The sequence below is a fragment of the Balaenoptera physalus genome, assembly GCF_965194825.1.
Source record: "Balaenoptera physalus genome assembly, chromosome: 11".
In the NCBI taxonomy this organism is placed as follows: Eukaryota; Metazoa; Chordata; class Mammalia; order Artiodactyla; family Balaenopteridae; genus Balaenoptera; species Balaenoptera physalus.
The window spans coordinates 1,988,523-2,051,704 of record NC_138896.1 but is presented as its reverse complement, the minus strand read 5'-3'; the positions used below and the strand labels follow the sequence as shown (position 1 = coordinate 2,051,704).

General features: G+C 47.9%; 2 protein-coding genes across 6 annotated transcripts in view; one reads left to right on the top strand and one right to left on the bottom strand.

The window, feature by feature from the left end:
* The first annotated feature begins 23,859 nt into the window (after positions 1-23,859).
* SERPINB1 (serpin family B member 1) lies at positions 23,860-33,547 on the top strand. 2 transcript variants are annotated; one of them, XM_082413224.1, is made up of 7 exons: positions 23,860-23,968; positions 25,490-25,664; positions 27,378-27,515; positions 28,190-28,307; positions 29,679-29,821; positions 29,907-30,074; positions 32,188-33,547. In XM_082413224.1, the coding sequence occupies exons 2-7, from the start codon at positions 25,497-25,499 to the stop codon at positions 32,587-32,589; spliced, it is 1,137 nt and encodes a 378-aa protein (XP_082269350.1). In that variant the 5' UTR covers positions 23,860-23,968; positions 25,490-25,496; the 3' UTR covers positions 32,590-33,547. The 2 variants fall into 2 exon arrangements, with proteins under 2 accessions (XP_082269350.1, XP_082269351.1); XM_082413225.1 differs by lacking the exon at positions 23,860-23,968 and adding an exon at positions 23,999-24,648.
* A 20,421-nt stretch (positions 33,548-53,968) lies between these two features.
* WRNIP1 (WRN helicase interacting protein 1) overlaps positions 53,969-63,182 on the bottom strand; it is a 14,625-nt gene continuing 5,411 nt past the window's right edge. The window contains exons 4-7 of one of the 4 annotated variants that reach the window (XM_082413191.1): positions 59,084-59,313; positions 56,412-56,567; positions 55,235-55,314; positions 53,969-54,678 (exon numbers count right to left, since the gene is read on the bottom strand). In XM_082413191.1, coding sequence (XP_082269317.1) covers positions 54,403-54,678; positions 55,235-55,314; positions 56,412-56,567; positions 59,084-59,313 — 742 coding nt within the window. In that variant the 3' untranslated portion in view covers positions 53,969-54,402. The other 3 variants (XM_082413192.1, XM_082413193.1, XM_082413194.1) reach the window with 3 other exon arrangements.

Here is a 63,182-nt window from a genome sequence, read left to right as displayed (position 1 = left end):
ATGAATTTCCGTTCGGTTCTCTCTGCACTTATCAGCAGAGCAGTGACATGCCCCATTGTTCAGTAACATGCTCCTAGAAGCCAAAAACTGCCTTGTATTTGAGGCAGTTTCCTCTTTCTTTTTTTTTTTTTTTAATTGAGTTATAGCTGATTTACAATGTTGTGTTAGTTTCTGGTGTACAGCAAGGTGATTCAGTTATACATATATATATTCTTTTTCATAATAGGTTACTACAGGACATTGAATATGGTTCCCTGTGTACAGTAGTATATTGTTATTTATCTATTTTTTATACAGTAGTGTATATTTGCTAATCCCTCCTTTTTTTAAAGCTTAATTTAATGAACACTTTGGATGTTGACTTTGGCCCAGATGCTGGGGATGTAAAAATGAAAAAAAATAATAAATAAAAGAAACTTGCCCCAGTATGATCTGACATTACGAGTGGGAATAACTCTTGCTTCTGACACTCCTTCCGTAGGGGCTGTGAGAAGCCTCCTTACTCTGTGTCCTGTGGGGATCACGGTAGGACCCTCCTCCCAGGGGTCGTGTAGGGAGGATTAACTACCTCTATGCATCTCTAGCCCTGAAGGCAATGCCTGGGACGGGATAGGTCCCGGTGAGGTCTCCGGAGTCTAAGCCCAGACACCCCGCCTTCCACGAGGGTCCTCGCTGCCACCCCAGTTCCACACGCGTGACTTTTCCTCCCAATCCCGCTGTATTCCTCTACACCTGACGCGGCACGATTCTCATCATTCTGTCCCGAAAAGCTTTCTTCCTAAAGCCAGATGCAGGGACTATCTCACCGTACCCAACCTGCCCGTTTATTTTATAGGCATTTCTCTATTTTATGAATTATTTAATATTGTTCTTCTGTTCATCCCTAACTTCTTTTTAAAAGGAGTACAATTGGCCTTCTTGCAGAGACAACGGCCCGAACTCTCCGAACTCCAACTTGTTAATACTTTCAAACACCCTGTGAAAATGCAGGGATCAGGGTTTGATGGCAACAGCAAACTTGTGTTACTTTGGCTTCCAGGCATATTGGCCGTAACACAGTTGGAGAAGGTGGCCCTCAGCTCATGGCGTGTTCTTCTGTGTGTTATCCCAGCATGTGTGGTTTAATGTTACTTAGACCTATTCTCTTTCTTTCTTTTTTTTTTTCTCTCTTTCTTTTTTTAAAAAAAAAGACAAAATGGTAGAGGTATTGCCTGCCAAGTCAGTGGATTTATTGACAAAACAGGTCCTCATTAATGCTATACACTTCAAAGGAAAGCAGTTCAAGCAGTTTGAAGAAAAATATATTGGGGAAAAGCTTTTTAAGTTAGCAAGACAAGGCTATGCGTACCTGTGCAGGAACTGTCTTGAGACATTGGGATCCTGTTACGGGCTGAATCGTGTCCCTTCCAATCCGTATGTTGGAGACCTAACCCCCAGAACCTCAGAATGTGACCATATTTGGAGATGGGATTTGGAGACACCTTTAAAGAGGTAATGAAGGCAAAATGAGGTCGCATGGGTGGACCCTAAGCCAATATGACTGATGTCCTTGGAAGAGGAAATTTGGGCACAGACACACCTAGAGGGAAGACAGTGTGAACAGACATGTGGAAGAGACAGCTGTCTGCAAGCCAAGGAGAACGGCTCTCAGAAGGAACCAACCCTGCTGGCACCTTGATCTTGGACTCCCAGCCTCCAGAACTGAGACGATAAATTTCTGTTGTTCGAGCCCCGGAGCAGTCACAATAAAACTAATTCAGATTTCAAGAATCACAATGATTTCTTTGGGTTTCTCAGTGCAAATGAGCGCCTAAGCACAGAAATGATTTTCTGTTTATCTGCGTCATGTGAGTATTCTGAGTCAAGTTCATATTTTTAAGTTAAGATTTTTTTTGCCTTCCTCTTTCAGTCAGCTGGTTGCAATCATCTGGTTTCAGTTTCACCTGTTTTCTTTTAGAATGTGAGCAAACCGAGGCAGCATATGTATCGTGTCCTGTGTGGAGGAGATGCAGGCCGGGGTCCTGGGGCTGCCCCACGCGGCCAGGAGCTGAGAGCGGTCATTCTTCTCCCTGGCGACCGTGTGGACCCGAACGCGAGTCATCGCTTGCTGGTGTGCTCTGTACACCCACATCTAAAACACACCCTCAGAAGAGCTTGATCTTGGGGTTAGAGATGGTCTAAGATTTAAAGGCAACGTAAGATGTGGCAGAATAAAACCCACCCGTTTTCTGAGATGTTCGGATCCCGTCCTGGGGGAGGGTCGGGTCTGTACAACTCCGGGGGTGCCCTTCCCATTGAGTTTGCCGGGCATGTCCTCCTGGAGGTGGGGAACCTGGGCCCTGCTGGTCCTCCAGCTGAGACCCGAAGCCTGGTCGATCTGCTGCGACCGTGAGAGACTCCTGTTCTTCAGGGAGTTCACAACTTACAAAAGGACAAGCCACCTTTACCTCGAGATAGAACGTGATGAGAAAATATACGTGTGGACCACTCTGCAGTTTAGGAAGCCCTTTTAATCCACGGGTGTATTTGATTTTCATAACAACTCCAGGCCACAGGCAAAGTAGGAGCCATTATCTTCATTTTACAAATGAGGAATTCAGGACAAAGAGGCTAGTAACTTGTCTAAGACGGCACAGGTAGTACGTGGCAGAACTGGGACAAAAATTTAGGTGTTTGATTACAGAGAGAGACAAACAAGACAGGAGGATGGAGGTTAAAGAGGATGACTGAAGAAGGAGGCTGACGAGCTGAGGGCCGGGTGGGAAACAGGTATGGAGAGAGAAAACCCATAAAGGGGTCACGGACGCGCCGGACCGAGATGGGAAGTGCGTTTGTACCTGCTTCTGGGCCAGTATCCTTGCTCAGTGGAGTAACATGACCGTGAAGGCTGGAACTCTGTCTTCCCAGAACCTGACCTGGTTCCTGGCACTTTAATCAAAAATGCTCTACAACTATTTGTTATAAAAACAACTGATGCTCTGTCTGGAGGGTGAGCCGGCAGCTGGAAGACGCTGGTCTGGGCGGGGTGGGGTAGGTAGCGAGGGCCTGAGCCAGGGGCGGCCGTGGGAAAGCGTGAGTCCAGTCACCCCTGACGCGAACTTGACCGTGCTCTGTTTGCTCAAGGAGACATAGTGTATCTTGACCAGGAGGCTGCCTGCCGTCAACTGAAGACAAGGAAATGAGGCCCACCTATTTTTTGCAGACCTGGGGTCAGAACTGTCTCTTTTTCTAATTGTCTGATAAAGAGAAGCACGGGAGGGCGGAGGGAAGGGGGCAGAAATTCTCACGGCCCCTATCCTCCTGCCCTTGCCCTGCTGACCAGAAACACAGCTGAGCCCACGGCCCCTTTCTCCCTCCTCCCACATCGGAAACTGAATTCCCGGCTGTTTTCACTCCACCCCTTATGAAAACAGGAAACCGGGTGATAGCAGCTGGTTTATATTTGTTGTTACAGGTTCAGCTTAAACATCCTTTCCTCAGGAAGGCGTGGCTGGAAGGGGCCCTGACCTCTTGACCTGCGCCGTCCTCCAGCGCTCCTTCCGACAACGGTTCCTTTAAATTCCTGCCCCATCGCGGCTCTGCCCTCTGAGGGCAGGAACAGTGCACCTGGCCCCTGGCACAGGGGCTTTTATCGACAGCTGGGAATTCACGCTTCCCCCTTAAGCTGGCATCTACACTTTCCATCTTCTACCTCTTTTTAATCTGAGAAAAGGTGCTTTCCCATCCATAGGCGTACTTCTGGTAACCAGGCCACGAATTTCCTGCCACACAATGTGGTGGAGGGCCCACCCTTAGCGGTCCGAGTGGCCACAGTCGCTCTGGCTGTGACACATCCGGGCCGGCCCTTTGCAGATGACCCGGGTGGGGAGGGTCAAAAGCAAGGACGCAGCGTTGCTGCGCGGCCCCCCGCCTTGCACACGAAACAGCACTTTTCAGGGAAAGTAGGAAGGAGATGCTTTAGCTGATACTGCTGAGGCCACATCTTGGGGACCCTTTTGTTTGCTCCTTTACTGATCTTTTTATTTTTACTTTTTCTAATTTTTTATTGTGATAAAATACACATAACATAAAATTTACCATTTTAACAATTTTTAAGTGTACGGTTCAATGTCATTAAGTACGTTCACATTGTTCACCACCATCCATCCACAGAAATGTTTCATCTTCACCAACTGAAACTCTGCCCTGTTCAACAGTGATAACTCCCCTCCCCCTCCCCCAGCCCCTGGCACCCACCGTTCTACTTCCTGTCTCTATGAATCTGATTCCTCTAGGGACCTCATACAAGTGGAATCAGACGGTACTTGTCCTTCTGTGTCTGGCTTATTTCACTGAGTATAAGTACTCAAGGTTCATCCACGTCGCAGCCTGTGTCAGGATTTCCTTCCTAATAAGGCTGAACAGTATTCCATTGTCTGTTATGTACCGCATTCTGTTTATCCATAATCTGTCGACGGGCACTCGGGCTGCTTCCACCTCTTGGCTATTGTGAATGATGTGGCTATGAATACGGGTGCAAAGATCTCTCTTCAAGACTGTATTTTCAATTGTTTTGGGAACATACCCAGACGTGGAATTGCTGGATCATATATTAATTCTATTTATTTTTTAATTTTTTTGACGAGCCTCCCTACCGTTTCCCACAGGGGCTGCACCATTTTACATTCCCACCAACAGTGCACAGGGTTCCAGTTTCTCCACTTCCTCGCTTGGGGACCGTTTCTGAAAAGGTGTTTGTGCTTCTTCTTTGCCCATTTTTCAATGATGGGGTCCTCCCAGCCTGGCCTGGGCCCGTCCGCTGACCCCTCTGCTTTCTCTCTGCTGCTGCCCAGACGCAGCCCGCGATTCCCCTCCCCCGACAGAAGCTGCACGGCAGGACCAGTGCTGTTTTCTCTGTAGGACACCCTGGGGCCTGCCTTGTGCTTCTCCGGCACCTGTCAGAGCTCAGACGGGGGCCTCTGTGCTCCGAGGGCACTTCTTGTTCCGAGTCACAGGCTGGTGGACGCTATTCAGACAGTGGACACCCCACTGTTTATTTTGTCCAAAACAACAGGCCTCCCTATGAAGACTATCCCTATAAATAGAGTGGAAATAGGGCTTCTCACCCCTGCCTTCCATAGAAATACCTTACGGGTTTCAGTCTCTATCAGGTTAGCTGCTCTCTTACTGACAATCCAGGAGTACACAGCTAGCTGCCTCCTTGTCTAAACTCTTTGGCTACTTTACCGTAACACAAACTTTTGGACCAAGTTTCATTTTCATTTCGAGATAGAAGAAAATACACCAAGATCAAACGCTCTTTGTCCTTCATAGCTACTCAAATGTCAGAGGCAAAACCGCTGACAGGCTCAAAGCTGTAGGCTAAACTCTTTGCCAACAAGATGAGACTCTCTTTACTGTCAGCTATATGGTCATTCATGGATAGAGGCAGGGGAGCTGATAATGTATAAAAAGGTGACCAATTACTAATTACTTATTTGAAATCAGTTGCTAATCGGTTATGTGAAATCAGCTTGACTGCCATCTTAAACCAGCTGTGGGGTGTGGGAAGCTCAAATATTCTTGAACTTCAACCCCCCCGACCTGCGGCTTACAACTAAATAAACACCTCCCTGCAGGACCCAGGTAGCCCATGGGAGCCAACGCTGGCGTCCTTGGGGACCTGGTATCGTTTCTAGGCCTTGAGATGCCAGGCCACAGAGCTTGTGGCTAGGGGCCACTTATCTTGGGCCTCAAAGTTAAACTGTTAAATTATTTCATAATGAGATTATACATAGAGTCACACTGAAAAGATGGACTTTAGTGATAAAACTTAAGCTCATGTCCCAGAAAAGAAAGTACATCACGATGTTTTATAAATCCTGTAGCTAACACAGGATTATGTGGGGATAACACAACTATACTGAATCGCGTTTTTATTTTTTGCTTTTTTATTTTTTTACTTTTTTGGCTGCACTGCACGGCTTGAGGGAACTTAGCTCCCTGACCAGGGATTGAACCCGACGCCACAGCAGTGAAAGCACTGAGTCCTAACCACTGGACTGCCAGGGAATTCCCTTCATTGCATTTTTAAAAGCATCCATTTGTCAATTACAAAAAAAAAAAAAAAAAAATTTTTAAACATACCGAAATACTCACGAAATGCATACTAAAATTTCTTTCTTCTTCTTTTTAAAAATTAAACCAGGAGACTCAAAAAGTGACATTGGCCTGGGCTTGTCTGAACCTGTGCGAGGCCCTGCCTGAGGGACAGAGGACTTGGGTGCCGTGTCCCAGGTCACTACATGGAGCGACAGTGCAGGCCCGAGTGGCTGGCACATCGCACCTGAGGGCCCTCTGCTCTTTTCTTCCAGGTAAGAAAGGAGCTTATGAATGAAAAACTCAGTGATGGACAAAGCCAGGAGCAAGGCAATTACAAAGCCAAGGAGGACTTTTCTGGAATGTTGTCCGGAAGAGAGCTGCCCTGTCCAGTTAGAGCTCAGGCCCCTCGTGGAGGTCAGTCAGGAAGGCCCCTGGGTGGACTGCAGGCCCTCCACGCTGCCTCTTTATTGTGCTGCACAGGGCAGCGAGCGTTCTGTTCTCCCCGCAAGCCAAGCCCCTCCAAGCCCCTCCAGCGGCGGTGCTGTATTCTTCTCTTCCCGTCACAGCCTGTGTGTACTTGACCTCAGTCCCCTCCCCGCGGGGACAGCCCCCTAATAAAGGAGCTCGTTTGGAATTCTGAGCTCAGAACTTAAAGGATTTGTGCACCTTCCCTTCGTGTGGCAATTTTCCAACACCTTTCGGCTGCTCTGGGTACACTGGAAATGAGAGCCCGAGCGGGCTGTTACTTTGGGCCTGGAAAGAAAATGCCTGTTGGAATTTGGAGGAGCAAACGTCTGGTCGAGGGCTGTCGTCAAACCTTCCCTCCACAGCTGCGTCTCCAGCCCCCTGGGTGTCCCGTCCGCACACACACCGCGACCCTCACGAAAACCTCCAGTGCTTCAGCTCTGAAGTGGTAACTGCCTCCTGTCCTCTGCTCTCGGCATAAAGATCCCAGGTAAAGATGCCTCTGTGTTCAACCCTTTCAAACAGCTTGAAAATGCATTTGAAACATTTTGGCTGCAGAAGGAACGCAGATACTTCTTGGTCGAGACTTCTGCTTGGCACTGGTTACCTGATCCGGTGCCCTTTAAGGCACAGAATCTTCAAACACAGCCTCACACAAAATAAGAGACCAGGAGGTTAGACTGTTTGCACACCCATGTAAACACAATAGGCTGCAGATTATAGGAAGAAGTTACCAAGGCCATTTCACCCAGGCAGGAGAGCAGTCTGATTTCTATAGAGTAAGGATCAGATTCACTTCTTATAACTAACTAGGAGATTGTATGCTTTTTTGGGAAACTCCCCCCAAAATTGAATGTTGGCATCTTTTTATACAGACTTTCCAAGTTCAACATTAACTGCAAGATTAAAGCTCACTCCCAATATCACCAAGCAGCCTCACTAATTAGGTAGATTGAAGATACCGAAGTGAAACTTGGGCATTTAAGGGGATGTCACTTGAGGAATTGTGACTAGAAAATGTGTCTTGCCTTGTATCCGTATCAAGGAGTCTGGGGGACTCTCGGCAGCCCTATCTTGATTAAAAGTGATGTTATTAATTGAACAATTAAGTAAGTGCATGGCGGATGGTGGGGACCACACGTCTCACAGTTGGAGAGTGCGAGTTACAGCAGAGAAACCTGACAAACACTGCCTTGGCCAGGTGATCAGGGTCGACATCAACCTCATGAAAATTAATTTTTTTTTCTCTGCAAAATACTCAGTGAAGAGAAGGAAAAGACAAGCTACAGACTGGGAGAAAATATTTGCAAACTACATAATCTGACAAACGACTTGTATCTAGAACGTATGAAGAACGTTCAAAAGCCAACAGCAAAACAAAAAATCCAACTAGAAAAATGGGCAAAAGACAGTATCGTTGGAGAGGCTTTATAGATGGCAGATAAACACAAGAAAAGACATTCAACATCATTAGCCATCAGGCAAATTAGAACCACGATGCGATGTCACTCCACATCCGTTGAAATTACTAAGATAAAAAAGAGTGATGACACCAAAGGCTGACAAGGATTTGGAGAAACTGCATCACTCAGACATTTCTGGTAAGGATGTAAACTGATACAGCCACTCTAGAAAGAGTTGGGTATTTTCTTAAAAACTAAACCTGCACTTACCATATGACCCGACAACTGCAGCTTGACATTTACCCCAGAGAAAAGAAAACTTTTGTTCACAAATAAACCTGTACATGAATGATTATAGCAGCTGTACTTGTGTTTGGAAACCACCTCAATGTCCTCAATGGATGAATGGTTTAAAAACTTGTGGTGCTTTCATACCACAGAAGATCACTGAGCAATAAAAAGGGAGACAGACAACAACTTGGATGCATCTCAAGGGAAGTATGCTGAGTGAGAGAAGCCCATCTGCAAATGTTACATACTGTACAATTCTGTTTACATAATATTCTTGAAATGAGAAAATTATAGAGATAGAGAACAGATTGGTGGTTGCCAGGGGTTGAGAGATGGGGAGAGGGAGTTTGGGGTGGGTATATATGGGGACGAGAGATCTTTGTGGTGAAGGAAACATTCTGTACCTTGATTGCACAAATCTACACGTGTGATCAAGTCACCTAGAACCATGCACTGTTGGGGAAATATAACTAAAAACAAAATCTCCTACCAACCCAGAAAACCTCTCCACAAAGGTAGAAGAGAAAGGAAAGAGTTTCATGATTGAACCAGAATGTGGTGTGCATTGCAGGCAATCTGCTAAGAGGCCACAAAGATAGAAAGAAACCTCACCTTTTAATATAATAACAAGGCAGGTACAACCCATTACACGTATGTTCTCAAGATAAACCGTAACTAGTCCTCAAGTAAGAGGACCTGACAGCACCATTTATGACACATAGTTCATCACCTGGTAGTTGGAGTGACCCTCTGGGTTAGCTAATTGGCTTCATCCAAAGGGGAAATGAACTTTATGCCAGGAAGTAGGTTTGCAACTGCTGACGTTGGGCTCCTGCAGAAACCGGTCAGGGGAGTGGGGAGAGAGCTGCAGGGAGGGTCAGAGGACACAGCCTCAGCCAACACCTACAATCCCATCTCGGCCCCCCAACTTTCCAGCAGAAGCGTTTCTGTTTCTTCTCCTCTCTTCTCTGGCCAGGGGCCAGCCTCTGGCTGCCCTTCCAACCCCCAGTCCCCTGCTGTCCGTCGGGCAGGACAATTCACCCCCTTCACACCCCACCCATTCCCCTCAGCACCAGCGGGGTCCATCCCCAGGCCACCTCCTCTGAAAGCACCCCTTTCTGGACACTGCCCTTTGGGGTTCCTCCCCACTCCCACCTCCCATCCCAAGCAACTCCACAGAGGGTCTCGGCGGGCACCTCCCAGGTTCTTGAAGACGTTCCTTGGGGGCATTACGAAGGCTCCCTGGACGCTGTGGACGCGGGGTGGACGGCCCGCTCTGCTGAGGCAGGCTCCTGGGCAGTGCCCTCAGGGAGGTTTTGCTTGGGGGGTCAACACTTCATGGTGATGGATGGAGACCTCCCTGTGTGGAGGTGATTTGTACCGTGATGACACGTGGCGGGGCTGGGAAAGTACCCTCTGCCCCGCAGAGAGAACTTGCGCCTTTTGCTTCGCTCTTAGAGAGGTGGGCAACTTTGGGCAACAGTCTCTGAATTCCTCTGCTCACTGGCTGTCTGTCAAAGACACGGGCTGATGTGGGTGACGGCCGAGGACCTCTGCAGGTCTAGGACTTTCCCGTGATGCTGTCGAGCGTTCTCAGCCCCTCCCGTCGCGAGCGCCCATCTGACCAGGATGGTTGGAGCCTGGAAGAGCTGAGTGATCGGAAGGTTTAGCTGTGATGTAATAAAAATGCACTCGGTCTTTGTTCCCTGTTCCCGACACAGAGCTTCAGGAGCCCTGTGGAATTTCCTGAGTGATACGAGTGTCTTCGGTTATTCACAAGGAGCCTCTCTCAACCAGACTTATTTACGCTAATAAAGTGACTCATGCTGGCCTCTAGACAGTTTCAGAGGAAGGGCTGGCCGCAGTGGGGAGACGGCGCCCTTAAGGGTTGGGACTTTTAGCATCCCCCCGCTGACCTCTGGGGAGGGGAGGGGCTGGAGATTGAGTTCAACCATGCGGCCAATGATTTAGTCAATCATACCTTGATTAAAAAAGGAAAAGAAAAAACCCCCTGAACAACAAGATCTGGAGCGTTTCTGGGCTGGGGGGCACATCGGGGCTCTGGGAGGGTGTGTGCCCGGGGCGGGCACGGCGGCTCCACGTTTCACCCCCACCCCAACCCTTGTCCCGTGCAGCTCTTCCATTTGGCTGGCCCTGGGTTGCATCCTTGACAACAAACCAGCAGTGGTAAGCAGAGCGCCTTCCTGGGGTCTGTGCGCCGTCCTGGAGAATCATGGACGCCGGGGGGTGGGGGGGCGAGCCTGTAGCCAGTCGGCCGGGAGCACAGGTGGTCCCTGGGGCTTGCGGCTGGTGTCGCAGCGAGGGCCCCTCGCAGGGCTGAGCCCCAGCCTGCGGGCCGCGCTCACCCCGGGAGCTGGTGTCAGACGAGCCGAGCGCAGGACCCCCGCTTGGTGCTGGAAGCTAACAGGTGACGAGGGGCCTTCCCGGCCGAGGACGCTCCCCTCGCACAGGTGAGCTGTGGGTTCGAGAAGCTTTGAAATGACATCTTCCCCGGGCGCGATGGGAAGTAAGGCAATGAAAGAAGGGGTTCCTGCGAAGGAGCTGTCGGAAGGGGGCGGGGAGCGCTGGGGTTGGGCTCCGGCCCAGGCCACCCCGTCGGGTCCCCACCCAGGAGCCAGGGGCTCGCTGCTCCGGGGGGTGAGTGCCCGTCCTCACTTGCGCGGAATGGACGGGATCCGCGGTTGTGATTCCTGGGACGCGCGCTCTCACTAGGGTTCCATTTTCCGTCGCCACACCCTAAACACGCCTGCTATTTGTCCTAAGTCTCAACGACAACATCCAGTTCTTGCGCTTGTATCGCACTATCTGTTGGGCACTGCTCCAGCCCTTCCGGGCCTTATCTATATTGATTCCAGCATTCAGGGACGTTTCACTGAATCCACCCCAGACCTTAGGAGGCTGCCGTTATCATCCTCAGTTTATAGCTGATGCAGCTGGGGTCCTGAGGGTGTGCAACCTTTGCCTCAAGGACAAACAGGCAGCGCTGGGCTCAGACTCAGGTACCACGGGGGCTCCCTTACGAGCTGTCATACTGAGTCGCCTTCGTCGTCCTGATGGTTTCCTCCCTGCCCGTTTCGGAGTCTTACTCTCTTTGAATTAAGCCAGTCCAGTTCCTTCCAGCATCCCTTGCAGAGCACCACCCTCGTCCCCTCTGAGTATCTGTGGCACGCACGTCTAGATAGATCAGGCCAGAGCACGGGGCGGTGACGCTCCCCCTCGCCGAATGTGGACCGCCTGCTTCTATTAATACTAAGACCTTTGTAACCGTCTTGGTGAATATTGAGTTCGTGGTCAGTTAAAATTTCACGACTTTTTTTCATGTGAACTGCTACTCAAACAGGCCCCTCGCCTCTGGTGTCTGCAAAACTGATTCTCTTCATGACATTCTTCATGTTGGTTTGAGATGACATCTCAGCCAGTGGAGCTCTTTTGAATCTCAGTCTGTCACCCCCTGCAACACAGTTGTGCTTTTTGCATATTTACTGTCCGTGTCCTTCTATGCCTCCATTGAAGTGGTTTGTGGCAGGGTGAAACAGGACCACGCCAAGGGCACAGCCCTGTGGCACACCTCAAGTGAACCACACGTTGGGTCATTTCTACAACCAGCTAACAATTCTTTACTATCATCCTGCCCTCTGAGTAATAATGAGAGGCTTTGGTAAATGCCTTTCTCGGTTCTGAGTTCCCAGGGCAGACTTTGCACCACGTTCTGTCGTGTATCATTTTCTCTCTTATGTTATGTGTGTACTGGGACTTGAACTTGTCCTCTTTGGGCTCCACTTCTCTCTATTTTGTAATTACTTCTTCGTTTTTTTTTTTTTTTGTAATTACTTCTTTTAAAATTTATTTATTTTTTAGTGAAGTATAGTTGACTTACAATGTTGTGTTAGTTTCAGGTGTATAGCAAAGTGATTCAGTTATATATATATAAATTATATATAAATTATTATATAAATTATAATTTATATTTATATAATTATAATTATAATTATAATTATAAATTATAATTATAATTATAAATTATAATTATAATTATAATTTATATTTATATATTTTATAATTATAATTTATATATATATAAATTTTCAGATTCTTTTCCCTTATAGGTTATTACAAAATATTGAGTATAGTTCCCTGTGCTATGCAGTAGGTCCTTGTTGTTTATCCATTTTATATATAGTAGTGTGTATATTTCAATGCCAAATTCCTAATTTATCCCGCCCCGCCTTTCCCCTTTAGTAACCATAAGTTTGTTTTCTGTGTCTGTGACTCTATTTCTGTTTCATAAGAAACAGAAATAAGTTCATTTGTATCATTTTTTTAGATTCCACGTATAAGTGATATCCTATGATGTTTGTCTTTCTCTGTCTGACTTGGGTCACTTAGTATGATCATCTCTAGGTCCATCCATGTTGCTGCAAAGCCTCCGCTTCCACGTAAATTAGCATCGGTCTATCCTTTCCATTTGGAAAGCCTTCTCTCCCACTTACCATTCATCGAGAAATTTTACCAATCAACATCCCATCATCTGTCCACACAGCTTGATTCGCTCTGGGCTACAACCTTCATTCACTTATTTGTGCATCTACCCAACGATATTTATGGAACATCTACTCTCTGCCAGGTGCTATTCTGGACCCTGGGGTCCAGCAGCCAACAACCGGGTCGAAGCCCTGTTCCCGTGATGTGACATTCTGCTCCTCAGTAGGATAATTTCTGATGGCGACAGATGCTGGAAGCAAAAGAATGTAACTTGGGATGAGGGGAGAGGCCAGGAAGCACCTCCGGAAGAGGTGGCGAGAAGAGACCAGAATTAGGATGCATTGGTCACTCCAGGAAGGGGCCATAGCAGGACGAAGAAGTGGAGAAAGAGGCCTTCTAACCTGAGACCACGAAGGGAGGTCTACGAAATGAGGAGGTGAGGTCGCAGGAAAACCCCGACTGAGTTATTTCACAGGTATGGAAATTGCAGCTACCCTAGTAGCAGGAACTGAGCTTGCTTGAATGAGAAAAACTATTTGTGTGATCCTGGTGTTTAGACATCTCAGCAAAGTCAGCTGTGCGTGTCATGATGAAATTACGCCCTCTAGAGGATAAAGCTATGTTACACAGCTGAAAGTTTACTGCTAGGTTTGCTTTGTTCCATTATTTGATAGAAAATAAAAAGACTACAAGAAACTCTGAGAGGTTATTTTATCTCTTTCTGTGACCTCAGTCACTTAAGCTGATAAAGACATGAGAATATAACTGATTTAGAATTTCCTAGGAGGGTCCAGTCACCTGCAACTACAGCCCAGGGTCCAAAATTATTCATTGTCATGAAATTACTATGTCTCACCTAAAATTCTCAGACTATTTATAGGAAAACATTAGCATTTGTAAAGTGATTTTGACTCATTTTTCTTACTGTTTTAACAAATTAAAATTAAATTATTACAAACATGTCAAACAATTATTTAAGTACATGTCAAGTTATTTTCACATTTCTTTTTTTTTTAACATCTTTATTGGAGTATGATTGCTTTACAATGGTGTGTTAGTTTCTGCTGTATAACAAAGTGAATCAGCTATATATATACATATATCCCCATATCTCCTCCCTCTTGCATCTCCCTCCCACCCTCCCTATCCCACCCCTCTAGGTGGACACAAAGCACCGAGCTGATCTCCCTGTGCTATGCAGCTGCTTACCATTAGCTATCTATTTTACATTTGGTAGTGTACATATGTTCATGCCACTCTCTCACTTCGTCCCAGCTTACCCTTCCCCCTCCCTGTTTCCTCAAGTCCATTCTCTATGTCTGCGTCTTTATTCCTGTCCTGCCCCTAGGTTCTTCATGACCATTTTTTTTTTGAGATTCCATATATATGCGTTAGCATACGGCATTTGTTTTTCTCTTTCTGACTTACTTCACTCTGTATGACAGACTCTAGATCCATCCACCTCACTACAAATAACTCAATTTCGTTTCTTTTTATGGCTGAGTAATATTCCATTGTATTTATGTGCCACATCTTCTTTATCCATTCGTCTGTCAATGGACACTTAGGTTGCTTCCATGTCCTGACTATGGTAAATAGAGCTGCAATGAACATTGTGGTACATGACTCTTTTTTTTTTTTTAATTTTATTTATTTATTTATTTATTTATTTATGGCTGTGTTGGGTCTTCGTTTCTGTGTGAGGGCTTTCTCTAGTTGCGGCAAGTGGGGGCCACTCTTCATCGCGGTGCGCGGGCCTCTCACTATCGTGGCCTCTCCTGTTGCGGAGCACAGGCTCCAGACGCACAGGCTCAGCAATTGTGGCTCACGGGCTTAGTCGCTCTGTGGCATGTGGGATCTTCCCAGACCAGGGCTCGAACCCGTGTCCCCTGCGTTGGCAGGCAGATTCTCAACCACTGTGCCACCAGGGAAGCCCCATGACTCTTTTTGAATTATAGTTTTCTCTGGGTATATGCCCAATAGTGGGATTGCTGGGTCGTATTGTAGTTCTATTTTTAGTTTTTTAAGGAAACTCCATACTGTTCCTCATAGTGGCTGTATCAATTTACATTCCCGCCAACAGTGCAAGAGGGTTCCCTTTTCTCCACACCTTCTCCAGCATTTATTGTTTGTAGATTGTTTGATGATGGCCATTCTGAGTGGTGTGAGGTGATACCTCACTGTAGTTTTGATTTGCATTTCTCTAATGAGTAGTGATGTTGAGCATCCTTTCATGTGTTTGTTGGCCGTCTGTATACCTTCTTTGGAGAAATGTCTATTTAGGTCTTCTGCCCATTTTTAGATTGGGTTTTTGTTTTTTTGATATTGAGCTGCATGAGCTGCTTGTATATTTTGGAGATTAATCCTTTGTCAGTTGCTTTGTTTGCAAATATTTTCTCCCATTCTGAGGGTTGTCTTTTCGTGTTGTTTAGCCATCTGGTCCTGGACTTTTGTTTGTTGGAAGATTTTTAAATACAGTCTCAATTTCAGTGCTTGTGATTGGTCTGTTTATATTTTCTATTTCTTCCTGGTCCAGTCTCTGAAGGTTGTGCTTTTTTAAGAATTTGTCCATTTCTTCCAGGTTGTCCATTTTATTGGCATAGAGTTACTTGTGGTAATCTCTCATGATCCTTTGTATTTCTGCAGTGTCAGTTGTTACTTCTCCTTTTTCATTTCTAATTCTGTTGATTTGAGTCTTCTCCCTTTTTTTTCTTGATGAGTGTGGCTAATGGTTTATCTATTTTGTTTATCTTCTCAAAGAACCAGCTTGTAGTTTTATTGATCTTTGCTATTGTTTCCTTCATTTCTTTTTCATTTATTTCTGATCTGATCTTTATGATTTCTTTCCTTCTGCTAACGTTGGGTTTTTTTTGTTCTTCTTTCTCTAATTGCCTTAGGTGGAAGGTTAAGTTGTTTATTTGAGATGTTTCTTGTTTCTTGAGGTAGGATTGTATTTCTATAAACTTCCCTTTTAGAACTGCTTTTGCTGCATCCCATAGGTTTTGGGTTGTCGTGTTTTCATTGTCATTTGTTTCTAGGTATTTTTTGATTTCCTCTGATTTCTTCAGTGATCTCTTGGTTAGTTAGTATCATATTGTGTAGCCTCCATGTGTTTGTATTTTTTACAGATTTTTTCCTGTAATTGATATCTAGTCTCATAACGTTATGGTCAGAAAAGATACTTGATACGATTTTAATTTTCTTAAATTTACCAAGGCTTGATTTGTGACCCAAGATATGATCTATCCTGGAGAATGTTCCATGAGCACTTGAGAAGAATGTGTAATCTGCTGTTTTTGGATGGAATGTCCTATAAATATCAGTTAAGTCCATCTTGTTTAATGTATCATTTAAAGCTTGTGTTTCCTTATTTATTTTCATTTTGGATGATCTGTCCATTGGTGAAAGTGGGGTGTTGAAGTCCCCTACTATTATTGTGTTACTGTTGATTTCCCCTTTTATGGCTGTTACCATTTGCCTTATGTATTGAGGTGCTCCTATGTTGGGTGCATAAATATTTACAATTGTTATATCTTCTTGGATTGATCCCTTGATCATTATGTAGTGTCCTTCTCTGTCTCTTGAAATAGTCTTTATTTTAAAGTCTGTTTTGTCTGATATAAGAATTGCTACTCCAGCTTTCTTTTGATTTCCATTTGCATGGAATATCTTTTTCCATCCCCTCACTTTCAGTCTGTATGTGTCCCTAGGTCTGAAGTGGGTCTCTTGTAGACAGCATATATGCAGGTCTTGTTTTTGTATCCATTCAGCCAGTCTATGTCTTTTGGTTGAAGCATTTAATCCGTTTACATTTAAGGTAGTTACTGATATGTATGTTCCTATTACCATTTTCTTAATTGTTTTGGGCTTGTTATTGTAAGTATTTTCTTTTGCTTGTGTTTCCTGCCTAGACAAGTTCCTTTAGCATTTGTTGTAAAGCTGGTTTGGTGGTGCTGAAGTCTCTTAGCTTTTGCTTGTCTGTCAAGGTTTTAATTTCTCCGTCAAATCTGAATGAGATCCTTGCTGGGTAGAGTAATCTTGGTTGTAGGTTTTTCCCTTTCATCACTTTAAATATGTCCTGCCACTTCCTTCTGGCTTGCAGAGTTTCTGCTGAAAGATCAGCTGTTAACCTTATGGGGATTACCTTGTATGTTAATTGTTGCTTTTCCCTTGCTGCTTTTAATATTTTTTCTTTGTATTAAAATTTTTTTAATAAATTTATTTATTTATTTTATTTATTTATTTTTGGCTGCATTGGGTCATTGTTGCTGTGTGCAGGCTTTCTCTAGTTGAGGTGAGTGGGGGCTACTCTTCGTTGTGGTGCGCGGGCTTCTCATTGTGGTGGCTTCTCTTGTTATGGAGCACGTGCTCTAGGCGCGCGGGCTCAGTAGTTGTTGCCCATGGGCATAGTTGCTTCGCGGCATGTGGGATCTTCCCAGACCAGGGCTCGAACCCGTGTCCCCTGAATTGACAGGCGGATTCTTAACCACTGCACCACCAGGGAAGCGCCCACATTTCTCTTTTAACTATAGTAAATACAGCTCTTGGTATACAAAAATTACTTTTTAAGTTTAAACTGTTTCCATGCTCATGGACTATTATAAATTTTGTTTATGTTTAGAGATTGAATATCTAAAATAAAATAGCTTGTTATCTAGAGTGCACTCCAACATGGAGATAATGTGCTCATAATAATCCCATTTAACATATTTACAAAACACCACTGTGAGACCTCTAACCCCACCAAGCTTCAAGTTGATCAAAAGTATAATAATTCACTTATTTAATTTCTTAAACTGAATCGGAAAACAAGCGAATTCAAAATTACTTTTGAAGAGAGGAAAAAAAAAAAATCAAGATTTTTGTGGATGTTCTGGATGTCCAGTAATCAGCGATTTGAAGGTGGGGACAAGCCTGAGAGGAGCTCACTTCCACTTTCAGGCTGTGTGAGCAGCAGGGATAATTTGGGCAGGAGGAAACCCTGTAGAAGACTGACAGTCCCCTTATTCTTGTAGGACAAGCCAGCCAGGAGGACTTGGAGGGAACCAGTGTTGGTGGCATCCACACATTCCCCTGAGGGGCGGGGGTGAAGAGGTGGTGCCTCTAGGACCTCAGGTTGGAAGAAAGGGGCGCACACTGTGTGTTCACGGGGTGACGCTCTCCTTTTGGCCCAAGACTGGTCCGCTGATGAGGGACGGGATGGGAGTGCTCACTCTCTTGTGTGTCCTATTTAGAATCAGATTCACATTCAATGACTATGTCCTTGTAACACCTTCTATCATTCATTCACCTTGTTTTGAGCATCTGATATTTGCTTTCTCCAGTTCCTTTTCTAGAATTCTATTTTGCTCTGGGGAGCACAGCCGGGGGTGCTCAGCTTTTCACATGGTGACTTGGTATTTCAGACGACCCTGACTCAAGGCTGGCAGTATTTCAAGATGAGTCTAGGTCTTCATACTCTTATAAGAATGCTAAATTCATTAGTTTCTACCATCGTTGAATGCAACAAGTGCATGGCAAGCTTGTCTCCCCTCTAACCTGTTTTATCCGACTAGAAACTTCTGAACAAAATCAAGAGGACTGTAAAATTCCAGCTACCACTGCACAGCACTCCCAACCCTGGTGGACACTCAGAGGACAGGGTCTGTCCTCACGTCTTCAGGCCACCCTGCCAGGGCTGGCCAAGCCCCTTCAGGACCGGCCTTCTCCCCTCTTCCTGCATGCTGTTGTCATGGCTGCATCTGCCACACAGCATTCCAGCTGGGGACCAGCCTCAGGTATGTCACAGGAGGTCGTGGAGAGGACGTGACCACTGGTTGACCATCTAGCTGGACCCGGGCAATGGGAGGCTCTTCGCTCCCTCCCGTCCTTGGAACGTGCGTCTGCCCACAGTTCCTGCACTAGGAGCCTCTTCAAGGACTTCTCAACTTGACTTTGCAATTATAATTACAACAACTTATCAGGCATTTTGAGCTATGTTAATCTGGCAGATCACTTGACATTACTTCTTTTGCTTTATTGTGAAATATAACGTGCAGATCATAAGGATAACTGAATGGTTAATTATAAAGCATGCACCAAGTGACCCAGGTCGAGAAATCAAATCTGCCTGGCACAGGAAGCTGCCTCTGCTCCACGTGACTCCCCCTGGTCACAGCCCCTTCCTCTTGTCTCCCCACAGGTAACAACTCTTCTAACTTTGCGATAATTTCCTTGCTTTTCTCTATGGTTTTACCCTTCTGCTATATTCCTAAGCAGTACAGTTTGCTTTAGCCTGATTTTGAGATTTCTATAAATGGAATAATGTTGAAATGTTGTCTTTTGAATCTGGCTTCTCTTGCTCAACTTATGTTTTGGAGCTTCATCCGTGTTGTGAATGCAGCAACAATTTGTCCATTTTTGTGGCTATATAGTATTCCATTGGATGGATATATCACAATTTATGTCCCCATTCTGCTGTTGTTGATTTTTGGGGCTCACCAATAAAGGTACCTCCAACATTCCCATAAATGTCAGGATGTAAATGTGAATACATTTCTCTAGGAGAAGGATTGCTGGGTCAACATTCTTAAATAACTGAACTTGAATAATGATCACCAGACTATTTTCCAAAGTAGTTTTCCCAGTTTATAATCCCCCCAGGAGTGAGAGAAGTCCAGTGGATCTACATTCTTGGCAACACTTTGAATTGTCAGAATTTTAAAATTTTTTGGCAATGTGAGTGGAAGAGATCTCATTATGTTTTAAGCTTGTAAGTTTGTATTTAACACCTTTTTATGCATTTATAAGCCATTTGGATTTCCTCTTTTAAAGTGTTTATTCAAATTCTTTGCTTGGGTTTTTTTAATGTGTTTTTAATGTGCTTTGTAAAAGTTATACACAAACACGATAACAGTCTGTCCATTGTATGCCTTTCAATTCTCTTTCAGTTGTGTGGCTTGTCTTTTTAACTGTCTTAATGTTGTCTTGGTAATAAAGAGAAATTATTATTTTTAAAGTAGTAGATTTATTAATCACTCCCTTTATAGTAAATGCTTTCTTTTTCTTCTTTAAAAACTTCTTCCCTACCCCAAACTCATGGAAAATTCTCCTACATTTTCTTCTAAAAGTTTATTTCATTTTATTTTTCATATTGCTTTCATAGATCTTAAATACCCTTGGCATTGATTTTTTTGGTATAGTGTAAGGTAAGGAATATTTTCCTTCCTTTCTTTCTTTCCCTCTTTCTTTCTTTCTCTTTCTTTCTTTCTTTCTTTCTTTCTTTCTTTCTTTCTTTCTTTCTTTCTTTCTTTCTTTCTTTCTTTCTTTCTTTCTCTTTCTTTCTTTCTTTCTTTCTTTCTTTCTTTCTTTCTTTCTTTCTTTCTTTCTTTCCCTCTTCCTTCCTTCCTTCCTTCCTTCCTTCCTTCCTTCCTTCCTTTCTTTCTTTCTCTCTCTTTCTCTCTTTCTTTCTTCCCTCCTTCCCTCCCTCCCTCCTTCCTTCCTTCCTCCTCTCTTTCTCCTCATCTTTCTTTCTTTAATTTTTTGCATATATTCAATTGCTGCTACCTTTTTTAAAGTATTCTATCATCTCCTCACTGATGCCTTGCCACCTGTTATATATCAAATGTCAGTACCTGCAAAGATCTGTTTCAGCCTGCCTAGCTTCACACACACGCAAGTGCATACACACACACAAACGCACATCCTTTCTTTAGAATATTTATTGGGATTGGAATTGATTTAAAAAAATCAGTCAGAGAAAAACGACTATCATTACAATATTGAGTTCCACTCAATGAACGTGATATATTCATTCAGTTAGATTTTTTAAAATTTCTGTTAATAATGTTAAAAATTTTTTTTTGTATAGAGGTTTTGCATATATTTTATTAGCTATATTTCCAGGTACTTGATTTTTTTGATGCTATTTTAAGTGGTATTTTTCTTTTAGTTTCATTTTCTGTTTGTTGATAGAAATACTGGTATTTAGTCATTATCTTGCTGAACATGCGTAGTGAATCTAAGTACAGAGTTGGATAAAATGATTAGTGCACTCATTCTAATGGTCATATAGAGAACACTGCCCCTAATGGATTTAGGATGTATCTGAATACAAGGGGTATTTACAAAAATTGACCATATACTGGGTCATTAAGCAAGTGTCAAAACACTTCTCACGATTGAAGTAATATAGAGATCATGTTCCCTAACCACAGTACAATTAATCTTGAGGTCAGTAACATAAGGACGATTAGTTCTCAAACATCTATTGGTGCCTGTTTGGGATTTTCTCCTTCCCATGGATTTTACGAACCTAGCTGTGGATCTTGGAAAAATTTATACGGCACCTTTTTCATTTGGCACCTTGAACCAAGGACTGACATGTCCCCACATGAGAGTAGACAGGACACTTCTTACCTGGATTTGGGGATTTGCGTGTGGCTGGGTGTAGGAGAACAGGAAGGGCAGGGGGTCACTAGCTCCTCTGAGTCCCTCGGACACACCCAGCACAGTTCGGGGAGTGGAGATGCTGGGTGGCAAAGGGCCCCGACCAGCTTCAAGCTGACTAATCCTGGTCGGACGGTAAGGGTGGGAGGGGGAGAGACAGGAAATAATTACCTATGTTCAGTGTGTTTTGTTGCTACTTTGTACTGATTTCTGTTAAAGTATAACATACATGCAGCAAAGCACACAATTTATGTGTACAACTCAGTGCATTATCACAAAATCAATACACCTGTGTAACCACCCATGTCAAGACATGGCAGGTAAGCAGCACCCCAGAAGCCCTCCCCTGCCCAAGCCGCTCCCACTCACAACCCCTGTGTTAAAACTGAACTGGGGATTGGCTCTAATCCGGCCTCCCAAGGCAGCTGACATGGATGTGAGTGTCATGAAGGAGGTTTATAGGCACAGATCCCCGGGGATAGGAGGCACACGATGATACGCCACATCGCGTGGGACCTGGGAAGCACCCAGGTGGGCCAGGAAGCAGAGGAGGAGAGAGCAGAGGTGGTGGGGCCTTTATTGGGGCCTTTATTTGGGCTCTTGCAGGAAGGAACAGGCAAGACACGGTCGGTGCACTAGGTAAGCTTGGGACTGGACTGGATAGTTTGGATCATTTTGGTGGGCTCGGGCTATGCGGGTGGGCTCTAGCTGCCTGGTGCTGGGGTGGTTTAGGGCCGGTGGGGCTTTGATAAAGGAGAGAGTTGAGAGTGAGGTCACTGAGCTGGTTGGTTTGTATGTCAAAGTGCACTTGCAGCGGAGTCGTTCCCCATCTCTGGGAACCCGCCTGCCCTGGGCTCGCAGTCTCTCCAGGATCAAGAGCATGATGCCAGAGCATCAAGGAAACAGAACATAGGAAAATGTAGTCAGTGCAATCTGCCTTCCTCCCCAAGGGTCCCCTTCTCTCCTGACCTCTAACCCCACGGGTTGGTTCTGCGTTTCTGAACTCTGTGTAACCAGAAGCACACAGCTCACACCGCTGCGTGCGCGTTCTCCTTTCGCAGTGCGCTTGGACATGCAGCCAAGTCGCTGTGCGTTGCCGCGGTTTGTTCATTTCTGCTGTTGTACGCTGTTCTGCTGTATGATTTCTCCATTCTTCTGCTTGGACCTGACTCAAATCCCGCTGTTATGAACATGCTTGCGCATGTCTCTGGGCGCCCGTCCTCACACGCATTCTGTTGGGTCTGTCCCAGGGGTCGAAATCGCTGATCTAGCCAGGGTACCACACCTTCGAGCTGAGCAGATAAGCCCAACATTGCACAGCACGGGACGTGCCATCCTGCGTGTCCGAGAATCTCTGTGTGACCTTGGTCAGGGGCCGTTTACACTCTGAAGCCGCAAGAGCGCACAGAGTGGTCACTCTGCCTCGACCTTGCATAGCACGCGGATTGATGGATGATTGGTGTATAAAGTCCCTTCTGTCCAAACTTTATACAGTAAATGTATTGATTTAGGAAGTGGTTTCCTTTCATATTTGACTCAGATTACTAACTCCAGGTGAGTACAAATACAAAATGTTAGGAGAAAAAAAGAAAATTCAGAACCCGTTTTTCCTTGGTTTACGTGTCTGGGATTTAAATTTAACAGCTTTACAGCGCAGCCTCTTTCTCTCGGCTTCCTCACACCGACCTCTTGCTAGAAGCTGATGAGGGGTCTCTAGCTCTCTGAGAGATGGTGGAGACGTTACCGGTTTTATCAAACCACTCAACTTAACTATGACTGGCTTTCAATAAATGTTGGTTTCTTTATTCCAATCAGCTGTAAAACACTCTACAATCTTAGTTATTAAAGTCTTACTACTTTTTAAAAAAACTATAGAGAGTATTTTTATCTCTCATTACTGGGTCTTCTCTGCCCCTTATAAACAAATTCTCAGAGTCAAAAAGATCTACAAACCTATTTACACTGTACTATCCATACTAATTTAAAAATAGGATTTTTCCTTTGTCCTCTTTTCATGTTGAGATTTGCAAAAAAGCACGGGAGAAGTTTCAAGAATGCAGAATTATTACATACCCTCAAGTACTATCAATTTTGGTGAAATTACATACCCAGGCATTTAAAGGGGGGGGGGGAAGACCTCACAGAAAGAGTTACTGCTTTTATTCTTCAACGATAGTCATTCTACTTTAACGTTACGTATAGGGGAAAAACTGATCAGTTTACATTTTAGTATAATGGGTGAGAAATACTTTATTCACACGGATGGGCGTTCTCATGGTGTGCGTCGGGTATGTGAGTTGACCCAGCCTGGTGCGGTCATCACTTGCCAGGGGGGTCTTGGGGCTGAACTCATGGGTTCCTGAGGGACAGTGAATCAAGGATGCTGTTTGGAACTGATTCTGTTTTATCTCACCCTAGAGGCCCCTCCTCACACTCCCCCCAGCCCCCAGTAACCCGGAGCTTGGAGTGTTTGGATAAGATTCCAAAGAGGCTGCTTTGCCCTCTAAGAGGTGGCACCTTGTCATCTCAGTCATTCACACCTTAGTAGGAAATAGTCCATCAGCTCCTTTACGGAGAGCTGAGTTTGCCTGGAACTCAGAGAGGTGCTGGGCCCCCGCTCGCCCGCCGCGTGGAGCCCCGCTCGCCCGCCCTGTGCCCCGCCCAGCCGCAGCCCCGACTCCTAGGAAGTAAATCATCCCGGGGCAGGGCCGCCCCCGCCTGCCGGCGACACTCCCTTCCGCCGCTATAAGGGCCGCGCTCGGCGTTCTCCCCAGACCTCGCAGGCAGCCGAACAGCGGGTAAGGCCGGGCAGGCATCTGGGCCGGGCGGGAGAGGCTCCGATCCGCGAGCACCCCGCGGGGTCCCGCGTCCGGTGGTCACCCCGCCCCGCCGTGCGCCCCGCGGGGTCCCCGCGTCCGGTGGTCACCCCGCCCCGCCGTGCGCCCCGCGGGGTCCCCGAGTCCGGTGGTTACCGCCACCTGCCCTGCGCCCCACCCGGGGTCCCCGGCGCCGCGTCCCCGGAGCTAGGCCGGGCGGCCTGCGGCCGACAGAGGTCGCTCCCTGGGGCCTGAAGGCGGAAGCCGAAGCCGAAGCCGGAGCCAGAATGTTTCTGTCTCTGTGACGGTTTCCAGGCAGCCCCGGCGGAGCGGCTTCTCCTTTCTGCGGCTGGAGGCAGGGAAGGGAGGCCAGTGCGATCCTAGAGATTATTTATCAGCAACAACAGTAATAATTCAATTTAGGACTTACACGCCGGGCAGCCAGCACGACTGTTCCTCTTCCTCGGCTGTATGTGCGCTGAGAGTCGAGGTCAGGTGGGGAGAGTGCTTGGCTGAGCTGAGCGCAAGGCCAGGTGCTTCACCTGCAGACCCTCCCTGCCCGCAGGAGTGACAGAGGATACTTGTCACCTTCTCCTTGTCCGGCTGCCCGGCCTGAGCCCGGGGCCTCTGTTGGGTTCCCACTCTCATATCCTTCACCAGCTGTGAGACTGGGGACCTCTCTAAACACCAGCAAGTGAATCTCAAAAATGAGGAAACTTCTGGCTCTTTCGCTGGAATTTGCTTTTTTTTTTTAAAGAGCTCCTGACTTTTATTTATTTATTTATTTATTTTTGGCTGTGTTGGGTCTTCGTTTCTGTGCGAGGGCTTTCTCTAGTTGCGGCAAGCGGGGGCCACTCTTCATCGCGGTGCGCGGGCCTCTCACTGTCGCGGCCTCTCTTGTTGCGGAGCACAGGCTCCAGACGTGCAGGCTCAGTAGTTGTGGCTCACGGGCCTAGTTGCTCCACGGCATGTGGGACCTTCCCAGACCAGGGCTCGAACCCGTGTCCCCTGCATTGGCAGGCAGATTCTCAACCACTGCGCCACCAGGGACGGCCCTGGAATTTGCTTTAATGAGTAGCAGGTAGCTATGATTTTCTAATAGAAACATTCTTTTTCAGGTAAAAGTGGGCAGTGGATTCATGGCTCAAATGAATCAGAGACTTGAACGGAGGGTGGGAAGTGTGCGCTCCCACGTGTGGTGGGGAAGGGCCCAGATGCACCTGTCTGCACGGCCAGGGCCCTTTAGGACATAGAGTCCTGATCCCCTGTCACTGCTGAATCCTTGGCCAGTCGCCCCAAGCTCCCACATTTGCGCACGTGGAGTGTTCTTGCCCTCCGCGAGAGAGAGACAGAGAGAGAGAGACAGAGAGGGAGAGAGAAAGTACAGGTTCGTTTCAGGGTATTTCAGAGTGGCTGGCCTGAGTTGAGGAGGAGATAGGGAAGTGGCATTGCTCGTTGGCTGGTGTGGCAGGGGGCAGCTCGGGTCTCTGCTCTGTGTTGCAGCCTCACCATGGAGCAGCTGAGCACAGCAAACACCCGCTTCGCCTTGGACCTGTTCCGCACCCTGAACAAGAGCGATCCTGCCGGCAACATCTTCATCTCCCCCTTCAGCATTTCATCAGCGCTGGCCATGACCTTTCTGGGGGCCAGAGGCAATACCGCAGCGCAGGTGTCCAAGGTCAGCAGAAACTAGCTTTCCCAGCTGGTGCCTACCACAGACCGTACCAGAAAGTTGTGCCTTTGAGCTCTTGCAGCGCATTTGTAGAAAACTGTATTTCGGTGTTCAGCATTGTGTGTTATATTATATATTATACTTCATGAAGTCAGACTTTCAGAAAAAGCCCCAGGAAAAATCCACTGGGATGCAGGCTGTCATGCATGATCCAGTCTTTACTGAGCACCTGCGATGTGCCAGGCTCTGTTTTTTGTGGGACTGAGGCCGAGCAGGAAGAAAGCTGACAGCCCCCCCGCTGTGCGCTGCTTCTGTTCCAGCAACGAGTCTGCACGGCTTTCCTGTAAGCCACGTCCTCCCCCGCCCAGGACTGTCCAGTTTCTGCTTTGCCTGTGGTGCTCAGCTACTCACATAATGTCGGCTGTGTCTTGATACTTTTGAGCATAATGACACCTAGTCGAGAAGTCAAGGGGACACGAGAGCCTGTGACTCTGTGTTCCTACCCCTGGGCCTGGCACCAGGTGTGCCCTGGTGGGCTGTGACCCCCGTTCCTGTGTGAGCAGGAGGGCCCTGCAGGGAGAGGGGGCGGGGATGCTGAGGGCCCTGCCTCTCCTTGGTGGGTGTGGAGGGCACCTGTGTGCGGGGCGTGCTTTATGCTGAGCGGGGAACTCTGGCTTTCCTTGAAAAGAGGGGTGAAAGTGAAGGTCTTTCTAACACACGGGTCACAGACTACGCTGCACTTAGAGCCAGGGAAGGTCCAGCCCGGATTCACGTTTATGGGCCTGTTCCAGCTGCAAAGCTTCTATTTCTGTACTTTAGGAAAAACCAACCTTTTTCATCACTGCAGATACAAAAGCATTTGAAAGTTTTCAAAAATCCACTTTAAAAAAAAACCCCGGTACTAATCACTGTTAGTCGTCCCCTGCAAGGTAATCTGAGCTTCTGTTTTGAGGCTTTCCAGGAACTTTATAAGCTCAGTAAAGAACAGCCTTAAGTTTTTACCCCCATTTCCACTAAAGAGATCTGTCACAGCACCCCCACACACGTTCCATATCTCAGTGAGTAACTGGACTTTGTACAGGGTGGAGGTTCGTTTCTTGTCCTTAAAAGCAAGGAACCAGCCCAGGCCTCATAAAACCATAAAGGGACTCTAGATGTAACTGATGTATGGGAATTAAACTTTGCGCCTTGTTAAGTTTAAAGAAATTATTGTTAAGTAAGTGAGTTACTGATGCCAGTAGTGCAATTAAAAAAAATAAAAACCTCTCAATCTGTACTATCTTTGTGTACTTACATAGCTGATGATTCTTATTTTTACTGTTTATTTCTGAGAACTTTCAGTAAAATTATATTTGTATAGAATATACATATGAACATACCACTTATGATTTTTTGGGAAAAAAGCAGACTTGTATAAATATTTAGCTTGTTAACCACTCCTATTTGTGGAACTATAATTATAACAAAAAAGTGATGGGAAAACAGTTTCCAATATATTTATTATGTTTCACCAAGCTATACATTTTGGATTTTCTGTTATTACTTGTTCTCCAACGAAAAGTGACTAATGATGTTCTCCAATAAAAAATGAAAAATGATGATGGCTGGGGATCATCAATAATTAGTAATATTAATTTAATTTGATGGCAGCAAATGCCAAGGTACCAGCTTATAATTTCAAAATAAATGGTTATAGAAATAATGTTTTCTTTCTTTTAGGCTCTCTATTTCACAGGGGTTGAGGAGATTCATTCAAGATTTCAGAGTTTGAATGCTGATATCAACAAACATGGAGCTCCCTATATTCTGAAACTTGCTAATAGGTTATTTGGAGAGAAAAGCTATGATTTCCTCCCTGTAAGTACTTTGCTCTTCATGTTCCAAAACTGACTAGACAAGGCAGACTTTTTTCCAGCACAATCAAGTCACAGAAGTCAGCTTTAATTTTTATAAACATTCAGAAAATGATCTAGAATGAAAACACGACAGACAGTATTCCCATAAATGGATGTGATTTCATTTTCTAGTCTCCACAGTGAAAAGATTGACCCTGGCTCTTTTGCTAAAGCAAGAGTGAATTCCATAATTCACTTTCAAGTACAATCAGTATTTGCTTGTTTATGAAAATGTTAGTCAAGGGATAGAAAAGAATTGGTAAATTTTGTTTTATTTTATTTGGGCTGTGCCGCGTGGCATGTGGGATCTTAGTTCCCTGACCAGGGATTGAACCCCTGCCCCCTGCAGTGGAAGCACAGAGTCTTAACCACTGGAGCACCAGGGAAGTCCCCAGGAATTGGTAAATTTTATACAACACTGAAACTACTGAACTGTACACTTAAAAGTGCTTAAGATCGTCAATTGAATGCTATGTGTTTTTCACTATACTAAAAAAAGTAGAAGGGTTAGAATTTTTTTTGTTACAATGAAGTATGCCTTTTGGGACAATTTCCGTTGCTTTTAAGGATTTTAGAAAACCATTTCTGTATGGAGTAGGAGTTACTCACATTTCCTTTTTTTTTTTTCTTAAACAGGAGTTCTTAGCTTCAACTCAGAAAATGTACGGTGCTGAACTGGCCAGTGTGGATTTTCTGCAGGCCACTGAAGACGCAAGGAAGGCCATAAACGAGTGGGTCAAAGGGCAGACGGAAGGTGAGCGAGGGCAGCCCTGGTCGTACACACTGATGCTTCCTTCCTCCTCCCGCCTCCCCCCGCCTCCCCCCGCCTCCCCCTTGCAGGTGACCCCCTCTCCCCTTCCCTAGCCCCTCAGCCTGACCCTGGGGTCCACCTTGCACTGCCCAGGGCCAGACAGCTTGCCTTCTTTCTCTCTTTCTTTCTTTTTCTTTCTTTCTTTCCTTCCTTCCTTTTTAAATACATTTATTTATTTTATTTATTTATTTTTGGCTGTGTTGGGTCTTCGTTGCTGCGCGCAGGCTTTCTCTAGTTGAGGCAAGCGGGGGCTACTCTTTGTTGCGGTGCGCGGGCTTCTCATTGCGGTGGCTTCTCTTGTTGCAGAGCACAGGCTCTAGGCGCACGGGCTTCAGTAGTTGTAGCACGCAGGCTCAGTAGTTGTGGTGCACGGGCTTAGTTGCTCCGCGGCATGTGGGATCTTCCTGGACCAGGGCTCGAACCCTTAGTCTCCTGCATTGGCAGGCGGATTCTTAACCACTGCGCCACGGGGGGATGTCCGCAGACAGCTTTCAAATGTAGGAATTCCTCAAAGTGGAAATGTAAACATGATTCAACTGAAGACGCTAAATGTTTTCTACCCATAAGTTCCCCAAACTACATTTTAAAATGAAAACTAACATTGAATGTAGACTAAAAGAGATGAAAATCTTGTGAATCAATATTTACAAGCCGCTGTGGTCATAAATACTTTTTGCCAACATCTTGTCTAAGAAACCAGGGTCGGGAGGTGGGGCTGAGTCTCCTCAGGCCGTTTTTCTGGTTTGTGTTTCTGTCGTAGTCACGGAACGGTTGAAGCACCCACAGGACACCTGTGTTCCTTCCATAAGGGACTGTCACGGCCATGCCCCATCATGAGTGGGTCCTGTTTCAGGGGAGGAACTGTCCTGCCTTTTGGATATTTGTTAAAAGCTTTCCTGTGAGAGTTAGTCATCTAACTTGGAAGATTTGAAGAAGGGATTTATTTATTAGTGACTAAAAACATTTTGGCTAAGAAATTTTTCTTTTCCTGAAAGAGAACGGCCGGTCACAAAATGAGGCCCACTGTTTATCACACATTCCAGAAAAGAAGAATTTTCCTGCTTTTAGCCTTTAAACAATTGACTTGTTTTGAATCATCGGGCCTTTGGGGGCAGTTTGTGTCACCCTGATCTGCCCCTCGAGTTGCTTTATTTAAAGTAGAAGCACCCCAGGGGGCTTGGCTAACTTAGTACCATGTTAAAGGAAATTAAATAGAAGGAAGCATTTGAGTTGCATTTCATTGCTAATCAAAGGTCAGTTCAAATTTGGAATTCTGACAGGTGGATTTTTAAAAAGCTAACTTTGTCTTTTTAGGGAAAATTCCAGAGCTGTTGGCCTCAGGTACGGTTGATAGCATGACTAAGCTGGTGCTGGTGAATGCCATCTACTTCAAAGGAAACTGGCAGGAGAAATTCATGATGGAGGCCACAAAAGATGCACCTTTCAGACTGAATAAGGTGAGGGGAGGCGACCGTCTAGATGACTGCGTGCTCTAAAGCCACGCTGACAACAGTGTTAGTGATCTGTGTTTTAATTGTTCAGAAAGACACAAAAACAGTGAAAATGATGTATCAGAAGAAGAAATTTCCGTTTGGCTACATCAAGGACCTTAAGTGCCGGGTGCTGGAACTGCCCTACCAGGGTGAGGACCTCAGCATGGTCATCCTGCTGCCGGATGACATCCAGGACGAGTCCACGGGTCTGAAGAAGGTGCGGCCCCCCCCCCCTCCCCGAGTGATGCGCGGACCCTGTGTGTGTGTGTGTGTGTGTGTGTGTCGGGTGTAGGTGCTTGTTCTTTGTTTAGTGAGGTGACCCGGTGTTCCTTCCCAGTTTGCTGTCACTCCTTTGTGAAGTAGCCCATCCGCATGTACCACTGAGAAGCTCCACATGTATTTATTTATCTATTTATGTTTATAGAGACTGTTATTATTGAGGTATAATGACATGTAACATTATGTTAGTTTCAGGAGTACAACATAATGATTCTATAAATGCATATATTATGAAATGATTACCATAATAAGTCAACATCCATCACCACACATAGTTATAATTTTTTTTCTTGTGATGAGAACTTTTTTTTTCCTGCGCATATAATTTTATTTATTTTTTTATTGTACTTTTAAAAATATCTTTATTGGAGTATAATTGCTTCACATTGTTGTGTTAGTTTCTGCTGTATAACAAAGTGAATCAGCTATAGGTATACATATATCCGCATATCCCCTCCCTCTTCTGTCTCCCTCCCTCCCTCCCTATCCCACCCCTCTAGGTGGTCACAAAGCACGGGGCTGATCTCCCTGTGCTATGCGGCTGCTTCCCACTAGCTATCTATTTTACGTTTGGTAGTGTATATATGTCCATGCCACTCTCTCACTTCGTCCCAGTTTCCCCTTCCCCCTCCCTGTGTCCTCAAGTCCGTTCTCTATGTCTGCGTCTTTATTCCTGCCCTGCCCCTAGGTTCATCAGTACCGCTTTTTTAGATTCCATACATATGCCTTAGCATACGGTATTTGTTTTTCTTTCTCTGACTTACTTCACTCTGTGTGACAGACTCTAGGTCCATCCACCTCACTACAGATAACTCAGTTTCGTTCCTTTTCATGGAAGTCCCACATTTAAATGTTCACCTACTATCAGTGCACAACGTGGCGGGAACATCTAAGGTACAGACCGAGTGTAACGCTGGCCAGTGGCAGCTCGTGGAGACTCCCGTAGATGAACTTTAGAGGAACGTGCCATAAATGAGGACTGTTTCATTAAAACAATTTTTTAAAATTAAAACCCCTCAAACATTATAGTATATAGTTTCACCATGTGCTATAAAATCTGCTCATTCTCACCCCAATCCACGTAGATTGTGCATTAAATGTCCAATTGCTACATGACAGAAAAAGATCCATGTGACCTGTTAGTCTGAGAGATAAGCCCACTTCCTAACCTGAACTTTGCCTGCGGTTTCTGTTATTTGTCATTTAAAGGCAATGGTATCTCTTGCCAGGACCAGGAAGAGGCAAAACTGTGAAGAGTGAGGTTTTTCTTCAGTGTCTCTGGCCTGTTGTGTGCTTTTCCCCTCCCCATCCCCGACCAAACTTGCTATTGGAAGGCGTTTAATATTAGCCATTTGCAGCTCTAGAGCATAAGTTAAAACCAGTGTGTTCCTTCTTTCAATTGTATTTCCATATTTGTCCGTTCCTGATTATAAAAAAGGAAGTCTGGAATTACCAGCATCAGTAGAAAAGTGGAAGGTGCTTCTGTTCCAGTGCAGTAGCAGCAATAATAGTAACGACAGTAGCTGACGTAACGCAGCGCTTGTATAGCGTGACTCATTCAGCACTTACGGTGCTCCAAGTACGTACTACTGTGATCCCATTTTAGATGAGGAACTAGGTCCATTTCTGTTTTTACCAATGAGCTAAATCTATTAGAGATAACTTCAGCTGTGTGAGGTTCACAGATCACCACAGTGATCACTGGGGTTCAGAATAAACAGAATAAAATAAATGGAAGAAAGCTTTAAAATATCCTCTTGCATCACTCGACCAATTAGGGTGATTTTAGCCAGGACGGCCAGTGGTCCAGCGTGGCAGGGGCTTGGTGAGCCCTGGGTGGATGGGCCCTCGGTGGCTTGGAATGCAGCTCGGTTCATTATCACCAATAGCCAGAAAGAAATGAAATCCTCCAAATGGAATCCGTTATGGTACAAAACATGAAGGAAACTAGTGAGCAGCTGATATGATGGGCCCATTCATTCAAACAATGCTTCATTAACTTACTTACATCACATGATTTCAGCCCTTCTTTTTGCCCACTCTGAATCCAGATTGAGCAACAGCTGACTTTGGAAAAGCTGCGTGAGTGGACCAGACCTGAGAATCTGGATCTCCTTGAGGTCAACGTCCAGTTGCCCAGGTTTAGGCTGGAGGAGAGCTACGAGCTCAGCACTCCGCTGGCCTGCCTGGGTGTGCAGGAGCTCTTCAGTAGCAAGGCTGACCTGTCCGGCATGTCGGGAGCCAGAGGCCTCTTCATATCGAAGGTGGTTCACCAGTCCTTCGTGGAAGTGAACGAGGAGGGCACGGAGGCGGCGGCTGCCACCGCGAACGTGGCCACCTTCGCCATGCTGATGCCGGAGGAGGATTTCACTGCCGACCATCCGTTCATTTTCTTCATTCGGCACAATCCCTCCGCTAACATCCTGTTCCTCGGCAGACTTTCTTCCCCATAGAGACTAGAAATACAAGGTCAAGCTTGGAGCGTTTTACCTGCCCTTTCAATGGTGACCATTTTCATAGATCTTTACCAGTAAAACTACTATCCAAAAATGAATCTTTAATCTCCTTTGTAAGCTCAGTTCTGTTGGCTAGTTACACCCATTAACTTGGCATGGGTATCTGTTCTTTTTTTATGCTAAAAAAATCCAGTGATTTCTTTTGAATGCATCAAGTTAAAAAAAGAAAGAAAAAAATCAGACAATTCTTGACAACGTAGAAATCTATGAAGTTGCTATACTTTCCTGAGAGCCGGGGGGAACACAGTCACTCTGTCATCTCTTTTACAGATAGACTTTTGGAAGCCGTAATATAGAGACACCCTGATTGTTGAAGGGAGGCTTAAAAACAGATATTCAATTGAAATACCGCAGAGCGCCCCAATTAAGGGTCTGCGTTATGAAGACAGACTTGCCTTGGCAATGTCTCTGACCCTGTGTTCTGCAGGATTTGTATCCCATTACAGCCCTCCAGGTTTCAAACTATCAAAGAGCCACCTGGTGATAACCTAACCCCTCCCATTTTTTGTTCTCCCTTTTCCCTCCTGATATGAGTTGGTGTGGGATCACAAGGAATCAAGCAGTAGGTGTCTTACCATGAAAGATGCCAAGGAATGACAAAAAGAAAAATGTTGTAGGAGATACTATTAAGCAAAGAGGTGGCGCAGAGATCTCACTGTTTACCGGCTTCTGCCGTGTTTTCTGATAAAGGCTCTTAACGTCCATAATACGGTACAGGTTTTTATGGTAATGGGACGGCTTTATGCAACGCTGTGGTGGGAGATGGGGTGAGGATGTACTCTGATTAATATAACCCTTTGTCAATGCACTCCTTGGAAGGGGGCGTGAAATGCTGCATCTCTGTGCTCCCCAAAGCTGGTGGGCTGGCTAATAAAGTTTCCTAAGATTCTGCAAACCAGACTGACCTCAGTCCTCTTCTTGTTTCTCTCTGATCTCAGACAAGCCAAGACTGCAAAAGGGGGTTCTTGGCCTGACCAATGATCACGTCTGTGCTGATAGGGAGTGACTCCACAGCACAAAACAAAATTTCAGCAAATTTCATGTTGGCAAGCATTTCTTCCTTCTTTTTTTCTTAAGATACTTACTAGCACCTGCCATATCCCAGGTGCTTTTAGCTACGGGGACAACAAGAAAAGCCACGGTCACTGCCTTCTGCTATGCCTCCCTTTGCCTCCTCGCCCTAAAAGCTACTCAGTGATTTAGACTAAATCGTGTTAATCAAGTTACATGGGCTCCAAGCCAATCTGCTCAAATCCTCTGTTTTGTATTTGAGGGAACAGGCCCACGGACTACCAGTCAGTTGTTGAAATCAGAAAAACTAGCAAATTCAAGAGCAGAGACTAGATCCAATTCTTTCTTTCTTTCTTTTGGCCTCCCTGCATGCGGCACGTGGAATCTTGGCTCCCCAGCCAGGGATTGAACCTGGGCCCTCAGCAGTGAAAGCGTGGAGGCCAAACCACTGGACCACCAGGGAAGTCCCCCAGTTCATATTTTATGTGGAAAACATCTACTTCTCATAATGGTGAACTAGGTAACTCAAACCTCCTAAGACCAACTGAAAAACCAACCAAACAAAATAAGCATCAGCCCATAGGAGGAAGGTTGACATGATCATGACGAATTACTGGGCCAAGATCCAGGAGAAACTGGCGCAGTTGGAAATCACTTTTGCCCCATATGCATTTCCCAATCCAAAAGAGAGAAATGAGGTGTGAAGCGGGGATTTTGGCAATGTTCTAGGCTAGGTAGGCTGAGTTTGGATCTGTCAAGGGTGGGGGCCCCATTATACCTCCCGTGCTTTTGTTTGACACCCTACAGGTATGAGTGAACCGTCTCGGAATGCAGCCCTGCTATAAGTCGTCGGACAGCCTGGAAAATTCCAGCCCCTAGAATTGGATTACATTCATCCTGGTTTGCTAAAACCCAGAGGCATATGGCAGAAGCAAACAAAAATCATCTCTGGGGAAAGATTACCCACAAACCTCAAATTATTTTTTTTAATCAGCTTTTCTTATACAACACCCAGCATACAATCAAAGATAACTGAATGGGTGAAGAGCCATGACAACGTATATTAAAACCAGCAAAAAAACAGTCCCACCTCCCCAAAAAAACCCCCAGACAATAGAAACAGAAGTACTGGGGGCCCCAAATATTAGAATCATCACACACAAATTATAAAACAACACGGTTTTCTATGATCAAGATGACAAAAGACAAGGTTAAACATTTCAGCAGAAAACTGGAAACCTAAAAGAGACACTGCATCTTTGAATAAAAATGAAATAGAAATTCCAGAGCTCAAATATATAGTAATGAATGAAGAACTAAATAGATACGATTTATTAGCAAATTAGATATAGCAAAAGAGAGAAACTGAATTGTCATGGTCAGGAGAAATCATAATTTCTTCCAGAAAGAAAAATGTAATAAATAAAATCCAGAAAGACGAAAGGATGGAAAAATACAAAAGGGAAGATAAAAAACTCAAATGAGTCAGTAAGAAGACACGCCACAGGAAAAGAGAAAAAAAGAGACAGCGTGGGGCAGAATAATGGTTAAAGAGCTAACAATCAACATGAGGGTTCCAAACTGATATGACATCAATTCACAGATTCTCCAAGTCCCGCTCAAGCCCCAAGCAGGATACTACAGAGAAACACATCTCTAGATGCATCCAGTGAAACAGCAGAAATCCAAAGACTAAGAGATGATCAGAAAACAGATAAAACAACCAAAGGAAAAGGACAAAGTACCGTCACAGGAGCAGTGGTTAGAAAGATAACACATGTATCAACAGAAATGAGGAAAGCCAGAAGATCACAGAATGATTCTTTTAATATGTTGGGGAAAATAGCAACAGAAAACCCTGCCAACCTAGATTTATTCCACACCCAGTAAAAATATCCCTCAAGATTTTTTCAGACAAACAAAAACTGAGAGTTCACCACCAGCAGACTCAAAAAAAATTCTAGAGGATATTCTTTATGGAGAAGGAATGTCAGAGTTATAGGAAAGAATAAAGAGGAAGAAAAAAACTGTAAATATGGTAAATTTAAACAAATATTGACAATATTAAACAACAGTAATAATGTTATAGACCTTCAAATATACACAGAATTAAAATATAGCATAGCAGTTGGGGAAGAAAATGGATGTAAAAGTTCAAATGTCCTTGCATAGTCTGGGAAGAGAATAAAAGTATAAGTACAATTACATTAGATTTTGATAAGTCAAGGATGCATGTTGTGCTGTCTAAGGTAACCACTAGAAGAATAGCAAACAGGTTTATAATTTCCCAAATAAACCAGAGAGGAAAAAAGGAATAACAATAAATACACAATCAATCCAGAAGGAGGAAAGAAAAAAGAGAAAGAGATACACAGAACAGGCATGACAAATAGCAAGATGGTATATTAAACTCCAAATAATTACTTAAAAATGTAAATTGACTAAATGTTCTAGTTAAAAGACAAAGATGGTTAGGCAGGGTTGAAAAATTACTAGATGGTGTCTGCAGGAAATATATCTATAACATAAAAATAGAGAGGATTTGAAAGGAAAAGAACGGAAAAGATATCATGCAAATGCTAACCATGAAAGTAGAGGTAGCTAAAAATATTAGGCAAAGTAGTTTCTCTTATTCCAGAGATAAAGACAGACATTTCATAATGGTAAAAAGATTCAGCTCATTAGGGGAACATAACAATTCTAAATTTGTATGCACCCAACACCACGCCCTCAAAATGAAACTAGAAAAAATAGAAAGAAATAAAGGAGAAACTGGCCTGCAATTTGAGAAGAATGTATGTTGCCACCATTTATACAATAATTTAATGAAGATCCTCGCTGATACAGTAACTCGAGAAAAATAAATAAAATAGATAATGATTTGAAAGGAAGAAAAGAGTATTTTAGATTTTTTTTTAAACATCTTTATTGGAGTATAATTGCTTTACAATGGTGTGTTAGTTTCTGCTTTATAACAAAGTGAATCAGTTATACATATACATATGTTCCCATATCTCTTCCCTCTTGCATCTCCCTCCCTCCCACCCTCCCTATCCCACCCCTCTAGGTGGTCACAAAGCACCGAGCTGATCTCCCTGTGCTATGCGGCTGCTTCCCACTAGCCATCTATTTTACATTTGGTAGTGTATATATGTCCCTGCCACTCTCTCACTTTGTCACAGCTTACCCTTCCCCCTCCCCATGTCCTCAATAGATTTTTTTTTAACTTATTATTTATTTATTTATTTATTTTTGGCCACGCCTCGTGGTTTATGGGATTTTAGTTCCCCAAACAGGGATCGAACCTGTGCCCTTGGCAGTGAAAGTGCGGGGTACTAACCACTGGACCGCCAGGGAATTCCCTATTTTAGATTTTTTTTTTTTTTTTAGATTATTATTTTCATAAAAAGCCTAAATTATTAGAATTTAAAAGTGAGTTAAGTAAGATGTTGCTGGTTACAAGTGCAATTTAAAGTTGATTTGTATTTCTATGTAACATCAACAGTTTAAAAAAAATTTTTTAACAGCATTTACAAAAATGTCAAAAAATGTTCAAGTGCCTGGTAATAAAACCAACAAAAGATGTTCTGGACCTCTATAGTACAGAAAGCTATCAACATTATTGAGAGAAAATAAAGAAGATCTAAATAAATGGAGAGCTATACCATGGTCATGATTCATTATTTCAAAAGTGTTGACTGATCTACAAAATCAATGCAAGCCCAATAAAAATCCCCAGCTTTTGTTTTGTTTTGCTTTTGGTGAAACATGACAGTTGGTTCTCATATTTACACAGCAATGTAAAGGGCCAAGAATAACAAAGACAATCTTGAAGAAGAACCAGAAAGGCAGACATGCTTAATCGAATCAAGACTTAACCTAAAGCTGCAGAAATAACATAGGGCGGGTTTTGGTGCAAAGATCGTCAGAAATAGAACAGAACAGAGAGCCCAGAAACAGCTTCACTCAACATGAGCCCTGCTTTATGAGGTGTGACCCTCGTCCCAGCTCAAAACAGCGTGTGTCCGACTCTATTGGAACTATTAGCAATGCCCTTTTTACTCTCAAAATCATGGCACAAATCCAGCACCCTGTCCCCCTCCAGGGTCACTGCCAAGAGCCGAGATCTTGGCACAAAACTTTACATCGGTTGGGGATAAGAAATATACTGGAGGATGAATCTGGCATTTAAAAAACCACCCAGGACTAAGGAAGGATCTGTTGTACTTCGACCTTGGAGAGGTCGATGGCTCGTAGACATGTACAGGTTACAAAGTGTAAAAGCATTTCTTGCAGGGTTCTAATCACATGTACAGAACTGCGACACCAGATCCTTTCTACCTGGATAAATAGTCAGTAGCTGGTGTGACAGGAGCCCAGCCTACAGGGTGTGGACAGAGCGTGCGGAGTGAATGAATCTGTCAAATTACTCTGCCAAAAAGGATAATTTGTAGTGTGAAATCCCACAAGTGTCATGGAACACAGGTGATTTTCTAGCACACAGGAGAGAGAATTTAAAAAACCAGGCTGCATAGCAAGAGGAAGTTACTGAAAGAGGTTTTTCCGGAAGTTCTGACGACAACCCTTCCTTTATTTTGTAAATCTGTTAACAATAAATTCTGGTAGTAAGATCTTTTGCTTCAGCAGATACCTAAGGGTTTCCCGTCAGTTAGAAATGTAAATGTTTTATTATTGCACAATATTTTAAAAAGTCAGTTTTCAAAGAATAAATGCATCGCAAATTTTAGTCTTCTGTGAAAATCTGATACATTAGCTGAAATATTTAGGAAACTGCATAAAAATTTTCCCATTTTTAAGTAAACCCAGATGTTTTCTATAAAGGCAAAACAGTAGATACTTAAAATTTTCGATTGCTTTCATATGACCTAAATATATTAAAAGGTAAGGACTTATGTGCCTTTTAAACTTATTAATTTCTTACTATATTTTATGTCCTACACTACTTGCTGTTGTTGCCTGCTGAATTAATTTTCAAAAATTGATGATTTTTTCATCATTGTGGGTTTTTTTAATTAACATATATTAACTCCAGAAATACTGTTAATCTAGAACAAGATTCACAGTCTTCCACTGAACCACAACAATAGCATGAAGCACCTCTTAAGATTGTTCAAATGAATTCTCTTTGTTCTGATTTCAAAGTCATTCACTGGTTTAATTTGCGTTCTCTTAGTGTATATTACGCGCTAAGCTCCGAACCAGGCCCTAAGGATGCAACAATGAACCAAACAAGATCCCCGCTCTAGGGTAGCTTACGTCCAGTTCATACCTCTGGTAAACTGACCCAGTGGTAGCTGCGGTACCAATCTTTTAATGTCACTATAGATTACTTTTGTTTGTTCTAGAATTTTATATAAATGGAATCATAAAATATGTGCTTTTTTGTGTTTGACTCTTTTCACTTAGCATGTTTTTGAGGTTCATCCATGTGGTCCTATGATTCCACAGGACCCACACAGAAAGCGCACCCAACCATTCGTCAGGTGGAAAATGAGAACCCAGTGTGTGCCTCTCCTTGTCTTGGTTGCTGAAGACAGAGGATAAACAAGGCGGAGTGATTCTCTTGGAGGTGGCCATCCACTTGGGGAGACAATTACCACAAGGAAATCAGCACCACAAAGCATGAGAGCTGAGGACAGAGGCAGAGGCACAGCATTGTCAGAGGGAGAAGTGATCAGTGATGCCCCCTGGGGTGGGGGTCAGGTAATCCTGGAACGGGGTGACTAGACACACAGTGCCATCCATTCTCTTCATTGCTTTTGGATAATGTTTGTTTTGTTTAATCATTGCAACCATCTATTTTCCTAACTAGGGATCACCTTTATTTGACTTTAGAAAGCTTATTAAGCTTTTGAAAAATGTCTGTATTTTGATAAATGCCATTTGCTATGAATTAACCAGTGTTTTACGTGGTACCTTCAATATCTTTAAGTAGGACAGCTCAAAAATGTTTCACGAAATGAACTCACCCATGTATTCAGCACCCAGAACAAGAAGTAGAATTCTCCCAGCCCCCTGGATGTCACAGCCCTGCCAAGGTACCCTCTCCTCTACTTTCTAAAGACCTAGAGGAGTTCTGTCTGTATACTCTCTGAGTTTCCTTAATTTTACATTTTGTGGATATATAGGTATTGTGTGTGGAGCCTGTGATAAATCTGTTTTGAATGACAACTTGCCTTGTGGAGAAAGCACCACCCTTGAGGAATGAAGCTCTGTATTGGTTTTGTGTGCACGTGTGATGATAAAATATTCCCCAAATAAACAACAAGGTCCTAGAACAGGGAACTATATCCAATATCCTGTGATAAACCATACTGGAGAAGAATATGAAAAATAATATATATATGTATAACTGAGTCACTCTGCTGTACAGCAGAGATTAACACATTGCAAACCAACTATACTTCAATAAAATTTTAAAAATATATTCATCAAATAAAGTATTTGGCTTTTCTATCCCTAGCTGTCTTCTCTGTTGGGTGTTAAGAAAGCCCGTAATTTTGAGCAAGGCTGTGACCAGTTACACAGGAAACCGCTGTCTTTCTGAGCGGTTCCACCACAGTTCTGTTACAACAATGAATAAAACTCTTGGTAAGGCTTCTTTGCGTGCTGCTTTTTAGAAGAAATAAAAGTAAATCAAAATCAGCATTGACATGGAAAATCCCAGTGAGGGAAAGCCGAATGATGGCTTAATTTATATTGCTGAGAACCACCAACCCAGCAATCAAGCGTTTCACGTGGGAAAACCCCAAAAAAGAGGGACGGGGCCTGTCTTCCTCCACCACGTCCCCACGCACCCACCCTGCCCACTGGCACAGTCCTGCCGAGTCCCGACCTGTAACGTGGGGAGATTCTGCTTTGATGTGATTCCCGCATAGGTCAAACTGTAAAAGGAAGGTAGTGTCTCACTTCACAGGGTCAGAGCGCTCACGGGACGGGAACTTCTCCAAACTTGCTATGAGTTTGTTTAATCCCCTAGACAATCTGCTGAGTTGGATATAACCGGTATCCTCATTTTACAGACGACAAAACCGAGAGACAGGGACATTAGGCAAGTCAAGGGTCACAAAGAGCCAGGGTTCAGCCTCCCAGGGAGGCTGGCCTGCAGAGCCCTTAGCCCCTGTACCGCACTCAGGATAACGCAGGGATGGGATGAGCTGACCGTGACTTACTGCTTGTCTTGAAGGTCACTGGTCAGGTGGAGGTATTAGTGCTCCTGTGTAGCGACGTGTGAATGTACTGTGCCGGCGGCCGGGGACCAGGAAGGAGCATGGCAGAGTCCTTGCTGTCAAGGAGTCCTTTTATGGAGGAAAATGGGAGGACGAGGTCAGCTGCAGAGGGCTCAGAGCCCAGAGGGCAGGTCCTACTAGGAAGGGCAGACCCAGAGAGCAAAAGGAGGCGGGCAGTGGCGCATCATGGGGGCCACATCCCTCACCTGGAAAAGTGATGAATGAGGCCCACGTTCCGTAAGTTTCCCCCAAACCCTACCATCCTGCCATCTTCATGCCTGGTCACCGTCCTGCTCAGGAATGGGCCCCACTGGCCACATGCTGGTGATCAAGTCAGCAAGACTGTGCCAGGCTGGCAAAGCAAGATACTGGGGACAATTGGGTGCGTCCTGTGACTGCAGTTCACTGTGCTGAGTAAAAATATAATGTACAGCCAGGGCTATGACCATGAGAAAAACAAAAGCCACAAAATGTTCCAGGTAGCAGGGACACTACCCTCCTCAGATGTGCAGACCCCTGGGGCCTGTGTTTACGGCATGGTCCACGTTTATGGAACGTAACGAGGGAGCCGGATGCTTTCGTTCTCTGGAAGAGTATTTGCTGTCACCCACTCCTGACGTCGACGCTTTCTAGCTCAGAGCTTTATGGGCTGTTATCCAAGATTGCTTGTGGGCTATTATTGAAGACGGCTCTGTCGCTCTGACAACCAAGCGTGTTGCCTGGCAACTATTTTCTTGTTGATTTCATATCTCCTCTTATCATGGTTTCTATATCTTCAGCAAATCTATCCCTCTTCTGCTCCCTCCTACTCAGAATGAAGTCTCTTTACATTCCTGAATTACCAGGCACAGAAACAGAGTGACGGATTCACCAGGCTTAATCCTAAGAGGCTGAGTGAGTTTCACTGCTATGACTGCGTCTCAACTTTGAGTTTGAAGCATTTTGGGAAAAATCCCTGCTGACTTTTAAAATGTGAGCTGTGAGGCTGGTGGCGGAGCGCACAGCTGTTCTGGGGGAGACACAGGTGAAGTTCGTTCGCGTTCGGGCTCAGGGTCACGCGCTGTAAGGAATTTGGTCAGAACTGGATTTTCTTGGGGAGCCGGAGGAATGTGGTGCTTTGAGTTTTCAACACAAAGCAACCAGGCGTGTTTCCTTTTTCTAGTGGTAAAAACGTTAGCAGATTCTTAAGCAGTTGTCATTCAAACTTGGAGGGCGCTGAGCACTTACTGTACCTGAACGAGGGCCGGTCTGAGCCAAGGAGACGCGCTGACCATCTGCAGCTGTTCCTGGAGGGTTCCATGTCCTCTGCCCGCACAGACCCTCTGACTAAGGCCTGAGATTCTACGGCTAAGCTACATCCTGTTGCCGTAAAGAATCCGGTGTGCTTTAACATAAAAATGCTTGCTACAGGAATAACTGTCTTCAGGCACCACTGATGTCCTAGTGAAGATCAGTCGTCACATCTTTGTAGGGCTGAGGATCGGAGAACAAGCTTGATGGGCGCGAGACCATGAGAACACCGGGCTCTGGGGAAAATGACAAAATAATGGGCCCTAGTGGGCCTCTGTCTGCAAGGACTGTGACAGTCTGGGGGCGACATCGCCCTCCTCCGTCGTGTTTTGAGATCTCAGTCAGAAGCAGCCAGGGTCGCCAGCTGCTTCTCTCCTGCATCTGTCCTCAGTGATGTAAACACACGTCCTCATATACCTGCCTCTCCGTGTCTGTATATGTTCTCCATCAGGGGTCTTGACCGAGGCGGTCTTGCCCCCAGCCCCAGGGGCGTGTGGCAACATCTGGAGACATCTTCTCGGGGGAGGTGCCAGGGCATCTGGCGGGGAGGTGGGAACGGCCTACAGTGCACAGGATGGCCCCTCGCAGAGAATGATCTGACCCCAAATGTCAACAGTGCCGCACGCGGTTGAGAAACCCTTCTCTACATGGAAGCAGAGCTGACTGTGCCCTTTCCTCGTTCCAGAATGCTGGTTTCTACACCCGTAACTATGGAAATACTACTCAACCTTCAAGTCCCCTGTCAACACGCCTCCTCCTCCCGAATCTTCTCCTGATACACCGATGTTCTCACCCGCACGCTTGACCTCTGTTGCTTCCTTTAACACTTACCAGATACTTCTCTGAATTATCACTGGTGACCCTGGCTTAAAGCTGCTAGTAGATTGTAAGCTCCTTGAAGGCAAAGACCCATTTCTTTCTTATTTTTGTTCCTTCTTCAGATCCTAATAATACAACTAAAATACAAAACAGACCATGAACAGTACTATAATACCGAAGATGCTGTATGAGCCCTGCTGGAGTGTGAAGGAGAGAAAGATGGATTCTGATGTAGGAGATGGCACCGAACCAAGCCTTCCTATTACTAGCAGATTTACTCTCTGACATAAAGTGCCAACTCTTTCCCAGTTACATGTAGAAGTATTTTAATTATGAGTACATTTGGCCTGCCATAAACTTAGCTTGGAAGTTCTCTCACTGATTTTGATATTCCCAGAACTTACACATTCAATCTTTTAATGAATAAATGAGTGAATACAACTAGGTAACCAGGTCCAGTGATCACAAGGGGTTTAAGTTGAGACGTGGTGCCGTGAGGTCTCTGAAGGGCAGGCTGGTCCCCACTTCTTCCTTCTCCACTCTGTTCAAAGGAGGCCTTTCTGGACCTTTCTCCAGCGAACCCGGAACACCTGTAGAAACTCGGATGAAACTAACTGGTGTCGCAGGAATTTGATTCAGTGCACAGTCAGGAGAGGGGGTAACTTTGTTAATCACACACTTACTGAGCGGAGGCCGGTCTCAGGCTAAACTCTCCATGACCATAACCTACTGTTATTTATTTTAATGCGTTTTTTTGTTTGTTTGTTTCAGGCAGCAGTATTATCAGGATGACTGAATTAGGAAATGGTGTTTGTTAGGCGTATTGCTGGAGACAGAACAAATGATCTATCAGAATAACTGACTTTGCTCTGTTCTTTCCCCACCACAGTTGAGCCTCCGTCACGCAGGCAGAGTGACAGTTGGTGATGCACGATTACTGCAGGAAGTGGATTAAATAACTCAGAAGGACTTCCCTGGTGGTGCAGTGGTTAAGGATCTGCCTGCCAATGCAGGGGACACGGGTTCGAGCCCTGGTCCAGGAAGATCCCACATGCCACGGAGCAACTAAGCCCGTGCACCACAACTTCTGAGCCCGCGAACCACAACTACTGAGCCTGTGCGCCTAGAGCCTGTGCTCCGCAACAAGAGAGGCCACCGCAATGAGAAGCCCGTGCACTGCAACGAAGAGTAGCCCCCGCTCACTGCAACTAGAGAAAGCCCGCATGCAGCAACGAAGACCCAATGCAGCCAAAATAAAATAAATAAATAAATAAACTTATTAAAAAAAAAAAAAAAAACTCAGAAACTCCTTTCCTGTCCTACGATGCCTGTGAGACAGCACTGATTATCTACAAGTGATCTGATCTGAGGGCTGAAATAGACTGTCACCCAGCTCTACGTATTTATTTATGTTTTAACCACACAAGGAAAAGGGTCCCCAGCACTAAGTCATAAGAAGGAATGTCTGGCACACCTGGCTTCCCAGGTGGAAGCAAAAATAGCACCTGGGCTGGTCCCAGCAAACAAACGACACTGGCCACTTCTGAAAATAGCCAGGATCAGAAGGAAAAATCTTTACTTTCAGTAGAAAGGGGTATTACAGAGGGGTCTTTCGAGAGCTATAACGAAACACCTTCCATGTGCCAGGCGTTTTAGAGTCACTGTTCCCACTCCTCTCTGCCCTCTAAGTGGGAGCCCTCAGCTCAGCTTTACTGGTGAAGAGACCAAGGTGCAGAGTGTACACCTAGGGCACCTGAGTCCACACCCCAAGCTCCCCTCACTGTCCCTCTGCACCTCTGGGTGAGCGACTGGGGTGTCAGGGCTTGGGGCAGGGTTGGGCGGACAGGCCCTGGGGGAACAGGGACCGAGGCCAGAGGGGTGCGTCAGCCAACCCTGGCTGCTTCTGACCGAGATCTCGAAAAATGACAGAGAAAGGTGTTCCCAGCAGATGTTATAGTTCTTGGAGACAAAGACCCTCTTTTTGGCCCCCATTTCAAAATAAATTTGAGCTTTTTCAATAGGAAACTGGAAATCCCAAGTTACCAAGTGAAGGATGGGTGTGAGGTCTCGAGAGCCGCCATGCCCCCTGCCCTTTGCCCCCTGCACCCTGAAGGCCTGAGTCAGGCCTGAGCCTCCATCCTGCCCACATCCCACCCGCCCGGCTCCCGGCCCTCTTTAGCCCTCTTGGCCATCGTTAGAACTCTTGCTGCAGGTTGTTGAAACCCAGCTTCACCTGGTTAAGAGGAAAGAAGGGGGGTGTCTACTGGCAGCTTGAAGAGATGGCCGGGGTGTGTCCGGGGACGCAGCTGGACCAGGAAACACCTGCACTGCGGCCCGGAACGCGCCCAGGCTGCTGTCCTCGGGGTCAGCCATTTCCTCACCCTGCTTTCCACACTGGCACACCTGGGCGTCACGACCAGAGGGGCACCCAGGCCTGTTCTCTCTGGGCCCAGGAGGAGCCGGGCCTGGAGGAGGGGCGCCCGCCAGGCCACCGGACAGAGTCTGGCTCCCAGCAACCCTGCCATCACACGCTTAGAGTTGAGGCAGCAGGACGTTCCCACAGGGAGGGGTGGTTGGGTCGAGCACACAGAATTCTAGGTGCCCACCCAGCGTCACGACACCAGAGCGTCCCCGAATAACTCAGAACGTCGTTTCTCCATATGCAATGGGTGCAGAAACCCCGAGAGACCTTGTTACAGCCCAGATTCCTGGGCGCAGCCCTCAGAGATGCTGCTTCACTGGGCTGGATCCTTTGCTCCCTGCGCTTCTCACGGGCCCCGGGGAGGCTGTGCTGGCCTGGAGGCTCACCTGAGCGGCCCTGACGTGGAAGGCAGAGCTGGGTCTGCAGAAGCCCAGATGATGCGCCGTCCACCCGGGGTGAGACGCCGCCTCCGGGCAGGCCTGGCTTGGGAGAAGGGCTGCAGAGAGTCCTGAGCCCTGTGCTGGCACGGTCTCTCCCCGGCCCTGCCTTCGCATGGCCGTGACAGTTACCTGGCAGAGGGGCTGGAGGAGGCCCCGGGTAGGAACCGGCCTCTGGCCTTCCGCGGTTTCAACACGCTCGCAGCGTCCTATCCCAGGAGTGGGGAGGTGTGGGCAGATGGGCGAGGAGAGATTTGGCTGTGGCTGCTAAGAGGGCAGGTGACAACCAACAGCAGACCCCCATCCAGCCTGTGCCCTCAGGGCTGTCCTCCCTCCAGAAGGAAGCAGCCCGGTCTGCAGGGAGAAGGAGGCTAAGAACTGGAGGACGGTTTACCAGCCGGGGGTCCGTCCATTCCTGCGTGAAGGTCCAGCAAGCGAACGAAAAACGTCTGTCTTCCAATCGTCAGGCCTCTGAAAACTTGCCGATGCTCCCTGACCCTTTCCTATATAAATGGCAAGAAGGGCCATAGTCCCTCATTTTTAGACAGCACCTATGTCAGCTTACCCAGTGGCCTCTCTTATCCTCACTTAAAAGCTGAGAGAATTGAGGCCCAAGGGAGTGAAGTGACCTGCCACCGGCTGGACAATGGCTTTGTCTCAAAGTCTAGTTTTCCCATCATGGACGGAGGCTGGAATTGAATGGCTCACCAGCAAAATGCGGAGTTTCCTTTAGGCGGCTTTGTGGTGTGAACACAAGCCACACATCCTCAAACTGCACGTGTTTTTAGAGGTTATTGTAACCCACCCTCCTGCAAGGGAAGAGGAGCCTGAGGCTTGGAGAGACTAAGTGATACGCTGAGACTCCAGAAGTCGTCCAACTCTGTCTCACGATTATGACCGTGAGCATGTTCATTGTATCCTTTTTATTTCACTTCATTAGAACGTGGACGGGTAAGGAAACATTGACTTTGCAATCAGTTTACTGCTTCAATAAAGATACTGCAAAAGGGACCTGGGTGGTCCTGCTTTTAGTGCAGAAGTAGAAAATTCGTCCCATATCCTACACGGTCATTCCCAGCCGTTCCCCAGCTCAGCGAGGCGGCCGGGAGAACGCCCCCGACACGGTGCACCCACTCCCCGAACCAGGGACACTTCGCACCTGCCCGGCTGAGACAGAACCACGTCTCCCAAACGTCACCGTCTTCTCCAGCAAGAAAATCAGTAAACAAGCGCTTGCTGAAAACCTCCAAGGAGCCAGGCGTCGTGAGGTTACCACGATCATTCCTACGGTTGCCCTCAGGAGGCTTATTATCATCCGAAGCTGAAAGGCCAGCATCTGGGCAGCACCAGCCGCCAGGCGCGATGTCAGCGCGGGGCGGGGGCAGTCTGTTCTAACTGGATGGTTCAGTGAAGCCTTCACATTTTTGCTGGGTCTTGAGGCAGGATTTCAAAAAATAGATAATGGAAGAAATGTAGGACTCCAACTCAAATACTTTCTGCTCCAGGACACGGTTGAACAGTTAGAAGGTTGCCGGTTATGTAACTTCCCTCAGCAACGAATTACCAGCCGGGACCTGCCGCTGCTCAAGCAGAGGCTGCCCGGACCCGGGCGCCCCAGGCACAACCCCTGGGCAGCAGCTGGGCACCTCCCTCCACGCACTAGGACTCGGGCTTCCGATGCCCATGGGCAAGCGTGCAGTCTTCCAAGCCCTCGGCCCAAGAAGAGACTTCCTGTTTTCACAATACTGGTTTCCACGGGGTGTGACAGCGAGGAAGTGGCAGGGCAGGCAGGGCACCTGCGGGCTGCAGGCTCCTATTCCTCCGTGAGAAGCCAAGTGAATCAAACCCGTGTTCTACGACGGGAGTGAAAAGTTAATCAAAGTCGGCAAGAAGCACAGAAATCGAGTTGCTTGAAAATCTCTGTCTTCCCTAGGGCCCAGCTGGCCGCTGTGGAGCCTCCGAGAGCAGCAGAAAGGCGCCCTTTCCTCTGGCGTCAGCCGACCCTCCCCTGCCTGGGGAGGCCCGGCCAGCACAACACACGAGAGACCATTTCAAGGCGGATGATTTAAACCAGCCCCGCTGGGGAAAACCGGCAACCGCGGTTTGAAGGGCCCGACAGAAGGGAGGTGGGCAGGCCCAGGTGACACGGGGACTTGTCCTCCCGAGTCACCGAACGTGGTTGGAACCAGAAAGGAAAGATAAATGAGTGTCCAGGAAGGAGGCAGGAGGGGGGCAAAGGCAACTGTGCAGTTCTACCCACACCTAGAGGAGCCCGCTGGCTACTGGAAACTTCTTCCTGGGCACTGATGGCGGGTGGCGCGGGGGCTCTCCAAGTGTGGTCTGCACGCATCGGCAGCACCAGCCTCACGGGGAACCTACTAGAAACACGTTCTCAGCCCCACTGCAGACAGACTGAACCAGCATTCTGGGTTCTGATGCGCACGGGAGTCCGAGAACCAGGGGCAGGGTGGCTGAGCGCCCAGGCTGCCTGGGTTTCCAGCCCGCTCTGTGGCCCCGGGACGGTCACTCAGCCTCTCTGAGTCCCACGTCCTCTTCTAGATACAACATAGACGAGGCTCAGGTGGTCATTTGGGAAACTGAGATGATAAATGTAAAACACTTCCAACAGTGCCTGACGTACAGCAGGCAGCACACACGTCAAGTGTCCCTGGAAGACTGCAACCCTCCCTATCCCCGGGCTGGCCTCCTGGGCTCAGCCCGGCCCCTCAGGGAAGGAGATGAAAGGAGCTGCAGGCCGGGCGCTGGCCTCGTACCCTGCGCGGTCCAGAGGGAGAGCAGTCAACATCCACAAGGGGACCAGCGCTCCCTGAGCTCTGAGCACGAGGGCACGGGCTGTGCGAGCACATCCGGGTGGGTGAGCAACTGGGGTGGGGCCTGACCTGGCCGGAGGGGTCACAGGCCTCCCTAAGGAACTGATGTTTGAGGTGAGATCAGGAGAACGAGAAACGCTCATAACTCACCCTTCCTGAGCAGTCACGACGCGCAGCCATCGTGCATGGTCCTCAGCAGGTCATTCCCGCTGCGATTAGGTAATATTTTGATCCCCATCCTACAGATGAGGAGAGTGAAAACAAAGATGATGACCCTGACCGAGGTCACCCAGGGGAGAAGTGGCACAGACAGGACTCGCACCCAAGGAGACAGATCTGAGCGCTGGCCCTTCACCACCTGGGGGCAGGGGCTGAGGGCAGGGAGGGAGGGAGCGAGGTGGGAACGCTGCTGCACGGGTGTCGGGGCCGGATGGGTGGGAGCGGGTGGGCGGGTGCGGTCTTGTGGACTAAAGCACGGACTCCGTCTTTATACTGAGGGTGTGGGGAGGTCAGGCGGGGGGGCGGGGAAGGGTTGGTGGCACGCGACCAGACCCCTCCCCGGGTGGGCTTGAGGGCAGGGGGAGGGGCCAGGTAAGGGACGAGGGCGGTGCAGTCCAGGCGCTGGAGAAAGTGGCCCGAGGTCCAGACCACGTCTTCCTGGTTCTTAGGAGCCCGCTGTCACAGCCCGTGCTCTGCGTCACACAGAACGCATGGCCCCTGGGGGCTCTGTGTGCAGCCACTGAAAGTCACCCACTGAGGCCAATTCCAGGACGTGACAAATCACAGGGTGAGGCGAGAAAAAGTAAGCAGGCTAGGAAACGGGTGACGTTGCTTCCAATTCTCTCACACACATTGGAAAAAATACCCCAAAGACGTATACTAAAAAGCTAGCAGTGGTTACTGTTGAGAAGAAAAATTAAAGTTCACTTTTATTATTGTTTTTCTGTGTGGTTTCTTCTGGTTTTGGCTGCACCTCCTCTCGTACCTTTTTGGCAACGGTCACGTTACTTTTGTAACCTGACAGGTAAATAGTAAGCTTTTTAAAAACCTGGTGATTGGCCCATGAGGTTAGCTACAAACGCTGAACCAGTCTTGGCTGAGTGGGGTCACGGGCACCAGGCGGCCGCTGTGCTGAGACCGGCCGTCGTGGTGGAGCCCGCCTCCTGGTGGACACACACGTCGAGCGAGGGCAGGCCTCCCCTGTCAGACACCGACATAAATGTCTCAGTGACAGTTTATTCACTCATTTTGTCAGTCAACAAATACACACTGACCACCTTTTAAGGGCCAAGCATGGTGGGGATATAAAACCAAATTTAAATACTGTTTATACTAATGACGTTTATAATAAAATGTTGAGGAATACGGCTTCTGCCTGCTTTTGTTCGAGGTTTTTGTCTCCACCTTGGTCCTATTCCTCGGAGACTAGTACGTTTCCCTCCACGCTGTTACTGAGAAGGGCGGATTTTTCTTGGTACATTTCCTGATTACAATTATAGGCCAGAAGCTACTGATTTTCATATACTGTTTACATCTGACCATTTTCCTGGTCCTATTATTAGTTTTCTCAAGGTCCACAATCAGGCGGAACCTTGTTTCGTCTAAGATGTGGTCGCTACACGCCTGGGCTCAGAGATCCGTCCGCTCTAGGCGTGCCCGCCCCGCCGGCCCTCCAGACCCGCGCTCCCCCCTTTCCGTCCTGCTCTTCAACCAGGGAGCACCTGACAGGTTCTGCAAAGGGGGCACCAGCGGGGCACGGGGTAGGAGCGGGGGTCAGGCACTCACCTCCTTCTCCCACCCTCCCCCCACTCCTGCCAGGACGTGCAGCGGAGGCTGAGTCCCCCCTGACCCCACGCCGTCTACGTAAGGCCTCCCCACTCTGGTCAAAGGCCAGGCCTTGAGTCCCTACGGTTGTGAGCTGCAAACCTTAATTATCCTGAATCCTAGTCAAGGCGATGGACTGAACCCGTGTCTCACTTCATGTCTTGCCAAGCGCCCGCCAACGGTGCAGTGAAGGGATCGTACGCCGGAGAAACAGCAGCACGGTGCTGAGCCCGGGGAGAGGACGGGCGCCTGGCAACGCACTTGGCAGGTCCCAGCGGAGACAACAAGAACCGGCCTCGTTCATGCGGCAGGCGTCTCCAGGGCTCCAACGGCAGTGGTCATCCTCTCCCACTCCAGGAGGATCTCCGAACTGGACCCCAGATAGAGCTGGGGGCCTGGGTCCCACTTCACACGCAGAGATCAAGGGGACATACACACACACACAACACACACACACACACACACACACACACACACTGCTCGCTGGGAGACGCCTGTCCACGTGGCACCTAGAACGCAGGGAGCAGACTTTTCTCCACTTGGCGAGAGAACAGAAGAGGTTCTCTGGGGCTCTAACCAGTCCAAGAGGAAAAGCCCTGAAGACCCTGGCTTCCAGGGTTTCCAACAAATGGCTCCTTGAGGATCAAAGTCACACCCCGTGCCCCGTCCCCGCCCCATGCTCCGAGCTTCCAATCTGCTCTTGAGCTGAACGGGAGCACCTAACCCGGGGTTGCTGGACATCTGAGGAAGAGGCCAAAACAAACAGAAAAAACAACCGTGGAAGGAAAGAGAACATACAGGGAGAAAATTAAAAACAACTTTAATATCCTCAGGGAGATAAGATAAGTAATCACCAAACACACACAGGCTACAACAAAAAAAAGGACATTACCAAAAAAGTGAGCTCTCGGAAATTTATAACATGATGATGGCAAAGAGGAAAAATAAAGTTGAGGAACTCTCTCAGGGAGTAGAGCAAAAAGACAAAGGATGGAAAATAAGGAGGAAAGAAACATATACAACCTCCAGAGGGCCAAGCTCCAGAGGCTATTCCAGAAAGACGGACCAGAGAAAGTGGAGGTGAGAAGAATCCACAGGTGAGAGCGGGCCTCTGCATCCGAGCCGCCCCCCCCCCCCACCTTATGAGCTGGGTGGTCCAGGGCAAGTTACCCAACCTTTCTGTGCCCCAGCCTCCTTATCCCGAAAATGTGAATAATGGTACTTAGTTTACTGGGTTATTACGAGAATTCAAATAAGTAGTCCCTGCAAAGCGCTAAGAACCAAGCTGGTACATATCATGACCTCGGTAAGCGACAGCCATGGCCAGCTCCTCTTTCACACATACACGCCACACACGACCTGTCACCAAATTTTATTGGCTCGTCCTTCAAGCGCCCTCATGACCAGACCAGCCAGCCTTACCATCTCCGCCACCACCGCTCGCGCACCAGCTCCTCCCAGGCTTCGCAGATGCCGCCTGGCCCTTGGCCGCCCCTCCTCCCTTCCGTCCTGTCTCCGGGCCACAGCACAGGTGACCCTCAAGACACCTAAGTCCCACCACGTCACTCCTTTGCTAGATACCTCGAGTAAAAGCCAAGTCTCCCACGACCAAGAAGGCTCCACACCATCATCTCCTGACGACGCTCACTACCTCTGCTCCTCCACATGCCGGACGGCCTCACCGGACACACTCCCCCTCTCGTTCTCGCGGAGGTCTGCTTGGCCACCCGAACATCTGGACCACACCCCCTCCTGTCTACGTCCATCCCGGGGCAGTACTTCTTCCTTAGCACTCATCCCATTGCCATATTGAAATGCTCTTTTCCACGCTGTTTCACGAGTACAGGATTGTTGTCTGTTGTTGTTGTTTGTTCACTTATGTTCCCAACGAGAGCCCAGTGTGAGGCAGGCACTCAGTGTTTACTGAATGAAAAGAATAGAAACTTTCCCAGAACTCAAAGACCTGAGCTTCCAGATTGAAAGACTCCACCAAATGCCCAGGAAAATCATTGCAAACTTTCCGACCCCGGGAACAGAGAGAGAAGATTCGCTCAGCCTGCAGAGGTCAAACTTCTCGACAGCAACATGGGCAAGAGGAAGGCAACTGGCAAACGCTGCCCAACCTAGAACTTATTCCCAAACCATCAGGCAAGTCTGAAGGTAGAGTAAGAGCACTTCCAGGCTCTCAAGGTCTAAAATCATCTTGCCTTCCAGGCATCCACGCTCCTTAAAGCGACTGCAGGATCTGCACCACCGGAGCAGGGAGAGCACAGGATCCCGAGGTCAGATGTGACACACGGATGGAGCAAAGGTGCCCAGGAGGGGTCATACTGCGGGGTAGACCACCAACAGACGAGTAGATGGTAGTGTCCTCGGGGAAATGGGTGCCAAATGGCTAGGAAGGAGTTGGAGAAGAATCAGTGAAACGGAGCAGGACCCTAGGGTCCTTCCCCCCATGTCCTCAGCCTGCCTTTTGTCTGTGGAAAAACTTTAGGCAAAGAATAAGTTTAATCAGAGAAGTGAGAAAACGCAGAAACAGAGAAGAGCGGTCAAACAGGACAAGACAATAGTTTAGTCATTAAGCATAGTCAAGGCCCTTTAGTTCCTCCTCAAGGGCCACAGATCGTATTCTGAGCCACATCCTGGGAGCCGTCTTGTAGACACTGAAACCCCACCAGGTGGAAGAAGTGACCTGCACGATGACCAGGCTGCAGCCATGACACAAGCTGCCACAGTTCTGAGAACCGGCCTCAAGGAAACGGGAACCAACCGACCCTGGAACTGAAGACTAACTGCACTTAATCAAGACGACGCTGGTCAGAGCACCGCATGGCCGACATCAAGATGCCTGTCAGAGCTGCCTGTGCTGTTTCTGCGTGTAGCCGCCTCCCTCCACCTATAGAAGCCCTTGCCCCCTGTCAGGGGTGCGTCGGCCTTTGGACACGAGTTCACCCTCCCCCCACCCCGGCTGCCGGCATCCAAAATAAAGCAAACTTTCCTTTCCACCAACCCAGCCTCTTTATTGGCTTTTGCACAGCGGGCAGCTGGACCCCACTTTTGGTTACATCAGCAGTAGATACAAAGGAAGCGAAGCTCTGGATGTGTGTGTGTGATGTGTGTGTGTGTGTGTGTGCGCATGCGGGGGCATATTCAGCTTTAGCAAACACAGAGGCAAAACCGGATATATCATTTAGAAACACGGGGCTTCAAGAGTCTGGAGAAGTGGGGAGGCCCGGGACGGGAGCTGCTGATTCTTTCAGAAGCCATTTACAATCCTTCAAAATGGTTAAAAGTTAATTTTCGAAAGATACACGGACTTCCAAACTTTCCAACGTCACCTATGAAAATTTTTCTTTCACAGTGCTTACCTATCAAAATGTGATGGTGACAGATGTTGGTACCTTGGATCCCAGGTGGAAAAACAGGCAAGAATTGAAGTACTTTGAAATAGTTTTATTGGCTTATAAGACCTTTGCATATAAAAAAAATACCCAAAACACTATGCAGTATTAAATCACAATTACATTTTTTTACCAATTGAAACTACCCAGAATATCCATTTTTTAAAGGAAAAAAACCCTACAGAACTGAATTCTGAAATGACACTATGACTTAAATACTATGACAAAATAGGTCATCCCTCGTAACGTTAATTCATTGCACAAAGCTGCCAGACCGTTTCATGAGCATAACGTCGCACAGAGTGCAAACGAACACAATTTCGACGCCACACGTTCGGCTGAAGGAACCGCGCCCCCCCCGCAGGAACGCTTACACCGCTGGCACGAAAGGTCGGCCCGCTGTGACTCCCGCCAAGCCGCCCACCCGGCGATCCAGGGCCTCCCCCGCCCGGCCCAGCCTCCGAGTCAGCACCGCCGCTGCTTAAAGAAATCCACGCCCCTCAGTTCTTCGGGCAGGTAGTCCTGGTCCACGGGCTCGCTGTGCACGGGGTTGTACTTGTAGCCCTGGCCGTAGCCTAGGTCCTTCATGAGCCTGGTGGGCGCGTTGCGCAGGTGCAGGGGGACGGGGGGCAGCGGCCCCTGGTGGCTCCGCAGGCAGGCCTTGACGTTGCTGTAGGCGCTGTACACCTCGACAGACTTCGGGGCTCGGGCCAAGTAGACGACGCACTGGGCCAGGAGCACCTGGGCGAGAGGGCACCACGGTCACGGAGGCGCCGCCTCTGGTTAGTTCTGAGAAGAGCCCCCCGCCCCCATCCCCGCCCCCAGGCTTTTACTCCCCCGCTTTGCCCACAGTCTGGATCACCTAGGACGGAAAGAAGACATTCCTGCTTGAGGTGAGAGGCTGAACCAGACCACTGGTTTTCTTTTCCCTTCTTTTTTTTTTAAACTGAAAGAACTTTTTATTATATGAAATTTTTCTTGAAACCCGAATATATAAAGCTAAGCTGGAGCTGCTCTGTTTGTGGGTGAACTTGCAGAGATTTCCTGTTCGGCTCCTCTGACACTTCCGTCCCCAGGAAACCCTGGGCACCTCCTCGGCACTCAGGACTCCCCCAGTTTGAACACATGACCCTGCTGACACCTGAGGTCCCCTCTCTAGAGTCTTAAGCTTCTAAGATGCGAGTGAGAAAGCCAAGCAGCTTCTTCAGTGGCCCAGGCACCCATGGTGAGGGACCACAAAGGGACACAGCGTGAGAGCAAGGGACCGATTTGCAAAGAACGGAGCGGGTTCCCTTACCTCGCACTCGGGCATGCCTATAAAGTGACAGCCTTGGTAGGCAGCAACTGCTTGTGTTAATGCAGATGGGTCGGCCAGACCTGCCACACACACAGAGACAAAGGCACATGTAAGTCATAACGCACACCCCCATCCTGACCCATCACTGCCTGCAGACTTTGACCAAAAAATCCACTCAGCAAAACCTGATCTCGTTAGCTTACTGGAGATATTTACTGAGTGGTTACTGCGCAGTGTCAAGAACTGTCTCCTCATGGATAAAAACTCTGCATCTGATAGGAAAAACAGGAGACTACGTACAACCCACGTAAGGAGCAGAGGCCATGGAGACAGTCACAAGGATGGACACGTTAAAAGCAGAACATCTACTAATACCAAAGAAAGGTAAATCTTTCTGGTCGTTTTCTTTAAATAGTGTCCAGAATCTTCCATCTCTTTCTCAGGAGCTGCCTGATGGAACCAGAACACCTGACTGCAAAGCAAATTTAAAATGTTTCTTTTATTTCAACACAGGCACCTCAGAGATATTGTGGGTTTGGTTCTAAACCACTGCAATAAAGCGAATACGGCAATAAAGCAAGTCGCATGAAATCTTTGGTTTCCCAGTGCGTATAAAGGTTACGTTTACACTCTACCGTCACCAACAGCATTATGTCTAAAAATACTTTATTGCTAAAAAAATGCTAACCATCATCTGAGCCTTCAGTGAGCCAATCTTTTTGTAGTAGTGGCATCAAAGATGACTTATCACTATCTCCATAACAAAAATATAACGGAGACGAAGAAGTGTGAAATATCACGAGAATTACCGAAGTGCGACAGAGACACCACGGGAGCAGCTGCTGTGGGAAAAAGGGTGCTGCCAGACCCACTTGACGCAGGGTTGCCGCAAACCTTCGCTTCGCAAAAAACGCAGTCTGTGACATGCAGCAAAGTGCAGATGATATGAGGGGGCCTGTCCTCCCGCGCGGTCCCCACCGCGGAGGAAGCAGGAAACGGTGACTCTGGGAGACCAACAGCCCGAGCACACCCCCCGCAGGACCAAGCGGCTGTGCTCAGCCTCCCCCTCCCCCTCCTCCTCCTCCTCACCTGCCCCGCACCTGCCCCGCACGGAGCCAGGAGGTTCCCAGGCCGAAAGGCAGCAGCACCCCTGGGCCCCGGCGCCCCCGTCACTCACCCACGTCCTCGCTGGCAAACCTCACGAGCCGCCGGGCCACGTACAGCGGGTCCTCGCCCCCCTCCAGCATGCGCCCCAGCCAGTAGAGGGAGGCGCTCGGGTCCGAGCCCCGCATGGACTTGTGCAGCGCGGAGATGCAGTTGTAATGCTCCTCTCCTGGACACCAAAGGGCACCGCTCAGCCTCGGCGGGACGCGGGACCCGCCGCTCACACGCCATCCGGGCCGCGCGCTGCTCTCCCCCGACCGACTTCAAGGAAGCCTGCACTAGTGAGGGGCCCAGGAAGGCCTGAGGAGAGCGAGGTTTGACAGCCGCCCTCCAGCTGCCCGGCGACCGGTGTGGGACGCCGAGCCTGGATGTGGGCAGGAGGGCCGGCAGCGCAGGCTCGGCCAACCCGCGGACACGGAGGGCGCAGGAGAGCTCCCCTCCGCTCGCCTCGTCAACTGTGAGCGACGAGACGGCCCTGAGCCTCCCCCGCTGCAAAGGTCCTCGGCTCTCACGCTTCTACTAGGTCTACGATGAAGGTAACACGGTCGAGGCCACGGGCTCTGGAGCCAGGCGGCCTGGGTTTAAATGCCAAGCGCACCGGCCACGTGACCGTGGGCAAGTCTGACCCCGTCTGTGTCTTGGTCCCTCATCTGTAAAATGGGTGCAAGACCAGCTAGCTCACGGGGCTGACTAATAACGTTCGCCAGGCACAGAGCAAGCCCCGTAGGAACGTGCATGGTTAGATATTCTATGCTAGTTTCTATTTTTGCTTTTATCATACACCACTTTATAGCCTAGAATTCCACACTATTTGTGTAGAACCTCCACCTCAATGCAGGGCAGAGAACTTGTTCTCATTTGGAAACCTCTTCACTCTGACACAGAAATATCTGCGCTATCTACCAAATCCCACAGGTGGGTAACTATATGCTAGATGACATGAAAAGAAATAATTAAAATCCTGGGGGTGGCGGTCTTTGTCTCAGCAGAGTTACAAAAAAGGCCAAGAGTACCAGCGAGCAGGTTCCCAGGGCGAGGCCTCTATCATCGTATTTATGGAACAAAGCCTGTGAGAAGACGATTCTCTGGGATCTGAAGTGCCTTTGTGTCCGCCGACCCACTGTGGGTGGGGATGTGACAGCGGGAGCGGCACGAAGGGGAAGGCTTCTAGAACGTGCGGGTTCTCAAGGCCTGGCCCAGGCGGGCAGCACACAGCTGTGGAGAACAGGGGTCCCCGTCATGCGTGGCTCCCCCTGATGGAACGTGACCCCGAGAGGCCGGAACCAGCGTGTGTGTGTGTGCGCGCGTGTGCGTGTGTGTGCGCGTGTGCGTGTGTGTGCGCGCACACATACGTGCTGCAGGGATGAGGCTGGTGACCGTGGGGTGGGCTGGCGTGCAGGCGGCACCAACACGGGGGAAGGTCCTGTCCTCGGAATCCGTCAGACTTGGATTTGAGGATGAGTTTTAGCACTTGCTTTGTGAACTTAGGCTTTGCCATCTGTAAAGTGGGGTAACATTAATAGTTACCTACCGCCTAAGGTTGTTTTGAAAATTACAAAACAAACTTCCACGTTAGCTACCATTATGTTAGATGGCAGCTCTCTGGTTTTTAGCTGACGGTCTGATGACACGTGAGAGCAGTTCCAGTGGGTCCCGTCAGAATGAAGCATCATCTTAGGACAACCACAAGGGAGAAAGACCAGAGCCCCCAGAAACAACGGGAGTCCAGCACATGGGCGTTATTTCTACCTCTGGAAATTTTACATTTCGTTCACATCTCCAATCCTTGCACTTGGCCAAAGCGAAGCAATGCTCTACACCCAGAATGTTTTACTGTTCAGATTTTCTAAGCATTCATACAACTTCGGGGCACAAAGTGCTGGGGGCTGAGATGCCTGGGCTGCATCGGGACGTAGACAGGAGCGGCCGTGACAGGCTTCCAGCATGTCCTTAGTGCCCCCAGTCGGCTGAGGCGCTTCCCAGGGGTCACATGGCCCGCTCGGTGCCCTCATCAGGAGGCCATGCCCGGAACCAGTCATTGCCAAGCTTCCCCCACGCCCCGCCCCGGCCAGTAGGAGGAGCTTCCATCACCAAGAAGCATCTGGAAACACTGCAGACACGGCACGCAGAGTGACAGCTCGAGCCATCAGCTTCCTTTCAAAGGTGTAGAAATCTACTCCAGCTCCTGCCATGTGACTGCCGAGAATCACACAGACCCAAGTCTACCCTACAGCCTCATCTGCAGCAGACTCTCTTCAGCACCCGCGTCTTTTATAAAAAGACACAAATGTGCTGTGCTTACGATATTTAATATTGCCAGGTCAGGAATTTAATAAGAGCTGGTATCATATTTGGTACCTGTAAATACGGTTCTATGAAAACAGATACATACACACGTCAACTTTAATTTTTTAAAAAACTACTATGAAATAAAAGCACCAAGTTCGATGTAAACTTAATTTTTCGCAGAGACTCTAAGAATTAAGGATTCTACCTCTCACTGAGCTACTGGAATCAGAGGCGCAGCCAACTTCCCGCAGTCTCACACCCGCTCTCATCAGGGCCGTCCTGCTCTGCACCCGAGCAATCGGGAAGCAGGCCTGTGACACGGGGCTCTGGGCGGGAGGCGCCTCTGTGACCGACGCGGAGCTGCCCGGGGGCCGCACGGCTCGGGCGGTCACTCACCTGCTCGGTCGTACAGGATGTGAGAGCGCTGGAGGCCTTCCTTCACGTCGCCCTCGGTGACCAGCACGCGGCTGGGAGGGTAGCTCTGCCCGCTCTTCTTCCCGAACGCCTTCCTGGCGCTCAGCCTGGCCAGCACCGCCAGCTGCAAACCGTTCAGTCCGGCCCGCGCGTCCCCGTCGCTCAGGTGGGCCAGCGTGTCCACCGCCTTGTCCTCTATGAGCACGGAGGGCCTGCAACACCACCGGGAGCGCGTCACACTCGCGGGACACACTCACCCCGCAGCGCTCTGTGACCTTCCGTCCCCGCAAGGCCACTAACGAGCCACCCGAGGTTCCAGCCTCTGCCCTGGATCCCAAACCACTGTGTTAAAGCGGGCCCACGGTGTCACGCAGGTTGGCATCAAGACTGCGAACTGCCTCGCCCTGGAGTCGCGAGGTGATTTCACTGGACGCTCTGCCCTCTGCACCTGCGGGTTCCGCATCCACGGATTCAACCGGCCTTGGATGGAAAACGTCAGGGGGAAGGATTCCAGATAGTTCCAAAAGGCACAGCTTGAATCTGCTGCACACCAACAACTATTTACAAAGCACTCACAACATATTTACAACGATCTACGTGTCATTTACATCGTGTTAGGTATTATAAGTCCTCTAGAGATGATCTGAAGTGTACGGATGTGCTCAGGTCCAATGCAAACACTGCGCCGTTTTACGGAAGGGGCCCGAGCGTCCGCCACCCTCGGATTTTGGTATCTGTTGGGGCAGGGGCCCTGGAACCATTCCCCCGCAGATACTGAGTGACAACTGCATAAGCACACACATGTCCCTTATTTTACAAACAACCCACCAGGTCCCCAGTCCCTCTGGGCACAGCAGGACCCAGAAGCAGGGCTCTGGGATTTAGGCCTGGGGCACGCTGCCACGGGGGTACTAAGCCCATGCAGACCTTCGTAAAGGAGGTCTAACTGTGACTCCTTTTCGAGTCTAACTGAACTACTTTTCCTATTCCCAGTCTAGTTACACGAGATATGTGACACGTTTAGTTACATAGAGGGGTCTTATTCCTTCCGGCTAGGTGCCAGCTGCACGTGTGCAAAGCAAAAAATAATCGTCCAAAGTTACGGCTCACCCATGTCATCGTCAACCTTCATCAGCTGCTTGGAAAACAACTCCTAGGCAGCCACTGGGCTGGGCCAAGGCGGGGAGTGGGAGGTGGCCACAAAAGGGGCCCAGCTTGTCTACGGAGGTCCACGCAGAGTTCCTGACCACACACCCACCCCCCACCTCGCTTTGGGGAACGGTCTGAACGACCCCAATCTGCACCTCACTCCCTGACGATCCCAAACCACTGCTCTCACTCACCTCCCTGCTCCCTCACCGAAGCCAAGCCTTCCGGGGACCGCCTCCCACCCCAGGGATTAGCTGCGCTGTGAACGACTCTTCCAGGACTCCCGACAGCCGCCTGGGCCCCAGAGCTGTGGGAAGAGCCTACAGGCCCACCCTCTTCCCTTCCTGATCAGACACTCACCACACACACCGAGGCCGCCTCACTGGCTCTTTGTAAAGCTGACGGCCCGTTTCTGAAGCAGATTTTTGATGATTTGGAAAAAACTAGACAACCCATACTAAAGAGAACGTGTTGCACGGGCCCACATCAGAGGGGGTGTGGCAGCCCAGGTATGCCTAAGAGGAGGGTAGTCGGGGCTTGGTGACGGCACATCATGTGTGTGCGCGCGTGTGTATACGTGTGTGCATGTGTATGTGTGTACACATGTGTATATGTGTACTTGTATACATGTATGTGTACGTGTGTGTACACATGTGTGTGTGTATACACGTGTGTGTGTGTTTGGGGTGGGGCAGAGAGACCCAAAAGGCCTGAACATCTCATCTCAGAACTACTAAAAGCAATGCTTTCCATCCCCTTGGAAGGCTTCCTGGCAACAAAGAGCCCGCAGGGCCATCTGCAGGAGGAAAGCGATGGAGCCGGAGCCCTAGGTGAGCGTCACCTGGAGCGGGCCATTTGGTGGTGACACACCGTCTCTCCATCCCCCCGCCACTGCCGGGGCCGCGAGGATGGGAATTACGTTTCATTCTTCACGCCCAGTGCCTGGCGGACATCAGGCACTCCACATCTGCACAACGAATGGACTAACTTCAGTTGTCCCACAATCTCAGAGTGAAACATGTATTTTTAAACATGGTGACATATGGAAAGTACAAAAAAACGAAAAACATAAAAACCCCTTACTTGCACCACCTAGAGAACAACAGCCGCCAGGTCATGTGCTGAGTTTCCTCTGTGGGCCATCCACCCGCGTCACTGTCAACCTCACTGAACCTGGGTGGTGTGACCTGGGGTTCCGGACACACTGGGTGGCAGGTAGAACCTTCTGAACATCAAGTGAATTTCTATCCTATAAATATCCAGTCTAGTCTTTAAGACAAAATTGGAGTCATGCCATATAGCGTTTGCAACCTTACTAACAAAAAATATAATTTTGAAATACAAGCAAGTTACTCAGAACTCTGAATGTTACTTTTTCACCACGTGGGATTATAAAAAATGCAAACACTAGCGACAAAGGGGTGACGTCAGCTGTTGCTCTGCCACCTGCAGGTCAGGGCTCTGGTGCACGCAGCCCCTCCTGTGTGACCGCCCGCCGAGGCGCCGAGGGGCGCGAAGTGCTTGGGGGCAGAGAGCAGACAGGTGCGTGCTCTCCCAGCCCAGCCCTCCCGCGCTGCCACGCCTCCTCACGGGCCTCGCGCCTGATGACAGAAGCCGACGAGCAGACTGTGACTCGCCTTTAAAACTGGGCATGGGTTCTGCGTGGTGGAAAAGGAAATCCTTCCTTCGCTGTTTAGACTCTTAACCAAAGTCCACCCCGTTCCACCGTCATCCCGTCCGTCAGGCCTGGAGTCGGGGGGACGGGAGGGCGCCCACCCCGGCCCCCAGTGCTCCACACCCCCTGCCATGCGAGCCACACTCCAATTTCAGCCCCGTCCAAAATGAATCTTTTTAAACACGAACAAATCTGTCAGCACCTGGGCTCCACTAGCCAAGGTGCCACTCGGGACGGTCACGTGCTAAGTCTCTGTTGGGAACTGGCTGCCAGGATTGCTGCACAGGACGCGGCCGGAGGTCCCGGCCCCCGCCAGCCCATCCCGACCCCCGCCGCCGCCAGCCAGCTTCTGAAGAGGAATAAACGCGCCAAAACACCTTGAGATCTCAGGAGAGGGAACGGAGGAGGGTCACGCGAGAACAGAGGCAGGGGCGCGTGCACTGCCCTTGGCAAAACTCCGCGACAAACAGCCTCTGCTGCACAGATCACGTGGACAGTACTCCGGCTCCAGAGAGTTTAAGGCTATTGTAAAACGGAAGCGTCCACTTTTACAATGTTTCTCATTTGGAAGTAACTTTCCAAAGTCATCAAAGAATTAACTGAGGCGCAAGCTACCTTGGGAATAGAGTGCCTGAAATTGCACAGCATCCCACAGAGAAATAAGCAGGAGACAGTAAATTATATCGTTATAACGTGATTTAAAAAACTGTCCCATAATAAGGGAAAAAATGGTTTAAGTGCACTGGGAAAGATCACATTCCAAAGTAATGAGACCCAGAGAGGGAGGAAGTGACAGCCTCGTCCTCTAGCTGGAGAGCAGCATGTGGTCTGAGCCGGAACCTGGGCGCGTGCGGCAAGGCCAGCTCCCTCCTTCCCCCTTTCCTTCCACGGCCTGCATCTTTCTGCACCTTGTTTTCCTGCTATCTAGAGGATTCTACGGCTGGATGTCTAAGCTGCAGGAGTGAAGTAAGTGAAAACACGCCTGTTATTTCATGCAGAACAGAAGCACATACGTGGCTCGGTTAACCGCTCCCTGAATGACAAAACAACGCTCTGTGACTCTCTCTAAGGAAAAGGAACACTCCACGGTCAGGGTAACAAGAGCGACGTGTGTCACGTTACAGAGAACTTTCCTAAAATCCAGGTGTGTGGCTCTCAGCACAGATTTACTGACGCCACAGCCTCCAGGGCCTGACCCCGGGCACCTGCCTTTTCAAACTGTATCCCTGGTAAGTGTGACACGCAGATCTGGTCAAA

Coding starts and splice junctions, on each gene's coding strand:
- SERPINB1 (XM_082413224.1), top strand. CDS start 25,497: ATGGAGCAGCTGAGCACAGCAAACACCCGCTTCGCCTTGGACCTGTTC. Junction 25,665..27,377: donor CCGCAGCGCAGGTGTCCAAG/GTCAGCAGAAAC, acceptor TCTTTCTTTTAG/GCTCTCTATTTCACAGGGGT. Junction 28,308..29,678: donor GGTCAAAGGGCAGACGGAAG/GTGAGCGAGGGC, acceptor TTGTCTTTTTAG/GGAAAATTCCAGAGCTGTTG.